Source organism: Mobula birostris, chromosome 11, assembly GCF_030028105.1.
Source record: "Mobula birostris isolate sMobBir1 chromosome 11, sMobBir1.hap1, whole genome shotgun sequence".
Lineage (NCBI taxonomy): Eukaryota > Metazoa > Chordata > Chondrichthyes > Myliobatiformes > Myliobatidae > Mobula > Mobula birostris.
The window spans coordinates 17210476-17264997 of NC_092380.1; the positions used below are offsets into that span (position 1 = coordinate 17210476).

Here is a 54522-nt window from a genome sequence, read left to right on the forward strand (position 1 = left end):
AGTGAGAATAGAGGGGCCTATTCTGGTTGGCCGCCGGTAAATAATGGTGTTCCACAAAGGTCGGTCTGGGACCACTTCTTTTGACGTTATATGCTGATAATCTGTATGCTGAAATTGATGGCTTTGTAGCCAAGTTTGGAGAGGCAGGTAGCGTTGAGGAAACAGAGAGTCTGCAGAAGGATTTGATCTGATTAGGAGAATCGGCCAAGAAGTGGCAAAGGGAATAGAGTGTAGGGAAGTGTATGGTCTGTGACGAGAATACACATAAATTAAGATGTTTGCTGGCCTGGGCTAGCACCAGTGGTATCAGCAGTTGGTCTGCCACCTGTCCTCAGGGGAGGGAGAGATAAGGAATACAATGAAACAGCATTTGGAGATGTTAATGAAGGAGCCATCAGTCTGGGTATTGTCAAGATCGGCTCCCCCTTTGAACCCTGAACTGTTTGAAGTGATGGACAGGCATCTGGAGATGTGTAATGAAGGGACGGGAGAGAGAGCTGTCTAGAGCGGCTCCCCCTTTGAACCCTGAACTGTTTGAAGTGATGGACAGGCGATACCCCAGCAGGGGGATAAAAAGGGACAGGTTCGCTAAGGCAGGACACACACGACACCCGAGGTAACGAGACCCTGGAAGCGGTGCGCCTCTCACAAGTTGGTGGAAAGCTCTTGGACGGCTGATCGCGGGATCAGCCTTAGACGCACAGGGTGGAAAGGTACGATCAGCAGGAACCTGGTGTGTGTCCACCCTCGCTTGGTTCACTGCAGAGGATCGACCGCATCTGGAGGAGGGGTCACAGTCGGTGACCCCAGGTGACATCACAAAGGACCCGGCCGAAAGCTGCTCGTGAGCAATATCGCAGGTCTGTGTGTGGAAGCCGTTTTGAATGATCATTCGTTCTCGTTCTCTCTCTCCCTCCCCCCCACGTTGTCCATCGCCATGGCAACGATTACTGCCAACTGAACTAAATTGAACTGGACTTTGTGTCACTTTGAAATTGGTCATTTACCCCTAGACAACAATAGAGCTTGGTTGATCCTGTTATCTTAATTCTGTGCACATGTGTGTTTATCATTGCTGAACTGTTGCATCTATTATCCTTTTGATTAGAGTACTGTGTTGCTTGTTTCTTTAATAAAACTTTCTTAGTTCTAGTAATCCAGACTCCAACTGAGTGATCCATTTATGCTGGTTTGGCAACCCAGTTACGGGGTACGTAACAGGTCATACACCCAAATAGAGCTCATAGGCTTTCTTAAGACTAGTCATGCTCCACCTTTGACATTTAAGCATATACTGGCCACAAATATAACAGGAAATATCGTGGCTGTTGCAACACTGGCAAGACATTTTGCTATCATCAATGACTACACATAATATGCTTTGTAGGTAGAGCTTGCAAATCAATATACATGTAAGGGCAATGCATAGAGCGGTGTGTGTGTGTGAGATGCTTTTATAACATCCGCCCTGCCTAAGCATGCCTGGACAACATAGAAAACTTTTCAGTTTACGTTGTGAGCAGCATTTAATTTGACTTGAATTAGGAACTGAAATAACAAATATAGGGAATTTAACAAAAAGGGTGTGTGATTTCATGGTGATTTTCATGATCAGCGGCCCAAAGTCTGTAAGTCAAAAGCATTCAGGAAGCACAATCTTTGCTGTCCAGTGTCGTGGGAGAGTCTAGGACCAGAAGGCATGGCTTCAGAATGGAACATCTCTTTAGAGCAGAGGTGAGGAGGAATTTCTTTAGTTAGAGGGTGGTGGATGTGTGGAATTCAGTGTTACAGACAACTGTGGATATCAAGTCACTGGGTATATTTAAGGCAGAGGTCAATAGGTTCTTGATTAGTGAGGCTGTTAGAGGTTACAGGGAGAAGGTAAGAGAATGGAGTTGAGAGGGAAAATAAATCAGATATCATCGATTGCTAAAACATACTCGATGGGTTGAATGGCCTAATCTGCACCTATGTTTTACGGTCTGATGGACTGAGCACAATTTTTCCTTGCTGCCGTTTCTCAGATGTCTGTAATTGTTCTCTGCTGCATTGCTGGTCGTCCCACTTTCTCCTGCTCTTCACTGTCACTGCTTAAACAGCAGCCGTCAAATGGCTGTGACCTAACAACGAGCTCAGGGTGACGTGCTTTTAATCTGCCAGGGGACATGATCAGAGTGTTACTGGGGATGTGTTGTATCAAAACATTTGCTTATCAGAAATCAAGCACTTCAGACTTAGGACAGGAGTCAGCCCAGTAAGGAAGCTCCTTTTCACACAGAAGGCAGTAGAAACTTGCAACTCGTCTGCCTAAAACAAATAGAGGCGGCAGGTCAACCTAAAATTGGGAAAACAGATTGATGCTAATGAGGGCTCTGTGTACTGCAGAGCTAGTTTGGAGACTGTGAGCTATCCATTATTATTACTGTTAGTTTACAAGCAGCTATGATTTAACTGAATGGTGTTTGAGGCTCTGTTCCTAGTGAGTTCAAGTAACAAATGGACAATCTGTCTGGGACCAACGTCTTCAGTGTTGGGCAGGGAGTTCTTAGCCTGCTGAGTTGGTGAGGGGACACTTTCTTACCTCCAGCACTATCCGACCCTACCTCTGCCTTGGTCTCTGGAATGTTTTCACTAAACTCCTGCTTTGTAGTCTCAGTTACCTGCTTCAGCTCTCCTGTCTTAGCCCAGTGTTTCCTTCCCACTCTCGTGAAGGAGACACTGGGCCACAGTGTCTGGAACTATCTCCCACTGGTTTAAAAAAAAATAAAATGTGCTAAATTATTTTAATGATGGCTACCCACAGGGCAGTTCTATTGGGTCTGATCACCTTCATCTCCCCTCCCCACAACTAACTGGGACCTTCCCAGTCGGTGGAGATCAAAGACAAAGTCTTGGTTCATGAGCCTCAGTTAGCTTTGATTGGGTAGGTGAGTCGAAGAAAGATTTCTCCATTTTCTTCAAACTGCTCAGGGTTTTCAAACCGGTGTCTTGCCTCTCCTGGGGATCAGATAATTTTGGTGGGGTGGGGAGTGGGACTGTGGACATGTTGCAGGGTCTTTGCTCATTAAAACAGAAAACGGTCCGCAGTCAGGGTCTAAGGAATGAGTCAAAACATTGGTCAAGCTCAGTTGAACCTGCTCCCATGTGAAAAAATGTACATTGATCTGCAAACCATTTTATTGAATTCAGAAGGATTTAAACAAGCTGGTGTAGTCAGGGTGCTGTAATAGGTAATAACTAAAATGGACTGCAATGTTTTAGTAATGGTGGCCTCAGAAACTCACTGTCATAGAATCATCAATACCTTTTAAAGCACTGAGTGAAATTAATGTGAAAAATTGAGGATAGAATTTTTCTAACCTTGAACAAGAGTCAAAACCCCAGACCATTCACCACCATCCCCACTAATGCTGGGTGATGTCTTCATTGCCCAAGTACCCCAGAATAATTCAAATCTTCTTAAACTACTGATTAATTTCGCATCATTGCCATTAATATTTCTTAGTGCACACAGCTAGTTATTGACGAGCTGTACTTCCGGTGGACAAGTAACTGATCTTGTACTGTTCTCTGTGGGTGATCTCCTCTTTCAAACTCGATACAACCTCACAACAGTCTATCCTCATAGTTTGGGAGTGATATTCATCTTCAGGAAGTCGCTGATTATTCCTGCGACTCTCTCCGGCTCATTCAAATGGACATGGTGACCTCCCTTGACTTTCTCCAGTTGGAACTGTGCAAAACGAGAGAGAAGGGGAGAGAGTGAAGGACACGCATGGAGGAACAGGAGCAGGAAACTTAAAGGTGGGGTTAGAGGAAGAATACAGTGAAAGTGAGTTGGGACAAAGTCAATGAAAGAAGGCAGGAATGGGGTAAGAGGGAGTATTACACAGGGACAAAGATGGGGGTACATACAGAGGAGAGGAACACAAGTTACCACAACAAGAGCAAGCAGACTTTACCCTGCCAGTCTATCCTTTCATTGCCCACATCCCTTACAACTCAAGGCCAGTGATCCACTTGTCTCAGCCATGAAGATTTTCAGCAACTAAGCCTTCACAGTTCTCTGATGTCAAAAATTCCAAGGGTGCACGATGCTCAGAGAAGAAATTCTTCTTCATCTCTGCCTTATTCTGAAACTACATTATAGATTCTTCAAGGGAAACATTATCTCATTATTAGTCTTCCACAGAATGCCATGTTTCAGTAAGATCCTGCCTCATTCTGCTAAAATCTAGAGCGTATTGGCCCAATCACCTTTATCCCAGGTATAAACCTAGCAAAGTGTCTGAAATGCCTCCCAATGCAAGTACGTCAAATAAAACCAAGACTGGAGGAACAATTGGTGTGGTTTTACAAATGCCCGTACAATTGTAGGAAGACCCTCTTTTTGTACCCAGTCCTTTTTCCGCAAGGGCCAACGTTCCATCGGTTTTCCTAACTACCTGCTGGTCCTACATGGATATTCAGCCTTTCACGTACAAGGACACCTAGACCTCTCTTTATGATTGTGTTCTCAGTCTCTCTTCATTGAAACTATATTTGGTTCTTCTGTTATTCCTGCCAAATTTTGCCTACTCGCATCCTGCTTCCCCACCTAACTCTGCATAATCGTCCAAGTCATTAATATCACTGGTTAGAACTTACCAACCCGAAAAAATTATTGCATTCTGTTTTTTGTTAGGAAAACTTCTGTCAAGGGCAGTATCCTGTCCTCCGCTGCCAGAAGTTCCTGACTTTTACAGTAAACCTTTTATGCACTAATCAGCACTGGTGGATTAATGGCGGACAGCATCAGCAGCTTTAAATTCCTGGACATTAACATATCTGATGACCTGTTCTCAGCCCTGCATACAGTGGCATACAAAAGTTTGGGCACCCCGGTCAAAATTTCTGTTACTGTGAATGGCTAAGCGAGTAAAAGACGAACTGATTTCCAAAAGGCATAAAGTTAAAGATGACACATTTCTTTAATATATTAAGCAAGAAAACTTTGCAGCCAATAAGTTCTATTTTAGCTTCATCAGTCCACAGGACTTGTTTCCAAAATGCATCAGGCTTGTTTAGATGTTCCTTTGAACCTTTTGAATAGAACTTTTTGGCTGAAATTAGCAAAGGTATGTTTGGAGAAAAAAAGGTGCAGAATTTCATGAAAAGGACCCCTCTCCAACTGTTAAGCACGGGGGTGGATCGATCATGCTTTGGGTTTGTGTTGCAGCCAGTGGCATGGGGAAAATTAACTGGTAGAGGGAAGAATGAATTCAATCAAATACCAGCAAATTCTGGAAGCAAGCATCACACCGTCTGTAAAAAAGCCGAAGATGAAAAGAGGATGGCTTCTACAACAGGATAATGATCCTAAACACACCTCAAAATCCACAATGAACTACCCCAAGAGGCGCAAGCTGAAGGTTTTGCCATGGCCCTCACAGTCCCCTGACCTAAACACCATCAAGAATCTGTGGATAGCTCTCAAAAGAGCAGTGCATGCAAGACGGCCCAAGAATCTCACAGAACAAGAAGTCTTTTGCAAGGAAGGATGGGCGAAAATCCCCCAAACAAGAATTGAAAGACTCTTAGCTGGCTACAAAAAGCATTTACAAGTTTTGATACTTGCCAAAGGAGGTGTTACTAAGTACTGCATTGCATGGTGCCCAAACTTTTGCTTTGGGCCCTTTTCCTTTTTTGTTATTTTGAAACTGTAAAAGATGGAAATAAAAAAAGTTTTCTTGCTTAAAATATTAAAGAAATGTGTCATCTTTAACTTTATGCCTTTTGGAAATCAGTTCATCTTTTACTTGCTTTGCTATTTACAGTAACAGAAATTTTGACCAGGGGTGCCCAAACTTTTGCATGCCACTGTATAGATGCAAATCACAAGGAAGGCTCAGCAATGTTTTTACTTTCTTGGAAGTTTAAGGAGGTTCAGTATGGCACTGAACACTCTAACAAACTTCTACAGGTGTACTGTTGAAAATATCCTGACTGGTTGCATAATGGCCTGGTTGGCAATTCGAATGCACAGGAACACAAGAAGCTGCAGAGTAGTGGACCCTGCCCGCTACATCCTGGGCACATCCCTGCCCACCATTGGTAGTACCTACAGGAGGTGCTGCCTCAAGAAGGCAACAACTATTGTAGTTCCTCACCACCTTTGCCATCTTCTAGCAGCTACCGTCAAGCAGGAGGTACAGAGTCTGAAGTCCCACACCACCAGGTTCAAGAACAGCTACTTCCTGTCAACCATTCACATTGTGAACCAACCTGCACAACCTAACCACCACCGCAATATAGCAACACCACGACCACTTTGCACTATGGTTGACTGTTTCGTCTCTTTTGTTTGCTCTAATTGTGTGCTGCAATTAAGATTTTCATTGCACTTGTGCATGTGAATTTGATGACCTTCATCCCAACCACCATCTTAATGAATCTCACTACAGTAGCTCCAAAGTTCTAGTGCCCTAGTTTGGACCCAGGCTGCAATTTTTCACTGGAGTTTTACCGCAAAGCCACTGTACTGAGATCAGGCTGTGTCGCGTTATCAGTGGCTGACAGCACTAACATCTCCAGCACCTGGCAAGTCAGAATCTTTAGCATGTTTGGGAAATGTGCTGTTAAGGTCTTTATCAAAGGCCATCTGGAAATCCTGATACTCCACACGTACAGGTTCACATTCGTCCATTCTGATCATCACAATTTCAAAGAACCCAAATAAATCTGTGAAAATGTGATTTTATTTTCATACAGCCATGCTAGCTCTGCCGAAAAATGATGACTTTTTTTAAAACCTCTTGCTACTGCTTTCTTGCAAGGGACTCCCAATGAGAGCTATTAAAATGAATGGTTCCTGTGTTTTGTATCCCTTCTGTATTCTGCCTTTCCAGTTTTCCATCCTGGGTCCATTCAAACATTTGGGGAACTTTGGAAGATCACAATCAATGCTTCCACTTACCCCCTAGCCACTTCTTTTAAGAAGCTGGGATGCACTCTAGTAATAGTGGTAGTAGAGGTAGGATGCACTCTATTAAGTCCCAGAGTCTTGTCAATCCATGTGGGTTTGCATGTTTTCCCTGTGGCCTGCAGATTTTCTCACCGGTGCTCCAGTTTCCACCCGCACTCCAAAGTCATGCCAATTGGCAGGTTAATTCATTACGCCCACCCCGAAATTCCACCACTCACCCACAAACTAACTAGGGGCAATTCTACACTGGCCAATAATCTATCGACCTGCATGTCTTTGGTGGAAACTGGGGCACCTGGAGGGAATCCACTTGACTACAAGAAAAACGTGCAGATTCCACACACAGACAGGGAGGACTGAACCTGGGTTTCTGGAGTTGCAAGGCAGAAGCTCTATCAACTAGAACAGATCACTATAAACATGCTGACTAAAGGCAAATGTCCTTATGCAAGTTTGTGGCATTCTTAACTGTACCAATCATGAATATGATGATGACGGTGTATCCAAAGCCGTGTGTCACCAGTAGACACCCAACAAAATGATACAAAAAATCCCCCACAATGTTTACTGCCAAATGGCACAGAACTGGTCTAGTAACCATAATATGTTATTCAAAGGATAAAGGCCCTCCTCAAGCCTTGAATGAGAGTCTACCCATGTGCAATCATAACTACTACGAAAGGAATTTCTTCAGCCCCAGGGGTGGCGAATCTGTGTAATTTGTTGTCACAGAGGACTGTGGAAGTCAAAGCACTGGGACAGAGATTGACAGGTTCCTGATTGGTAACAGGGAAAAGGTGAGAGAATGGAGTTTAAAAAGCCATTATTGAACAGCAGTCCAGATTTGATGGGCTGAATGGCCTAATTCTGCTCCTATATGTTAGGGCAGGGGTTCCCAATCTTTTCTTATGCCACGGACCCCCAACATTAACCGAGGGGTCCGTGGAACCCTGTGTTAGGGAAAGAGTCAAGGTATATGCCTGTTCTTTAACATCAGTAATATCCAGAGATTCTAATGGTGAAATCTACTTCACAGCCTGACCTTTACCTTCTTTAAGACATTCTGGTATCCCTCCATTAAGAGACTGTATGGCGGGCAATCGGGCTTCATTTTTTCGTCCTTAGACAATCCATTCTCTGCGCTGAGGGGAATGAACAGCAGCTGGTAAATATGGAAAGACCGAGGGGTAACAAGCTGCCCATTTCCCCCCAAGAAACATGTCTGATAGCCCTAGTGAAAGTAGTGCTCCAATGCACAGCATGCCCGAACCAGCCAACAGATTTAGAGTAACTTCCACTCAGAGCTGGAAGCAAAGGTCAGCTTCCTTCTCCCAGGCTTTACCGAAAACAGCAAAAAGTAGAGCCCTGAACCTACCTGAGAGTCGGGGAGATTCAAACAAGAGGACGTGAGTTGAGAGTTAAAGGGCAAAAGTTTAAGGGTAACATGAGTGGGAACTTCTTTACTCAGAGAGTGGTGGCTGTGTGGAACGGGCTTCCAGCAGAAGTGGTTGAGGCAGGTTCGAAGTTGTCGTTTAAAGTTAAATTGGACAGCTATATGGACAGGAAAGGAATGGAGGGTCATGGGCTGAGTGCAGGTCGGTGGGGCTAGGTGAGAGTAAGAGTTCAGCATGGACTAGAAGGGCCAAGATGGCCTGTTTCTGTGCTGTAATTGTTATATGGTTATATAATCTCTACACACCTTCCATCAACTCCGGTGGTCCCAAAGCCCTTGTGGCGCTACTGAAGTTCAGGTACTTTGGTAAATGCAGTATCCAGCTAGAGCACTTTAAAACTCTCAGAAAGAATGAAGAGTGAAGTGACTGGACGAGCAGGCTGTGTTGTGGTTTGAGGGGGGAAAATATTGTCTGGAACACTGAGGGAATTCGGTGGGTCTTTCATCCACCTGGTTTGGTTGTTTTATTACTGTCACAAATACAGTGAAAAGCTTGTCTTGCATTGTTGTTATACAGATCAAATCATTACACGGCGCATTGAGCTAGAATAAGGTTAAACAATAAGCAGAGTAAACTATAAAAGCTACCAACAAAGTGCAGTTATATTCAAAAGTCTGATAACAGTGGGAGAGAAACTGTCCCTGAATCCTAGGGGAGGTGCTTTCAGGCTTTTGTATCTTTTGCCTGACGGGAGAGGGAGAAGCGGGAAATGTCCAGAGTAGGTGGGGTCTTTGATTACACTGCCTGCCTTACTGAGGTAGTGAGAAGTACAGACAGAGTCCATGGAAGGGGGTCCTGACCTGTGTACACAACTCTGAAATTTCTTGCGGCCATATGCAGAGAAGCTGCCACACGCAAGCGTTGCGCATCCAGACACTTCCTATAGCGCATCGATAAAAATTGGCAAGAGCCTACGGGGACATGCCGAATTTCTTTAGCCTCCTGAGGCAGTAGAGGTGTTGGTGAGGTTTCTTGGCCAGCTCAGCGTAGTCTCATTGAAAAAGCAATACTCCAATGGCAGGGCATCTGCTTATTACTGCAGACTGCTGGCTTTTGAGACAATACTTCACTGCTCCAGTGAGAGTGGTACCAACTACCCAACATAGCGGATTAAAGGATGGGTGACGTACTTACAAAATAAGGAGTACAACTGCCCTTATATTCTTCTGAAACTGTAGACACTGGTCAATGGACATCCTTACAGGAGAGCGCTTTGGTTCGATAAGAAATAAAAACATGACAAAAAGAACATTAGGTTCTGTGGTATCCTGATCTGGTCAAATGTCTAAAGGTTCAACAGTTCAATTTATTGTCAAGGTCCCCATTTGATATCCATCTTCTCCAGACAGCCATGAAATACAGGAAAACCATGGGCATTGTTGAAATCACTCCCTGACACGAAAAAGAAACAAAATTCACAAAGCCCAAACCGCCTCCCCACCACTCCCTCACAAAAAACATCAAATCCCCAGCCCCCCACCAGAAAAAAACACCGAGGATAACATCAAATTCCCAGCCCCCTCCTCACAGAAAAGAACAGCGACAATAGTTTCAAAACCACCAAATTCCTCTCTCAGACACAAAAACTAACAGATTTGCGCACAAAGTAAAAACACCAACAGAACATCAAATATCAGACCCCGAATCCCCAACTTCTCCCTCTCATAAAAAGTAACATATTGCCTTATGTTTCCATATTCCACGTGGACACAATCCCTGTGTGTGTACATGCAAGGGTGATTAAAGTTTGAGGATCTGTGGGACCTGAAATATGTCACTGGCCACAGGTGCCCAGAACTACTCTTGGCTTTGCCCAAGGTTACACAGGGATATGTGCAAAGTTTGGTTAAGTCATTTACAGTAGCAGAAGAAAGTGACTTACAAATTTCATCAAAGTTCTGTCAGAGGAGTGATGGGGTATTTAGTGAGGTGTTGGCTCCCATTGCCTGCCCACTTTAATTCTGCATCCTGCCCCTGTTCTGACCTATCTAGCATCACAATGGAAGGAAGTGGTGCACTGATTAATTACAATAGCTGGAATCAACAGAAAACTCACCAGATTGATTTTCAAATCTCTAGTGAACACAATACCTTGAGAAGAGAAAACAGAAGTAAACAGAATTATATTAAAAAAAATTCTGAACTGGAAATGAAAAAAGACAAAACTGCCGAATCCGAAACAAAACCGGACAGTGCTGAAAACGCCCATCAGATCAGGCAGCATCTGAGGAAGGAGACGCAGTTTATGTTTCAGATCTGGAGATCTGTCTCAACTACCCCGCTAGGAAGAGGCATCTCGAGTACCATCTGCGTGCTTCTCTCTCTAAGAAAACATTACCACACTTTATGGTCATTACGTATAATGATCCCTTTAGAAATTTGAAAGTGGCTTTTGATTCTTCCTGTTTCTAACTGAAGTTCTTTCTCCTAGGGACAGGTTGAGCTGTGGGTGAAAGCACTGGAAAGCAATGCCATTTCTATTGGCTAGTCCACACCTTGGCATCACAACGGCTGGGCAGCACACAGGCAGAGCTGCTGCCTCACATTTAGTGACCCAGCTTTGATCCTAACCTCAGAGTTGACATGATTTTTCTGTGACTGCCTGGGTTTTAACCAGATGCTTGGTTCCCCCCACCAGATCACAAAGATGCACTGGTAGGTTAAATGGCTACTGTTATACATTTTAATGGGAAAGGGAATCAAAGGGACATTGGGGGCTCAGAGAGAGAGAGAGTGTGTGTGTGTGTGTGTGTGTGTGTGTGTGTGTATATATGTGTGTGTGTGTGTGTGTGTGTGTGTGTGTGTGTGTGTGTGTGTGAGAGAGAGAGAGAGAGAGAGAGAGAGAGAAAGAAAATGAGAATGAATTTATTTAGCAATAGGCCCTTCCAGCCCTTCGAGCCACACACCAGCAACCACTGACAAACCTGATTACCCCTAACCTAATCACTGGACAATTTACAATGACCAATTAACCTACCCAGTATGTCTTTGGACTGTGGGAGGAAACCAGAGGACCAGGAGAAAACCCACATATCCACGGGGCAGACATGTAGATTCCTTATAGAATGGCACCAGAATTGAGCTCAGAACTCTGGAACGCCCCAAGCTGTAATAGTGTCATGCTAATCGCTACGCTGCTGTGGCTGCAGGGGTATTAGGGAGAGAGGAAGTAGAACCATTGAGATCGGTTCCCCAGGTGCTGCCATCAACTTGATGGGCCTAATGACTTTATGGTTTACCATTACAACATTCTACAACATTTGAGGTTCTATTCACCTCTGTTTCCGATGCGTACTGTCCTGTATACTGCTAGGTGTGCATCTCAAACCAGAAAGGAGGTAAAATTGTTCTCTTTTGCTTCTCTCCACACATAACACATTCATAGAATTGCCGCAGCATAAACTGGCCGCTCGGTCCATGAAGTAATGATGGACTTGGCTCTCAGCCTCTCAAAATTGTACCTCCTTTTGACACTGCCTTAGTCAAACGTTTAGAAGCATAATTGTTTTGTATACATTATTTGAGTAATATTGTATATATATATTTTTTAAAGCAATTTTGTTCATTTAAATAGTTCATTCTGGGACATATGTATATACTTACTTTACTGATCCCAAAGGAAATTACAGTGTCACAGTAGCATTACAAGTGCACAGATATACAAATATTAGAAGAGAAGGAAGAAAGAATAAAAAATAAGTTAGCTCAAACAGTCTAACAGGAGGGGGGGAGGGGGTCATCACTTCCCCAGCTATAGGTTGACTCATTATAGAACTTAATGGCTGAGAGTAAAAATGACCTCATGGTGCTTTTTGGAGTAGCACAGTTGTCTTAGTCTATTACTAAAAGTGCTCCTCTGTTCAGCCAAGGTAAGTATGCAGAGGGTGAGAAACACTACCCAACATTGCCAGGATTTTCCGTAGGGTCCTTTGGTTTACCACAGCCTCCAGTGTATCTTGTTTGACTCCTATAATCAGTTTATTGAGGCTGTTGTCATTGCCCCAGCACACCACCATATAGAAGATTGTACTGGCGACAACAGACTGGTAGAACATGTGAAGGAGAGGCCTGCATACTCCAAAAGTCCTCAGTCTCCTCGGGAAATAGAGGCAACTCTAGCCCTTCTTGTACACAGCCTCTGTGTTGGTGCCCCACTCAAGTCTGTCATCCAGGTACATCCATCCACATCCATGTCCTCAATATCAATAGTAACAGGGAGGAGTGCAGGCTTGGTCTTCCTAAAGTCCATCACCATCTCCTTTGTGAACTGCATACATCATCACGCTACCACATGACACGTTTCTGCCTCACTTAAAGTAAACTCAAAGCTAGTCTCACATTTTGTACTCCCTTGTCTTCCTTTAAATTAGTTTAATGTTTTGAAGTTACAAAACGCAATAATAATCGGATAAAGGTGCAGGAGTATGTGCTGAGGGATAGAATGAAGCCCAGAGGTTCTGCGGGGAAGGGCCAGAGCCTCGTCCTGCTGCCTCTGTACAACGAAGGACTAGCCCTGAGTAACAGCCTTCAAACACTTCACAGCTGCAGTGTTTAAGGAGTGGTGTTGATTCACTATAACTATGGAATTGACGGTACAAGGAATGTAAAGAAAGATGTGACCTGGCTGTATTTACAAGATATATTATGAATTAAGTAATTCTGAAATCAGACAGAAAGTTCACAATAGCTGCTCTCATCCTGCAGCCAAACTTACCTCCAGGTACCTGCTTGGAGCCACGCTGAAACAGGAGTTTGGCACTTTCCTCTGATAGCGATTGATTTCTTTGCAAAAGCCTGAAGAATAAAAGATTAGTTAAACTTTGGACAACATCGAGGCAGAGGAAGGAATCTCATGATTGGCCTTTACTTTGTTCACACAGTTCCAAACATACTGCAGGTTCTGAATGACCAAGCTGTTGGAGATGCTACCACTGTCAACCACCGCTAACATAACCTGTACTCACTCAGTATGCTGGTGTTACAGCAAAACTCTCGTGGCGCATCACAGTTTCACTACAAACTGGGGCACCTTGACTTGGAAAGGGCTTTGGAGACACTGTAGTGAGACTCACTAAAATGGTATAAGGGATGAAGGATATTTAAGTCAATGCTGAGTTTACTGTCATATACTCAAGTACATCAGTGCACAGGTATAATGAGAAACTTGCTTGCAGCAGCAGCACAGGCAGAGTGTCAAGACAAAGCAATCACAAGAAAAACGTAAATTATACAAGAATTGCATGAAATAACATACTTAGAAAAAAACAAGAACAAAGTCAATTGTAGTGCAAACTGGTCAGTGTTGCTACACCAAGATAGTAGTTAGGGTTGTGGAGGTTGCTTCAAGGTCTGCAGCCTGGTGGTGAGAGACTACTCCCTGTCCGATGACTTTCTTTAGAGCAGCTAAATTGACAGAAACAAAAGTGCATAAAACGTGCTGGTATTTGTAAGAAACTAAAAGCAAAACCTTGCAGGTAAGCTCTCCTGTCGATTCCGCTTTGAAATGTTCAATTGCTAGAAAATAAACTAGATTATCTGCATCTGAGACTGAATCAGAGTGGGATAAAGGACAGCTGTGCATTCATTCTATTTCCTTAGGAGTTTACTGAGATTCAGCACGACATCTAAAACTGTGACAAACTTCTACAGATGTTGATTGGCTGCATCATAGCCTGGTATGGAAACACCAACGGCCTTGAATGGAAAATCCTACAGGAAGTGTGGATAGAGCCCAGTTCATCGCGGGTAAAGCCCTCCCCACCATTGAGCACATCTACACGAAACACTGCTGCAGGAAAGCAGCATCCACCATCAGAGATCCCACCACCCAGGGCATTCTGTCTTCTCGCTGCTGCCACGAGGAAGACAATAGACAACAGGTGCAGGAGTAGGCCATTCAGCCCTTCGAGCCAGCACCACCATTCACTGTGATCATGGCTGATCATCCACAATCAGTACCCTTTTCCTGCCTTCTCCCCATATCCCTTTACTCCGCTATCTTTAAGAGCTCTACCTAACTCTTTTTTGAAAGAATCCAGAGAATTGGCGTCCACTGCCCTCTGAGGCAGAGCATTCCACAGAACCACAACCCTCTGTGTGAAAAAGTTTTTCCTCAACTCCGTTCTAAATTGTCTACTCCTTATTCTTGAACTGTGGCCTCTGGTTCTGGACTCCCCCAACATCGGGAACATGTTTCCTGCCTCTAGCTTGTCCAATCCCCGAATAATCTTATAAGTTTCAATCAAGAGGGTACAGAAGCCTCAGGACTCACACCACCAGGTTCAGGAACAGTTATTACCCTCGACGATCAGACTCTTGAACTAACGGGGATAACTTCACTTGACCCATCATTGATCCACAATCTAAGGGCTCACTTTCAAAGACTTTTCATCTCATGTTCTCAATACTTATTATTTATTATTATTATTTCTTTCTTTTTGTATTTGCACAATTTCCTGTCTTTTGCACACTGACTGGACACCCAAGTTGGTGCAGTCTTTCATTGATTATGTTATGGTTATTAAGGATTTATTGAGTATGCCCATAAGACAATGTATCTCAGGATTGTATATAATGATGTACTGTATATGTATCTGTTGATAAATTTACTTTGAACTTTGATGGAAATGTGGCTCCAAGATGCTGTCCCTGAAGCGGCCATCCAGTTAGAGCCGGCAGAATTCCCACCATCTCCGGCAAGACCCACAGTGGAGGTCTATGTATCCATGTTAATAAGAACTGGTGTGTGAACACCTCAGTAATGATGACCCACTGTTCACCTATGGTAGAGCTCTTAATGGTGAAGTGGGCTAACGCTGTAGAAGCACTATGTGACCTCTACGGTGCCATCAGTGACTTGCAAATCACACTATGAATAGTTTCTTTAGTGTTGCTGGTGACTTCAACCATGCTAACCTAGAAAACAGCCCTGTCTAAACTCTATCAGCACGTTGACTTTGCTGAAGGTGAAAACACATTCGACCTGGTTCATAAACACAAGAAATTCCGCAGATGCTGGACATCTACCAGCATCCATGATGTATACAAAACCGCTCCCAGTCCCCAAGAGGGATTCTTTGACCACTGATTAACCCAGTTCAAAGGGAGATAAAGGCCAGGCCAGAATGAGAAACGTCAGCATTGCAGGACTGCTTTAAAAAACGCGGACTGGAACACTAACATCAATGAGATCAGTGACTGGCTACAAACAGAAATGCTTGTAGAAGGTGTCACTGTTATTAAACTCAACTACGTGAGGGTAAATCAGAAGTCATGGCTGACAGCAGAGGTTCAGACACGGCTGAGAAATCTGGATGTTGTCTTCAGATGAAGCGGCTGTCAAGTCAGCAAGAGCTGCACTTTCCTGCAAAATCAGGAAGACAAAGCAGGGTTACTCACCAAGAATATACAGACACTTCTGTGACACCAGAGACATCAGGCACGTGTGGCAGGGCACTCAGACCATAATGAGCTACAAGATACACCCTGCACGTCAGTGATGGTGACACTTCTCTTCCTGATAAGCTGAATGTCTTTTATGTTCAGTTTGATGCACAGGACGATGTGCTGGTGAAGAAGCTCCCCCTGCCAGCCACCGAGGTGCAGGCACTCTGACCAACCACAGCTGATGTGTGGAAGACCCTAACCAGGGTCAACCCACATAAAGCAGTGGGGCCTGATAATGTGCAGTACCTGGTCAGATGCTGCGGGACCGTGCAGTCCAGTTAACTGAGGTTCTAACAGACATCTGCAACACCCCTTTGGAACAGTCCACTGTCCCCTCAGTCTCCAAGGTGACGAATATCATCCCGGTATCCAAGAGGGCAACAGTAACCTGCCTCCTCAACCTCAACCATCCAGTGGCACCGACCACAACAATAATGGTGTGCTTTGAGCAGCTGGTTGTGATCCACCTTAGATCCCATCTTCCTGCTACATTGAACCCCTTCCAGCTTGCCTATCACTTAAATCGGTCCAACGATGATGCCACAGCCTCTACACGCCACTCCGTCCTATCCCACCCTGCAGAATGGTGCCTCATATGCCAGGATGCTGCTTATCGACCTCAGCTCAGTGATCATCCTTCAGAAGCTGGTGGCTAACTATCAGCACTGGGTCTCAACGTCACTCCCTCTCTAACTGGATCCTGGACCTCTTGACAGAATGGTCACAGTCAGTCTGTGTTGGCAGAAACATCTCTAGCTCCATCACATTGAGCACCGGTGCCCCCCGAGGGCTGTGTGCTCAAGCCTGCTGCCGTTCACGTTGCTGATGCGTGACTGCACCGCTAGATCCAGTTCAAACTGAGTCATCAAATTCGCTGATGACACAACAGCAGCTGGCCCGATCAACAACTATGATGAGATGGCTTACAGAGAGGTGGAGTGGATGGCAGATTGGTGCGGCCACAACAACTTGAGTCTCAACGTGGACAAGACCAAAGAGATGATTGTGGGCTTTAGGAAGGTGCAGGGTGACCACTCCTCACTGCACATACACGGCTCCTCCGTGGAGAGCGTTAGAAGAACCAAGTTTCTGGGAGTACACACAATGGATGATCTCACCTGGTCCCTCAACACCACCTCTTTAGTCAAGAAAGCACAGCAGTGTCTCCACTTCTTGAGATAATGGAAGGCCCCCACCAACCAATTCTAAGAAATGCACCTTGAGAGTTTCCTGATCAGCTTCATCACTATCTGGCATGGGAATTGTATGGCATCTGACCACAAGTACCTACAAAAGACTGCGAGGACTGAGGATAACTAGAGTCTCTTTTAGAAACGTAGAAAATAGGTGCAGGAGTAGGCCATTCTTCTTCCATCAAGAGCACTGCTTACCGAAGTCACTTAGCATTATCAATGGTCCCTCCCATCTGTCCAACAATCTCTTTGACCCCCTATCATCAGGATGGAGGAACAGCAGCATTAGGACAGGAACTGCCAGGATGGGGAACAGCTTCACCCCCCAAGCCACAAGACTACTGAACTCCCTGCCAGCACCCAGGTCTCATCATGCATGAAGCACCAGTAGTGTTATACTGTTTTTACTTCTTAAACTTGTGTCGCAAATGCACCATTTCATTTGTTAATTTACTACTGGTAATATTACCCTATGTATTATGTGTGTGATTTATGCGTAGTGCATTGTGCACCTTGGTCTGGAAGAACATTGCTCCGTTTGGTGGTATACACGTCCACGGTTGAATTACAATAAACTTGAACTTGAGACAAGAAGATACAAAACCAGAGCAGGAATAGGGCAAATGGACTTTCTCTGACACCTAGAAGGATTATGGCTGATCTGATCTAGGCCCAAATTCCCCCTGACACTATCACATCCTTGAATATATGCAATGACCCAGTCGCCACAGCTCTCTGGGCTAATGACTTCTTAAGACTTGTGAACTTCTGACGGAAGAAATTCCTCCTCATGTCTTCAAGAGGAGAGGGATTTCTTCTGAGAGAGGAAGGCAAAGTTGTTAAAGGCTTTGAAAGAATTGAAACTAAGATGCTGGTAAGATGGTCGAGAGTGGCCTCTTCGGGTCCAGTTACAGACACTGGAAGTGGTGAGAGAAAAGAGAAGTGCAGCAAGCATGCTAGGTCAAAGGCTAATCGCTGCAGGCCAGCCCTCCTGTCAATACCATTCTCCAATGTTCGCCATCTGGAAAACAAACTGGATTAGCTTCATTTGCACCTGACCAAGTGAGAGATGAGAAACTGCTGCGTACTTATTCTTACAGAAACGTGGCTCCAAGACAACAACCCATGCACCATCAATCTTCAGGCCATGACACTCAAGCCTGAAGATTTTTTTTTGTGACTGTATGTGTTGCGTGTGACTATATGGACTGTGTTCTGCACCTTGGCCCCAGAGGAACGGTATTTCGTCTAGGTGTACACGTGTATGGATGAATGACATTAAAACTTGAATTTGAGTTTCACGTTTAAATGAATCCAATGATTTCCCTCCTTCAAAACACATTCCAGTGAACAAGACATTGATGGGGGGAAAGAAAGAAGGTGGAAGCAGACAAGCTTTAGGAATCTGAGGATATGGGGTGGGATAGTTTCAGACGATCTGATAGACAGCAGAGAGATGGGACAGTAGAGTTGATGGGAAGGGAATAGCAATATGCCCCATCTGGATGGTGATGTGCTGGTTAGGCTACTGGACTGGCAATGAGTCATAGAGCACAGAAGCAGGCTTTTTAGCCCACTAAACAAATACTTACAACGATCCAGTTTTACTCTCCACACTTTCCCAGATTCTACCACTCAACTACAAACTGGGGGCCATTTACAGCAGGCAACCAACCTACCAGCATGAGTGCATTTGCGATACGGAGAGGAATCCCACGCGGTACAGGGAGATCATGCAAACTCCACCCAGACGATGCCCAAGGGCAGAATTGAACCTGGGTGGGCAGGTCTGTGAGGCAGCACTTCTGTGCCACCTCATGTTCTGGATCACTGATCCCAATCCCACCACAACCACTGGGGTCCTTAAACTCAAGTCATTTAATTAATGCGGAATTTTATAAAGCTTATCTCTGAAACTGCCCAAGTGCCATAATTCCAGCTAACAAATTCCTGGTAAGATGGTGGCACTTGACTGCAGTGGCCTTTCTGTTTTTCCTATGATTGCAAGACGCTGCTGGATATAAATAACACCAAGTACTGCGTCTACCTCACCAGGGTGTTGCTGCAAAGCATAGGCGTATTGTGTAAGGTGTCGACACCTGCTACAGTCACCCAGGGAAGAAGGCGTCAAAAGCTGTACAGAGTCCAACAAACGGTGCAATGTTTCCCTTAAATATTTTCCTTGTGATTGCAAGACCCTGTTGGACGTGGATAAATAAAATACCGCAAGCCCAGTTCATTGGTGAGACCAATGTCGGGGGAGCTGCGTGACCTCAGTTGTTGTGTGAACCAGGCCCTCATGCCCTGGCGTTGCCTATTCTAGCCACTGAGGGAAGAAGGCGTTGGAGACAGATTGGGAGAGAGCAGAGGCACATCAGGCACACTGGAACCCGTGCTGGGTGGGGTGCTGACCCCTGCTGTCGGTGCTGCTCTCCAGAGTTTGGTCCCGGAAGACAAGCTGGATTGCTTTTATCTGCCGCAGACACACAGCAAGATAAGGAACTGCTGCCATACTTGTTCTTGCAGAAAGATGGCTCCAGGAGAACACTCCATGCACCATTACTCTTCAGGCTATGTTACACAGGAACCTGTGCTAATACGTATTACTTCTTGTGACTGGATGTGCTTTCGTAACTATATGTGCTGTGTGTGACTGTAGGTACTATGTTTTGTACTTTAGCCATGAAAAAACTCTGTTTCCTTTAGTTGTATACGTGCGTATGGTTGAATGTCAATTAAATTTGATGTAAGGGAGGTCGCATTGAGACACTCCGTGCCTGTGGGTGACCAAGAAGCTGCATGGAGGTAGGCACATGTAGATCCTCACAAACCTCCACTAGATGCAAGGGAAGCCACTGCCGCAGGTGTCTGCTTCTGACAGGCAAGAATGGAACCAAGTTTGGACAATTCTTCCCAACTGCACTAAGGTGAGGTGTTGGGGGAAGATTACTTGCCTGAACGAAACTATAGGGAAGGTCGACAACAACCAGAGGGAATAAAGTGCCACCATTACCTTGATAAATAGAAATCCAACTTCCATTCTGATTCACATAATAAAGTAAAATCTATGGAGCTTGGCAACTACATTCAAACTGCGAGAATCTCTGCTAGAGTTTGCCAGAAGGCACATGGAAGACTCTGAAGTCAGCTGGAAGAAAGTTCTATGGTCTGATGAAACCAAAATTGAGCTTTTTTGGCCATCAGATTAAATGCTATGATGGTGTAAGCTCAAAACACTACATATAATCAAAAATACACCATCCCTACCATGAAGCATGGTGGTTGCTGCATCATGCTGCGGGGATGTTTCACTGCAGCAGGCCCTGGAAGGCTTGTGAAGGTAGAGAGTAAAATGAATGCAGCAAAATACAGGGAACACTTGGAGGAACAACTGATGCAGTCTGCAAGAGAACTACGACTCGGGAGATTTGTTTTCCAGCAAGGCAATCACCCCAAGCATAAAGCCAAAAGCTACACAGGAATGGCTTCAAAACAACAAAGGTAATGTCCTGGAGTGACCAAATTGGAGTCCAGACCTCAATCCGACTGAGAATTTGTGGCTGGACTTGAAAAGGGCTGTTCATTCACGATTCCCATGCAATCTGACAGAGCTTGAGCAGTTTTGTAAAGGGGAATGGGGAAAAATTTCAGTGTCCAGATGTGCAAAGCTGGACACCCATCCACATAGACTCAAGGTTGTAATTGCTGCCAAAGGTGCATTTACTAAATATAATTTGAAAGGGGTGAATAATTATGCAATCAATTATTTTGTGTTTAATTATTGTAATAAATTTAGACAAATTTGTAGAAATTTTGTCTTCATTTTGACACGAAAGAGTCTCTTCTGTTGCTCAGCGTCAAAAAAGCCAAATTAAATCCACAATGATTCATTACTGTAAAACAATAAAACATGAAAACTTTTGGCGGGGAGGGGGGAAGGAGAGTGACTACTTTTTATAGGCACTAACTCAAATGAAGTAATTTCATTTTTACCTACCTCTAGTTCTAGTCTCATCTAACCTCAGTGAAAAAAGCCTGCTTTCATTTACCCTATCTATACCCCTCATTATTTTGTATACCTATAAATATCCCCTCATTCTCCTACGTTCTAGTGAATGATGTCCTAACCTAGTTAACCTTTTCCTATAATCTAGGTCCTCAAGTCCTGACAAAATCTTTGTAATATTTCTCAGCACTTTCAATCTTATTGACGTCGTTCCTGTCGGTAGGTGATCAAATCCACACACAATACCCCTGCAAAGCCAATATCTAATCCAATTTACTATCTCATCCTTTGTTTGCAGAGACTTCTTGCTTCTGAATCAGTAAAGAATGAGGAATGTACTTTAAAATATTTTCCATTACACTGTAGAAGTACCTTCTATTCAAAGCAGCAGCCACACCATCTCATCAGGGACAATTAAATACGAACAACATATTCTGGCCTTGCCAGCAATGTCCAAATTCCACAAATGTATAAAAGACCAGGGAGATCAGCTTTTACTTCCCAGGGATTATATTTTGCCAACACTGCCGCCTCATTCTTTGTGGCATTTCACACAAGCTTTTACAGGACTACAAGCACCGCATTCATAAGGTAACAGGAGATTTCTGGGAAATCTCAAAGCATACTAGATCACATCAGACCTAATATCATTGCTTACCTCTTTAGAGCTGCATCTGGAGTATACACTCTGGGCGGTCCCTGCTTCTTCTCCAGCTTTATAAGATCATTGAATGCATTCCTAAGTTGTTCTTCTTGTGTGTACTAGTAATTAAAACACATTTCTTCATAGGAATTCAGTTTAGGAAAAGCAACTTCAACTGATTAAAAGACAACTTCCTGCTCTCCTGCTACATGTAACACTGTCAGTACTTGGTCATTCTTTCAAACAATTTAGTCAAATTGTTTTTGTTTCAGGTAGATTTATCATTAATCTCTCATCCCCTCCTCACACTCCACATCTTACCAAGCTATAAGATCATCCACCTTCACAAGTATAATATTGTTTCCACAACGTGTAAAGTGCTGTAAGAAACAAACCTTGGTTAAACCTTTGTCACCTCTTGGTCCGATTATTGTTAACAACCTGCTCAGGAACATGGAGCAAACTCCAGCCTGTACCAGGCTCAGCTTTCTGTGCCCGCCTCATTAGAATGCCTTGAAATGACATCAGCCAGGTCTGTCATCTCCACTTGTACAATAAAATCCCAGCTCTCATCTTTAAGTCCCTTTTTCTTCCCTATTCCTACCAATGACCCAAGCTCTGGTTTACCCTGAGGTCATTCCCCTTATTGTGGCTGCTCTCCCACCAGCACCACTGGCAGTCAACCCTTCAGTCTCCCGGGACTACTCACCAAATTCTTCAGTCTCTCCCCATCTTGCTCTTCTGCTTTAAAAGTAATGATCCCCAAAGCTATCCCTGCAGCAAGTTTCTGTCACTCTCCCTAACCCCACTCCATGCTACAGTATCTCCTTCCCTTCTTTATCTTTCTGCTTTTATTATCCTTCATATACTTTCTAACTGTCTCACAGGTCTGCATCTTAAGACTTGCTCTTTAATTTGCCCCAGTTCTGAAGGAGATCTTCAACTCAGAAAATGACTGCTGTTTCCCTCTCTGTAGCCATGGCCAAGTGTTTCACGCATTCTGTTTCAGTCCAGACTTTCAAAACCCAAAGTAATACTCAGCTTCTGCGTGTCGTGCACCTCGGTTAATTGTGTGGAAGTACAATGTGAACTACAGAAAACTACAGGAAATGTTCAGCAGTCAGGCAGCATCTGTGGAAGGTGATAGAGTTAATGTTTCAGATTGATAACCTGAAACATTAATCGTTTTTTCTTTCGCAGATTCTGCCTGATCTGTTGAGTGTTTCCAAGACTTTTCAGTTTTTATTTCATATTTCCAGCAACTACACCTTTTGGATTTTCACAGGCTAAAGCTGTGTTGTCAGGAGCGGAAGCACACAGAACATCTACAAGAGTGCTCAAATTCCTTAATTACCCCATTCCACTGGAAGAACAGTTGCTTTAGTTTATCATTGGAAAGGGAACTCAACACATGGAGCTTTGCAAACCTAATTGGACTGATGGTCACAGTGGGTTTATCCAAGAGCACAACAACCTTGTCATAGAGTTTGGGGGCTTGTGTGCCTCAGTGACCCGGACAGCTATGTTGGCTGGAGTCAGGGCTTTATGCTTTGGCTCTCGGTAGGGTCACCCATGCCAAACAGGTCAAAGGGTAAAGACCAGACCAAGAGTGGTCCATCGATTCTCCAAGTTCGGGGGTTCAGCTCAGGGCTAACAACCCTGACTGGTAAAACAAAATTGTTAAGGAAACAACAATGAAGAATCCTTCTAGAGTGTGACGGTCCTGAATCTCCACCCAGAACTGACAGTAGTGAAAATAACTGAACGTGATAAAGGAAGGCCTGAACGCCACCAGAGATTGAGGACCTTCACTGCTGCCCCAAATGCCAGTGGTGTAATGGGCAGTAAGTAACTCACACTGGGTTTATCTAAGCTATAAAATTTGACGTACGTAAATCACCTGTTAGCTTGTGTATCAGGCAACATATTTATGCTATGCATAATTTAAAAATATAAAACTTACTTCAGTAAGCGGGAAAAAACCATATGAATCCAGCAAGATCAGTTTATCCACCATCTCCGGGAAAACTGAGGAGAACTGTAACCAAGAGTGAGCGTTGTAGGTTAATTGGTAATCGTAAGTCGTCCCGTAATTCGGCTAGGGTTAAATCAGGGGATTGTTGGCGGTGCAACTCAAAGGGCCTATTCCACGCTGCATCTCAACAAATAAATAACCAAAAACTTTGTCAGATAAAGATGAAATGATGAGAACTATGGAGCACAGACACTGGCCCTTCACCACAACCAGTCCATGCCAACCAAGGTTACAATCTAAGCTAGTCCCACTTGCCTGCATTTGGCCCAAATCCCTCCAAACCTTTCCTGCACGTGTACCTGTCCAAGTGCCTTTGAAAAGTTGTAAATATACCTGCCTCAACCATTTCCTCTGGCTGTTCCTTCCATATAATGCTTACCCTCTGGGTGTAAATGTTGCTCCTCAGGTTCCTATTAAATTGCTCCCCTCTTACCTTAAACTTATGCCCGCTGGTTCTTGATTACCCAACCTCAGAGTCATGTGTATACCAGAAACCATAAGGTTTCTTTTATTGATAGTTACCTACATTCAAATTCCCATTTCTTTCCATTACCTTTCCTTCCCATATCAAAATAATTAATAGTTTATGCTTTGTGTAACAGCACATCTGGTACTGACACTTGTAATGAGAAACTTCTCACTACCAGGACATCAACTTCCATCATGTTCCACTACCCATAAAACTCCAACACAAATTTATAACATGTTAAGTATTTTTAAGGTTGGGTTTGTCTCTCCCACAATTTATAATCCCTAACAGCCCTCTATCAGGAATTAAAGACCCACTCCCAAAACTGACATCTACTGACAGCGTTGGGTCATTGACACTGATGTCACAGTGCTGTTGGGTAACAGTGCAAGGATTACTACATAGAAGAACTTGGTCTTCCAGTTCAGATGGGCGAGCCAACACCATAGAGTAATTGCTCATAGAGTAATCACTGGAACCAAGGTCAAACCCTCCAGCAATTAACTAGCTCAGGACACACCAGTATTGTCATTCCTAGGTCAAAGGCACTTGGGTCATCCACAGCCAAGAGGCCAAGCAAACCCCACTTACTCCTGCAAAATCTGATGGTCAAAATCCCTACCAAAGGATGTCAATGTAGAACACCAAAGAATAGTGGCAAAATTTAACTATGACTGCTGGAATGAAATCAAATGCAGTACTCACCACTCCTCCGACATTGCCCCCTGGAGGAAAACCATGGAAAATATTAATGCCTGATGAAGAACTATATCATTTACAGAACAGAAACAAGTGATTCAGTCCACATGCTGTTTATATTCTGCAAGCCTCCACACACCCTCTGCACCTCAACCTACAAGCACAACTTCTATTCCTTCCCGACCAGCCCCCAGCCTCATGTCTTTATCAGGACCTCTTAAACAGGATTTCAAATACTCACCTTGTAGCAATTTGGCACAAGTTCAATGGAGACAGGACGGCTGGAGGCAATACCTGCAAATGAGCTACCAGCTCAGTGAAGTTGCAACAGCAAGCTAAACAGGAAAAGCAGCATGCAAAAGGCAGACCCAAGCGATCTGGGTAGAGCATACTCGTCAGGCGCTCCAGACCAGTTCAGAAGCAGGTGAAAACCTGGCCAGCAGGAGCCACCTCTGCTCTCCAAGACTGCTTTGAGCACACTGACTGGCACATGTTCAGGGAGGCTGCAGCCGATGGCGACTCTAACAACTTAGAGGAGTACACGGCATCAGTGACTAGCTACATCAGCAAGTGCATTGATTATGTCACTGTGGCTAAGACCATCACTACACATGCTAACCAGAAGCCATGGATGACCGCGGAGGTGCGTACGCTGCTGAGGACCCGTGTCTCCGCCTTCAGAGCAGGCGACAAGGTAGCCCTAACAACGGCGAGGGCCAAACTGTCCCAGGCCATCAGAGAGGCAAAGCGTGCACATGCCCAGCCAATCCACAGCCACTTCCAGGACAGCGGAGACACGCGGCACATGTGGAAGGGCATTCAGGACATCAGCAACTACAGGACAACATCACCTGACTGTGCGGGTGATGCCTCCCTCCCAGATGCGCTGAACAACCTCTACGCTCGGTTTGAGGCGGATAATGATGTGGTGGTGAGGAAGACCACCCCTTCTCCAAATGACCAGGTGCTGTGTCTTACCATGGCCGATGTGAGGAGAACCCCGTGCAGGGTCAACCCACGGAAAGCTGCTGGACCACACAATATTCCCAGCAGAGTGCTTAGGGGATGTGCAGACCAACTAGCAGAGATTCTCACTGGCATCTTCAACACCTCCCTGAGCAGCGCCGTTGTTCCTACTTGCTTCAAGGCCGCCACCATCGTCCCCATGCCGAAGAAGTCTTCAGTGTCCTGCCTCAATGATTACTGTCCCGTTGCACTCACATCCATCATCATGAAGTGTTTTGAGAGGCTTGTCATGAGGCACATCAAGTCCCTGCTACCCCCCTCACTGGACACCCTGCAGTTCGCGTACTGTCCCAACCGTTCAACAGACGATGCCATTGCCATCACCCTCTACCTGGTCTTAACCCACCTGGACAAGAAAGACACGTACGCTCAAATGCTGTTCATAGACTTCAGTTCAGCATTCAACACAATCATTCCTCAGAAACTAATTGGAAAGCTGAGCCTACTGGGCCTGAACACCTCCCTCTGCAACTGGATCCTAGACGTCCTGACTGGGAGACCTCAGTCAGTCCGAATTGGTAACTGCATCTCCAACACCATCACACTGAGCACGGGGGCCACCCAGGGCTGTATGCTCAGTCCACTGCTGTTCACTCTGCTGGCCCACGACTGTGCTGCAACACACAGCTCGAACCACATCATCAAGTTCACCAATGACACGACTGTGGTGGGTCTCATCAGCAAGAGTGATGAGTCAGCATACAGAGAGGAGGTGTAGCGGCTAACAGACTGGTGCAGAGTTAACACTGTAGCTGCAATAGAAGGTCGGGGGCTATGACAAGTGTCTAACCTCCACACACTACAAAATTCTGTCCACTAACTACCAGACACAGGTCAGGAGTGGGATGGAATACCATCAACTTGCCTGGATAAGCGTAGCATCAACACCTCTCGAGATTGTTGACATCACCCAGGACAAATCAGCCCATTTGGTCGTACTCAGTCCCCTCAGCCACTGATGCATGGTGGCTGCTCAGTGCATCATCTACAAAATACTCCGCAGTTACTCACCTAGACTACTCCGTCATTGGCTCCCAAACCCAGCACCAAGTCAGCCCCTGTAGGGTACACAACTCCCTGCAAACTCTACACCAAGTAGCACAGCATCCCAACTTGGAAACACATCGCTGGAAAATTGTCACTACTGAGAGCTCGCTCCCCAACAGCACTGCAAGTATACCCACACCTCAAGAACTGTCACATTGAAGAAGACAGCTCACCACTACCTTCAAGGGCTAGCTCAGCCCGTGAAACACACACACCTTGAATGACTATAAAAGAGTACTTTGCAAGGACTGCAGTAGTTCAGAGCAATGGCACTTTACAACTTTGAGTACAATTAGGGATGAGCAATAAATGCTGATGTTGCTAGGGAAATCAGATCCCACGCCCTTCAATTTTCAGGCCTTTTGATTTTATCAGCCTGTAATTTGCATTACATTATCAATCTTTTTCCCCAGCTCTATGTGTATTGGACCGCAGTACTGGTGAAGTTATCACTGATTCTGTCTTCAAGGCTCTATACTCTGAGGTAGAAGTGCGATCTAATGACTGGACAACAGCAAACAGGTATAGACTACTCGCTGGCCCCCGACCTTGCTACACTTGGCCTGAGCTGTGTTCATGCAGCTTAGTAACATCCGGTGAAAGGGTGCTTGCTTACCCAAGCTGTGGCTCAAGATGGTGAATTTCTTCCAGTTTAAGTCTGCAATAGAACATAGAACAGTAAAGTGTAGGAACAGGCCATTCAGTCCACGATATCTGCACCAGCTATGTCAATCTAAACTAACCCCATCAACCTGTACAAAATCCATACTCCTCTATTCCCTGCCTGTTTATGTGTGTCTAAGTGTTGCTATCTTATCTCCTAGCACTTTCCTCAGCAGTGCATTCCAAACCTTCCAAAGCTCTGTGTCCATACATGGCCTCCTCTACTGCCACGATGAGGCTAAATTCAGGTTGGAGGAGCAACACCTCATATACCGTCTAGGTAGTCTCCAGCCCCTTGGTATAAACATAGAATTCTCCAACTTCCGGTAATTCCCTCCGCCTCCCTTCCCCTATCCCTATGTCACTCTGCCCCCTCCCCCAGCTGCCTATCACCTCCCTCATGGTTCCGCCTCCTTCTACTACCCATTGTGTTTTCCCCTATTCCTTCTTCACCTTTCCTGCCCATCACCTCCCTGCTTCCCCTCCCCCACCCCTTTATCTTTCCCCTTACTGGTTTTTCACCTGGAACCTACCAGCCTTCTCCTTCCCACCCTCCCCCCACCTTCTTTATAGGGCCTCTGCCCCTTCCCTCTACAGTCCTGACGAAGGGTTCTGGCCCAAAACGTCGACTGATCGTTTCCACGGATGCTGCCCGACCTGCTGAGTTCCTCCAGCGTGTTGTGGGTGTTGCTTTGACCCGAAACAATGACTTCTCATTTCTGGCATGGTAGCGTAGGGTTTAGTGTAACGCTGTTACAGCACCAGCAAACAGAATCCTATTCTGTCACTGTCTGTAAGGACTCTGTACACTCACTTTGTGATCACACTGGCTTGCTCCAGTTTCCTCCCACATTCCAAAACTGTGTGGGTTAATTGATCAGGTCACAGGGGGGTAACTGGGCAATGTGGGCTTGTTGGCTGGAACAGCCCATCACTGTGCTGTACCTCCAAACTCAGCCAAGACCAAATTTCCCTCCATAGCTGCTGTCTGAGTTCCTTTAGCATTTTAAACTTTCACCCGCCCACCTTCAATAAATAGTGGTCAAAACTTCTAACTTCTCAGCCAACTTTTTAAAAAATTACTTCTCCTCAGTTTTCAGCCTCTTCTGCAGATGCTGACAGGGGAAAAACCCAAGGACGGCAAATTAGAATTCTTTTCAGTGAATTTGATGAGTGAATGTCAGTGCTCAATCGTGCAGAATATTTAACTGAAGGGTGAGACCACAGTGCCGTGTTCTGTGTTCCATCCGCGTCGCCTACAATAATGAAGACAGCAATGTCAGGAAGATCTTCTGTGTGCTAAAGTTCCTCTCTAAAACCAAGTGTTCTGAATCACCCAACAATATCTCTTCAACATGCTTGAAGAAAGAAAACCAATTGCAGATGCACAATAGCTTTAAAACACCTAGCACTACCAAAATTAATGAAAAGGTAATACAATTGCAGGCCTGTTTACTCTAGGTTACTGGGTAGATGGCCCGACCAATAAGGATGGGAACTGATTAATAGTTGAGTATGGTTCTCTGCTCATAGTTGCTACCTGACCTGCTGAATATTTTCAGCATCATCACCATTATGTGCCATGTTGTTTGACATAGGCGATCATGGTCTCATGACCATGATTGTTCTTGGAAAATTTTTCTACAGAAGTGGCTTGCTATTGCCTTCTTCTGGGCAGTGACTTTACAAGACGGGTGACCCCAGCCATCATCAATACTGTTCAGAGGTTCTCTGCCTGATGTTCATGCTCACATAACCAGGACTTGTGATGTGCACCAGCTACTCTTAAGACCATCTACCATCTACTCTCATGGCTTCACACGACCCTGATTGGGGGTGCCACACCTTGCCCAAGGGTGACTTGCAGGCTAGCAGAGGGAAAGGAGCACCCTTATACCTCCTTCAGAGGAGGGTGCATCTCTAGCCCGCCATTCATTTCCAGCACTTCCTGTTTTGTTTTATCCCGATGCACAGTTCTTGTCATCTTCCACAATCTTATCAAAATGGACAAGCTTCACCCAGCACTTCATTCAAACGTATCGTTGTCCAAATCCAGTGTCCACTTGCTGATTACCAACCTATATGCTCTGAGATCAGTGACACTACCAGGGAGCACAGATCAACCCCACACCCAACCACATGCTGTCTCAAACCAACCACGCAACCAGAGACGCTGGGAACATGAAGCAAGAGCAGAAAATGCTGGGGATTCTCAAACCTGCTGAACACAGGATTTTGTTCCTGTCAAGGTTCTCAAGGGTGGGGAAACATCTCTACCAAAGGAAGTGGAAGGCACCCCGTCCCTCCGCTAGCCTGCAGGTCACCCTTGGCCAAGGTGGAGCCCCTCTTAGCCCCACCCCCAATCAGGGTCACATGAAGCCATGGGAGCAGGTGGGAATGGTCATATGAGCAGCTAGTGCACATCACAGGCCCTGGTTACATGACTACTGATGCCAGGCAGATAATCTCTGAAGAGCATAGGTAATGGTCAGGGTCACTTGTCTTGAGGACACTGCCCAGAAGGCAGCAATGGCAAACTACTTCTGTAGAAAAATATGCCATTGACAATCGTGGTCATGGAAAGACCATGATGGCCAATGTCATCCGACAGTGCACATAATGAACAAACCTGTTTCTCAGGTTTAACTGTGAATGGGAGCACTCGCTGCAAGATGAAACTTCTACATACACTGTTCTGGTAAACCAGCGTGGTCACTGCGAGACAGGCCTGACAATTAATCACATATGAATAGGAAACCAGACTTCTTGAACACCACTCAGCATCTTTGAACAATCTCGCAGTGACCATCAGCAGGCCCCACACTCACCCTCATACCCATGGTGAGCATCGGGAATAGGGATTCCTTCTCCACCTACACTCTTCTTGTTCTCAGAAATGCAACACTCACAGCACCAGAGACCCAGGTTTGATCCTGACCTCCAGTGTGTCTGTGCGGACCCTGTATTTCCTCCCTGTGACTGCGCAAGTTTCCTCCGAGTGATCTGGTTTCTTCTCTCATCCTAAAGACATGAAGGGTTGTAGACTGATTGAGCACTGTTAATGGTCCCTCATGTGTAAAGAGTAGCAGGATCTAGGGGAGGTTGATGGAAACTTCAGGAAGAATACAAACGGGATTAACCTAGGATTCAACCTCAGATTAGTATAGGATTCTATCTCTGCTTGCTGAGGCCAGGCAGCAACCCTCAAGACACTTCCTCTTACTTACCCCTTGAATGGGATCACATTCAGGAATATTAGCCCATTGTCTCCTGCATTACCAACCTCCTCAACTTTAGAGATCTCCCATCCACTGCCACCAACCTCAATTCTCTTACCTTGCACTGTTCGTTTCCACCTCCTCCACAAGATCCACAAAACCTGACTGTCTGGGTAGGCCCACTGCTCCTGCCCCACTGAACTCACGTCCTCTTACCTTGTCCCCCTTGTTTCAGTCCCTTCCTACCTACATCCGTGACACTTCACGTGCTCTCGATTTCTTCAACAACTTTCAGTTCCCTGGCACTGATAGCCTCATTTTCACTATGGATGTCCAATCCCTAAAATTTCTACCCTACCATCAAAGAGGCCTTAAAGCTCTCCACTTCTTTTTCAACAACAGACCTGACCAGTTCCCCTCCACCACCATCCTCCTTTGTCAGGCAGTACTGGTCCCCGCTCTCAACAATTTCTCTTTTGGCTGCTCCCACTTTCTACAACCCCAAAGTCTAGCCATGGGCAATAGCATGGGCCCCAACTATGCCGGACTTTTTGTGGGCTACGTAGAACAGTCCACGCTCCAAACCTTCACTGGTAATGCTCCCCAACTTTTTCTACACTACATTGCTGACTGCATTGGTGCTGCCTTGTGCACCCATGCTGAGCTCATCAATTTCATCAACTTTGCCTCTAACTTCCACCCTGCACTTAACTCGGTCAATTTCTGACACATCAACACGTCATTCCCCACAGCTTCTGCCGTCTTCAATGGGATCTTACCACCAAACAAACTTTATCGCCCTGCCCCCACTCTGCTTTTCACAGGGATCGCTTTCTTCTCGATTCCCTTGTCCATTCCTTATGATGTCGACTCCTTATTTCTCTCCATAGGTGCTGTCTTACCTGCTGAGTTCTTCCAGCATTTTGTGTGTGTTAGTATAGGATTCATGTAAATGAGTGATTGATGGTTGGCACAAATTCAATTTCTGTGTGGCTTTTTCCTATGACTCTATTGTATTGGAACCTCCTTGCGTTAAAGCAGAAAACAGTCTACTCCAGCCCAACCTCATGATGAAATCACAGCCTCTCACCCCAGCCAAAGAATAACAGAGAAATAAAATGGAGAAGGGTGGGTGAAAGGAACACAGAGAACGAGGAGAGGTGTGGGTGGGTAGATATGTGGGACAGCCATAGGCAGGGAGGAGTGCAACGAATGAGGGATAGGGAAAACTGATAAAAGAAATTCTGCAGATGCTGGTAATCCAAGGAACACACAGAAAATGCTGGATTCTTATGACAGCAAGAAGTACCTACATAACAAGAATGTTTGACAAGACTTAATGGAACGACTTGAGCAACGCACACAAAATGCTGGAAGAACTCAGCAGGTCGAGCAGCATCTATGGAAAAGAGTACAGTCGACATTTCAGGCCAAGACCTTTCAGTAGGACTGGAGGAAAAAATAACAAAAAAAAGGTCAAGCCCAAAACGTTAACTGTACTTTTTTCCATAGATGCTGCCTGACCTACTGAGTTCCTCCAGCATTTTGTCTGTGTTACATTGATAGAGATAACTGGACGGGTTGGATGATCAAAGCAAACACTTTTTCTGCAGTAAAATAATCAAATATCTATACTCCAATATCAACTTTGCATGCAATGTCAGCAAGACCAAAGAATTGACTGTAGACTTCTGGAAAGGGAAGTTGGGACAACATGCATTAATCCTTATTGAGGGGGGTAGGAGTGGAAAGGGTGAGCAGTTTCAAGTTCCTGGGCTTCATGGTGCAATCATAATGAAGGCTCCACTGCGCTATAGTCATTAGGAATTTGAAGACACTTCTACAGACGTACCATGGAGAGCATTCTGATTGGTTACGTCACTGTCTGGTATGGAGGTGCCTTTGCACAAGATCGCAAAAGACTCCACAGGGTTGCAGACTCAATCAGCTCCATTAGGGGCACAAGCCTCCCTCGCATTATGGACACCTTCAAAGAGTGGTGTCTCAAGAAGGCTGCATCCATCATAAAGGACCTTTACCACTCATGACACGTCCCCTTCTTACTGCTAGCATCAGGGAGGAGGGACATGAGCCTGAAGACCCACAGTCAATGTTTAGCAACAGTTGGCTGGCGGGTGGTGCAGCTGCATCAGCGCTGGACTTTGGAGCGAAGGCTCCCGAGTTCGAATCCAAGACTGGCCACCCCCTGAGCTTGCTTTCCATCCGTGCCGGGCTGAGCGTCGAGCTAGCCATTCGGTCTCATAAAAAACAAGGGTCGAGTCAGGAACGTTCATATCGTGACTCGGTTAATCCGAAAGGAGACCAATCCTGACACCACGCGCCAGACAAGAATGGCTGACTGTCTGGTGCGACACGCTAGGAAGGAAGTAATAGTTAATGCCCCTCTGCTATCAGATTTCTGAATGGTCCATGAACTCATGAACACTAAATGGCAATCCTTTGGCAGTATTTACTACTATAACTCGAGTGATTTGTTATGCCTGTACTGTACTGCTACCACAAAACAACAAATTTTATGACTTATGTCAGTGACAATAACCCTGACTCTCATTCTTTGTTTTAAACTACGACTTTACTGGATTAAATATCAAAAGAAATTCCATTCTGATGCGGATGAAGGATGGGAAGCAACTGTGGGTTTGATAGCTCTTAAATTTCACAGGCTTGGGAAGCTTGAGACCATTTGTTGCCGCCAACTTGTTGTTTCCCCAATCACAGAAGTGAAACTTACTCTCTGTTATTCTCCGCATAGCTAAGACGTATACCAGTACCTGGTACATTGCACCAGGAGGAAGGTGTGACGAGACCCCATGCCCTGGAAAGTCCGGCACCATGTAATAAAAATCTGAAAGGGGAAAGAGCAGTTAGTGGGCGTCACCTCTGTGTCAGACAAAGCTGGTAGCCCAGGGTGAACCAAACAATAGCCGCATTCGGAGGCAAAACAAATCAGGTAGCATCTGTGAAGAGAGGAAAGAGTTAACATTTCAAGCTAATAAATTTTGCACAAGTCAAGAATACAAAAATTGGTAAATCATGTTAACTCTTTACAACTTACTGACCAGGCAGATGTTTTGCGTTGAGAATACTATGGGAGATTAACGGGAATGAGACTGGGGTGAGCTTCTGTTATTATGAATAAGACCAGAGCTGGAATTGCTCTTGCTGAAGGAGAGGAATTTAACAGGAGTCATTCAAAATTACAATGCTGAGCAGAGAGTTAATAAGAAGAATTGCTTTCCCTTGGCTGCAGCATCTGTAACTCATAGATGGAGAAAAGAACCAGAAGGAAGAGATTTTTTTAAAAAAATGTGTTATGGTCTGGAACGCACTGCAAAAAAAGAGATGAAAAATATTTTGAGTTGCAGCTTCAAGCAGAGATTGAATAGGCAATTGCAAAGGAAAGGGGTAACAGTTATGATTAACTGAACAGCTCTTCCAGAGTTGGTATGGCCATGACAAGCTGTTTGGTCACTTCTTGTGCAATTTAATTCCAAGTAGGATTTTTTATACTCCTTTGGCACCTTCCAGATGAAGTAAAATTCATCACCTCAGCAGCTGGCATTCTGCTGTTCCACAGCATATGTAGCCTCAGATTCCTATCTTGTCCAGATAATATTTACCAAGTCAAACTCAGCAGGTTTTGAGGTTATGGTCCTTAGATTGCTGAAAAAAAGGGCTTCACACCAAGTCCCTATTGAATTCTCTACTGAATGCATTGACAGATTTACTAGAACCAATAGTGAGGTTAGGACGGCTGGCATAGAGTAATCAGCTCTGGACTTTGAGGCAAGTGGTCCCAGGTTAGAATCCGGCCAGCTCCTTGCGTGCTTTTCATCCATGCCATTGAGCATTCAGCTGTCAACTTAGCCTTGTAAGTGTAAGGGGGTTTTGTCTCTTATGTTACTGCCTAGGCTAATTAAAATGGCTTCTTTGTTATGTTATACTTTGGAATGCTCCTTTGTTATGTTAAATGCTGAGAAAGCCCTCCCGCTAGCAGTTTGTTGAATCACATTGCTGATAAGAAGGTGTTATGAACCAACTGGGATAGTTGTTATGTTTTTGGTGTATCTGTAAGATACTGTATGTGCGGGGTTTAGGGGCAGAAGGTGAGAGAGAGAGACAGAGAATGGACCAGGTGCTGTGCGTCTGCTAAGGGGGTCGGACCCCAAGGAGGGCGTTCAGCGAGGAGATGGAGACGGACTTGTGTGGAGCCTCTGGTCGACCACCGTTGTTGGTCCCAGGCGGCCGGTCGAGGTGGTCCGAGGGGTCGCAGGGTGAAGAAGAAGGGTACCGAGCTCCAACTGTTTCTGCACGAAGAGATTGAACTTTGATAAGTGTGGCGCCTTTTATTTTCCTTTTGTATTTTATTCTCTATTAATTATATAGTTCCAGTAATATCTATAAACTGTAAATCATTTAATCATATCTGGTGTAATGTCTGTTATTTGGGCGGGGTGGGGTACCTCACACAGCATCCACACAAACTAATTACCCAGTTTAGCGGGGCCGAGGCTGTTTCCCTAGACGACAGCGAGCCGAGCGACCCTGAGGGTGGCCAGGGGGGCTACATAAGAAAAAAGACCAAAACAAAAGGACAAAAATGTTAAAGAAGTGGCAAGGTTGGCACCCGGTGCGCCACAAGGCACGGAGAGGAACAACAATTGAGATTAAAGATACAAATCTTGAGGGCAAAATCCATTACACATTGGCACGGAACACAAACCTTGTCTCTATAACTTGCCATCATGACTTAACATTTTTCCTCTCAAATCGTTCTGTTAAAGCAGCACTGCACCTGTCAAAGGCAGATACACACTTTCCGAGCTGTGGTATCTGAAAGCAAACAGTTCTTCCAAATGGGGTCCCACCAAACCTCTGAATATCTGAATTATCACCTCGTCACACTGGAGTTCAATGTTCCACTTCAATGCTGATTATAAAAGTAATGATCATCTAAAGGACTAGAGAGCAAGGTAAGGTGAAAGTTGGTCGAACACTCACCGTCTGGGAGCAGCGGAATGAGCCGATCGAAAGTGTTTGCGTTATCTGCCCAGCCGTGCAGGCATAGCACGGGCTGCCCATCGGGGCGCCCCCAGGCTTTGGCCGCAATGTGGCCCCAGGGAACTGGAATCCTCAGCTCATGGCACAAACCTGTGAGGGAGGAACGGAAGAGACGTCAGGTCTGCCTGTGATCATCAAAGTGAGTCTCTTGGAACCCTTTGCACCGAAGCAACACATTGAAGGAAACACGCAGTTTATGGCAAAAGGAAAAAATTTAAAGGAGATGTGTGGGAATCTTTTTTTATATAAAAAAACACGCAGAGTGGTGAATGCTTAAAACAGACTGCCAAGGGTGGTTAAGGGGGCAGACACAATAGTGGCTTATGAATTTGCAGGAAGTGGAAGGATATGGATCACAAGCAGGAAGAAGAGATTTAGTTTAATTTGATATCATGTGTGACATAGACATCGTGGGCCAATGGGACTGCTCTTCCATAGTTTAGCACCGTGGCAATAGCGACCATCCCAGTATGCGGTCTGGTCAAATATGCCCACAGCTGCTGCAGTGTTCCCTCTGGACCTCTGGACACGAAACTGCCAGCTGAAGGCCACCCCTGGTACACGGAGAATGAACTGTGCTCTCAATATTCAATGGGATTGACATGAGGAAGGTACTGAGAGACTGGGTGCATGTCTCTGCCTCACAACAGTTTCTGCTGCTGCTTTACACTGGGGAAGGAGGCAACTGCTCACTCACTGCCAAAGTCAGGACTTACCACGCATGGCAGTGCTCGAAAACCACTTTGAAAGTAAATGCTTTTCCTTCACAGAGAACAGGAAACGATACATGTAGACCTATTTATAGAAAAAAGATGCAAACATCAATAAACTATACGAAAAAAATCTTAATTTCATTCCACTTGTATGCTTGTGAACTATATTAAGAAGTCACAATACATTAACCATTCCCCAATTCCCCACTCTGCTACCTTTGGGATTTTCACCTTTGAACTGTATCTTTTATGTCTTATATTCTGTGATTTTGCTCTTTTTTTGTTGCCGTTTACACTTTTTTTTGCACGGGGGGGGGGAAGCAGTTCTTTGATCAGGTTGGTTCTACTTTGTTTCATGACTGCCTGTCAGGAAGACGAATTTCAGGGTTCTATACTGCAAACATACTTTGATAATAAACGAACTCTGAATCTTTGAGCACCATCATGTTGTGATCGCCACTCTTCACAGGGTCTTCGATTACAATGAAGATGTTGGAATCTGGAGCAATGAATGATCTGCCGGAGGAACTCAGCAGGCTGAGCAACATCACTGAGGGGAAAGGAACTGTTGACGTTTGGGGTCATGATTTCATTGGTTTCAACCCAAAACATTGACAATTCTTTTCCTCCCATAAACGCTGCTTGACCTGCCGAGCAGACTCCTTGATTACAAGGTCTATTTAATCATACCTTATTATATACGACCAAACCTAAAACATCCTGCTTCTGCGTGGGCTCTACAGCATATTGCATGAAGAAACAATTCCACGAATTTCTCTTCCAAGTATCCACCGCGAGTTTGATTCATCCAATGTCCAGAATAAAATCAGCCATGCTAATTGGAGTTTCCCTACTACACACCTTTAATAGCTCTCCATTTCCATTTGGAAAGGCAACATTTCATGTCTGTAGAGCAATTCCACCCATCTTCTTAGGCCTTCTATTCCTTATTAACAGCTAACGATCTCCAATCACGATTCACTGCCATCGTGTCGCTACTCATCACCATGTTTATGCAACATGGACCTTCGGCCCAATATCCATACTGACCGCACTGTCTGTTGGATTGGTACATGGATGGTGCCAGTGCAAGTCGATGGGAGCAGGCAGTTTAAATAGCTCAGCATGGACTAGGTGCTGTCTCCAGAGACAGAGACAGAAAGATCAAGAAAGGGGAGGGAGGTGTCGGAAATGGACCAGGTAAATTTGAGGGCAAGGTGAAAGTTGGAGGCAAAGTTAATGAAGTCAATGAGCTCAGCATGCGTGCAGGAAGCAGCGCCAATGCAGTTGTCGATGTAGCTAAGGAAAAGTGGGGGACAGATACCAGAATATTTTTTTTTTCCAAAAATACTTTATTCAGAAATATTACAAAATAATTACATACAGGAAAAGAAAACCATTCGTTGACTGTGAGTCCTTATTCAATACAGTTATTAACAATAAAATTTTACCAGAATAGGTTTGGAACATAAGATTGTTCCACAAAGCCAACAAAAAGGCAGGCATAGCTGGGACCCATACAGGTGCCCATAGCTACACTTTTAGTTTGGAGGAAGTGGGAGCAGCCAAAGGAGAAATTATTAAGAGTAAGGACTAATTCTACTAGACGGAGGAGAGTGGTGGTAGAGGGGAACTCCACCCCACCAGCCTCTGGGCCAACATATAAATCTCCGTAACTTTCGCCACCTCCAATGGATCCCACTACTATGCACATCTTTCCCTCCCCCCCTTCTGCTTTCTGCAGGGATTGATCCCTACGCAACTCCCTTGTCCATTCATCCCCCCATTCCTTCCCACCGATCTCCCTCCCAGCATTAATCCTTGTAAGCGGAACAAGTGCTACACATGCCCTTACACTTCCACCACCACCATTCAGGGCCCCAAACAGTCCTTCCAGGTGAGGCGACACTTCACCTGTGAGTCGGCTGGGGTGATATACTGCGTCCGGTGCTCCCGATGTGGCCTTCTATAAATTGGCGAGACCCGACGCAGACTGGGAGATCGTTCCGCTGAACACCTACGCTCTGTCCGCCAGAGAAAGCAGGATCTCCCAGTGGCCACACATTTTAACTCCATGTCCCATTCCCATTCCGATATGTCTATCCACGGCCTCCTCTACTGTAAAGATGAAGCCACACTCGGGTTGGAGGAACAACACCTTATATTCCGTCTGGGTAGCCTCCAACCTGATGACATGAACATTAACTTCTCTAACTTCCGCTAATGCCCCACCTCCCCCTCGTACCCCATCCCTTATTTATTTAATCACTCACTCTTTTTTCTCCCTCTGTCCCTCTGACTATACCCCTTGCCCATCCTCTGGGTCCCCCCCTCCTTGTCTTTCTCCCTGGGCCTCCTGTCCCATGATCCTCTCATATCCCTTTTGTCAATCACCTGTCCAGCTCTTGGCTTCATCCCTCCCCCTCCTGTCTTCTCCTATCATTTCAGATCTCCCCCCCCCCTCCCACTTTCAAATCTCTTACTCACTTTTCCTTCAGTTAGTCCTGACGAAGGGTCTCGGCCTGAAACGTCGACTGTACCTCTTCCTAGAGATGCTGCCTGGCCTGCTGAGTTTTTCATGTGTGTAATTTGAAGGGGGGGGGAGAAGCGTTCCTTAACACCCAACTTGTGATTTTGCTGTACAGCTCTGGCCCGGGACGGAAAGGGACCGTGAAAGCGCCCCAGACTCCAGATCAAAAGCCGGACCCCGCGGGCCCAACCTGCGTGAAAAATAGGCCTGATGGCCCATTACATAATTGACAGCGGTCGGACCCAATCAAACAGCACGCTGGCGGCGTCCACTGGCGGGGCGAGCGAATTTGCAGCCTGTAAAAGCAAGAATTAACTTTGAATGACAGCTATTTCATCCAATCACTGAATGCATTAGTTTAGACACATTTTGGGGGAAGACCCCGAAGGGTGCCGTTCTCCACCACGTGATCTGTCAGGATTGGGAAGCGATATGCAAATTTTCCTTGCATTCTTTTTCCAAAATAAATGAAGTATTTTTTTTTAAAAAGCAAATTACAAACTGCTGGATCTTAAGCATAAGAGATTCTGCAGCGGCCGGAAGTCCAGAGCAATGCGTACAGAATGCTGAAAGAATTCAGCGGATCAGACATCTGTGAAAGCAGAGTGCTGGTTGGCGTGTCTACTCTCTCCTTCACCCTTTGTGACATTCAGACCTGCTTGCTCCTGCTCTGTCACACACATCTCCCCTTGTCCCCACTCCAAAAACTTCTCTACGACTTAATACAGACTGTATTTTCAGACTTCTCCATGTTCCAAGGATAAGTAGAACTACTTCTCTCCCCACAGGGGCTGCCTGAGTTGTGGACGCTGAAAGTTTTTTTTTCAGTTTATATTTCATATTTCCATCAGCAGCAGTTATTTACACTTCAACTTAAATCAGCAGAAGGGGTTCTGTGAACCTGGCTGCCTCCAACATCTATGGCCAAGGTCACTAGAACTCCAGCACAGGCCACAGACAGCACTCTCCCACAGGACCGAAGAGGAGGAGAGAGTTTGGGCTTAACTCTGACTGTTAATTGGGAATATTTGCAGAAGGATCCTGATTAAGAATTGAACAAACATCAGTTTTTCAGCTGCAGAGCAACTGCGGAGGAGTCCCTCTGCAGACAGAAGAAAATACTGAAAATGCTCAGCAGGTCAGAAAGACACACAGTGTTAATGTTTCACAAAGAGAAAATCTGCAGATGCTGGAAGTCCGAGCAACACACACACACACACAAAATGCTGGAGGAACTCAGCGGGCCAGGCAGCATCTATGGAAAAAAGTACAGTCCACGTAACATGCCAAAACCCTTTGGCAGGGCTGTACTTTCTTCCATACATCTGCCTGGCCTGCTGAGTTAATGTTTCAGGTTAAAGATCTTGCATCAGAACTGGGAAAAGCTCGGAGTCATCTCATTGCTGTTCCCCACTCTGCTCTTCCAGTTCTACCAATCACTCCCTGCCTGGTAGCACTTCCCCTTGCGACTGCGGGATTTGCATCGCGTGTCCTTCCGGTCCCTTCACCCCTTTCCCTTCCCAGCAATCAGGGAACCAAACACTCCTGCCAGAAGAAGCAGCATTTCACTTGCAACGTCTTCCAATCTGGGGCGCAACATTCCAGTGTTGACGATATGCTCACCTCTCCAACCTGGGCTTCTCGACAAGTTTCATGAACGCAAACTGGCGAGCACTGTCAAAAGATTGGAACTAGAAACAGAGTCAGATTTAATATCACCGGCATATGTCATGAAATTTGTTAACTCTGCAGCAGCAGTACAATGCAATACATGATAAATATAGAAAACAACAGAATTACATTAAGTATATGTACATGGACCACACACACATCGAATGAAGAAGTTCTCAGAACAGCCCAAGCAGTTCGACCTCTCATACCAACAATAAGAGAAAGACAACTCAGATTCCTAGGACACATCATGCGGAAAGATGAACTAGAAAAACTCATACTCTCTGGAAAGATTGAGGGGAGCAAACCTAGAGGAAGACCTCGGCTTATGTACGTCAAAAGCCTAGCCAGGTGGCTACACATCAAGGAAATGGACGTCATCCAAAAAACGAAGGATAGATCTATATGGAAAACCATGGTCAACAAAGTCCGCATCGGATATGGTACCCAGACAGACAGACATATGTATATTAAATAGTTAAGTTAAAATAAGTAATAAAAAAAAACAAATAAAAAAGTAGTGAGGTAGTGTTCACGGGTTCAATGTCCATTTAGAAATTGGATGGCAGAGGGGAAGAAGCTGTTCCTGAATCACTGTGTGTGTGCCTTCATACCTCTGTACCTCCTTGCTGATATAATAATGAGAAGAGGGCATGTCCTGGGTGGTGGGGGTCCTTAATGATGGACAGCTCCTTGAAGATGTCTTGGATACTATAGAGGCTAGTACCCATAATGAGGCTGAGTAATTTTACAACTTTCTGCAACTCACTTTGATGCTGTGCAGTAGAATATGAGAAGTACATTCAGATTTGGAAAGGATAGTGGGGAGGTTTAGACTAGGAAGACAGGTGATCTCAGTTTTGTAACAGATGGGTCAATGAGGAATCGTCACCTGGCTCAACAGCTCCTATCTCAAGGTTCTTTGAAGCTGAGCAGTGAAGGGGGAGCACAGGTTGACAATCAGAAGGGCTCCTTCCTGAACTGGCCTTGTTACTAGAGTTGAACATGAAGGAAACAGATAAGAGAGATCTTAAAGCCGGTGTACAGAGGAAAAAACACAGAATGCACTTGCACGAACAATTGCAGGAAGTCCTTTGTGATCCATCCAGATCTGATAGAGAACAGTGAAGCCAGACGTCTATTGTAAAGGATCAAGTCCACACCCTCAGATATAAGGGAAAGGAGATTAGGGCTCAGTTTGGGAGGGGCCAGGGTTAGGAAACGTAATGGCTTTGATGGAGAAATCCCATCACAAACAGGAGAAAATCTGCAGATGCTGGAAATCCGAGCAACACAATGCTGGAGGAACTCAGCAGGCCAGGCAGCATCTATGGAAAAGAGCACAGTCAAAGTTTTGGGCTGAAACCCTTTGGTGGGACTGGAGAAAAAAAGCTGAGGCGTAGATTTAAAAGGTGAGGGAAGGGGGGAGATAAACACAAAGTGATAGATGAAACCTGGAGGGGAAGGATGAAGTAAAGAGCTGAGAAGTTGATTGTGAAGAGACAGAAGGTCATGGAAGAAAGAGAAGGAGGTAGGAGCACCAGAGGGAGGTGATGGGTGAGCAAGGAGATAAGGTGAGAGAGGGAAAAAGGAATGGGAAATGGTGAAGGAGGGGGTTTGGGATACATTACTAAAAGTTAGAGAAATAAACGTTCATGCCTTCAGGTTGAAGGCTACCCAAACGGAATATAAGGTGTTGTTCTTCCAACCTAAATGTGGCCTCATCGCAACAGTGGATAGACATATCAGAATGGGAATGGGAATTGGAATTAAAACGGGTGGCCGCTACAATTCCTTGAAATTTCCGCCACCTCCAATGGGATCCCACCAGCAAGCACATCTTGGTTGGGTACGGGCCGGAACATGGTGGCAAGGTCCAGGGCTGGAGCGTATTGAAGTGACAGGGCCTGAGTCCTACAGCAAGGAACCACTCAATGTTTGGATGATTTGAGCGCGGGCCAGATTGGAAAGGTAGGGTGCTGGGACCAGAAGCAAGGGTCCAGCCGGCTCTGCTTGCTGCTCCCCAACGTTGACTCAGCTCTGCGCTGAACTGCGGCTGTGGCCTGCTCCAGCTCCAGTAATGCTTGGCTTCACGCCTGTGGTCTCACTTTCTATTTACTTACTTTTACTGATTGCACAATTTGTGTTTTTTTTCCCCTGCACATTGGGTGTTTGATGGACTTCTTTGGTTTTATGCATTCTTTTGGGTTTCTTTGATTTGTGGCCGCCTGTAAGGAGACAAATTGCAAGCTCGTTAAATGTATACATACCACAATAATACGCGCTCTTTGAACTTTAAACTTTGAACCTGCACTGTAACTGCAAGACTATATTCTGCATTCAATTATTACTTTTCCTTTGTTCGATGTCGATGTACTTATGTGATGAAATGATCTGTCTGGATGAGATGCAACACAAAGTTTTTCACTGTATCTCAGTATATGTGACAATAATGAACCAATCACCAACACTGAACTGAGTCCGCAGCCCATAGACTCACTTTCAAGTGTTTGACAACTCATATTCTCAGTATTATTTGTCTATCTATTTATTTTCTTTCTTTTCAAATCTTTTTATTATTATATTATTCAAAAATAACACGAGTACATCAATGTAAGCAACACTTACAATGTCTCAAGGAAAAAAATATTATTTTAAAGATTGAAAAATTTTTGGTGGTAATAAAAAAAACCTACTAAGCAAGAAAAAGTGGCAAAAAAAACCCCCATTAGGTGTTCAACCCCAGAGCCATGCGTCATACAAAAAGCTTCTAAAGATAAACATCAAACCGCCAGCAAGGAAAAAAGTACCAAAAATTTACAATTGGATCACAGAAGAAATCTATCAATTAACTCAAATGAGCAAATGAACTCCATCTTTTCTCAAAATGAAATAAAGGTTCAAAGGTTCGACTTCTAATTTTCTCCAAACTAAGACATAGCATCACTTGAGAGAACCATTGTGACAAAGTGGGAGCTGATGTATCCTTCCACTTCGACAAAATGGCCCTCCTAGCTATCAATGTAACAAATGCAATAATGTGTTGGTCAGACACAGAGATACCACGGGTATTTTGAGGAATTATTCCAAAAAGCACAGTTAATTTGTTAGGTTGTAAATTAATTTTAAGTGCTTTAGAAATCATTGAAAAAACTGACTTCCAGAACTGTTCCAGTATAGAGCAAGACCAAATCATGTGTGTCAGTGTAGCTGTCTCAGTTTTACCTCTATCACAATAACTATCAACATTAGGAAATGTTTTAGACAATCTCTCCTTCGTCAAATGGTAACGATGTACAATTTTAAATTGAATCAGTGAATGACTAGCACAGATCAAAGAAGAGTTAATATCTACTTATTTTCTATTTATCTATTTATCTATTTACTTATTTATGTACGTTTTTGTATTTGTGCAGTTTGTTTTCCTTTGCACACTGGTCCTTGTCCGTCCTTACTTTGCCTGGTTTTTTACTGATTCTATTGTATTTCTATGTTCTACTGTGAACGCCCACAAGAAAATAAATCTCAGGGTAATTTCCATACATAGATAACCAATTTATTTTGAGCTTTGAGTAGTTGCATAGAAACATGGAAAACCTACAGCACAATACAGGCCATTTGGTGCACAAAGCTGTGCCCAATGTGTCCTTACCTGAGAAACTACCCAGAGTTACCCATAGCCCTCTATTTTTCTGAGCTTCATATACCAGTCCAGGAGTCTCTTAAAAGAGCCCATTGTATCTGCCTGCACCACCGTCGCCAGCAGCCCATTGCACGCACTCACCACTCTCTGTGTAAAAAAACGTACCCCTGACATCTCCTCTGTACCTACTCCCAAGCACCTTAAAACTATGCCCTCTCGTGCTAGCCATTTCAGCCCTAGGAAAAAGCCTCTGACTATCCATAGGATCAATGCCTCTCATCGTCCCACACACCTCCATCAGGTCAGCTCTCATCCTCCATCGCTCCAAGGAAAAAAGGCCGAGTTCACTCAACAGGGTAGGGAGAGACCTGGAATCAGACACCACATCATGTTAGCATGGAGACCAAGCTTCTGTCTGCAGTGAGGGGACAGTAATGGAGCACTCTCCTTCACTGGAGAAAGTGACAGGCAAGGACTTCCTCCCTCATTATGGGGACTCAGGCCCCAAGTGTGCCCACAGGTGGGAAGCTACTCTGTGGTAGTGTTTACTGTTGTCACATGTACCGAGATACAGTGAAAAGTTTGTCTTAGATACTGTTGCTGAAGCAGAACAAAGAACAAAAAAAATGCAGAATAAGCCGAGAGAGCTAGAGGGTAGAAAAGGCTTAGACAGAGGGGCACAATTTGAAAGTAATTGGAAGAAATTAGTGCGTGGGGGTATGACAGAGGTGCGTGGAATACATTGCCCTAGTGGTAGGAAAGGCAGATACAAGAGGGGTATTTCAGAAACTCAAAGGTGGACACATGGATGACAGAAAAGCTGAGGGCTGTGTGGGAGAGAAGCGTCAGTTGGATATTAAAGGAGGCTACAAAGTCAACACAGCATAGTGGGCCGAAGAGCCTGTAGAGTGATGTACTGCTCCGTGTTGTATGTTCTAAAGTGTGAAAGCCACAGAGCAGCACAGTGCAGGCAAACAATAATAGTTGATGGACTCTAGGTCTCTTTGGGGGGGGCTTTTGCATGCATGGTGTGGGGGAGTCAGTGCTTCTGCTCGTACAAGTGGAGGGGACGGCCGATGCTTCTGCTGCAGCTTGGGAGGGAGGAGGGGGCGGCTTTGACCATAAGACCATGAGACACAGGAGTAGAATTAGGCCACTTGGCCCATCGAGTCTGCTCCCCTGTTCAATCATGGCTGATCCTTCTTTTTCCTCCTCAGCCCTACTCCCCAGCCTTCTCCCCGTAACCTTTGATGTTGTGGCCAATCAAGAACCTATCAATCTCCGCCTTAAATACACCCAACAACCTGGCCTCCACAGCTGCCTGTGGTAACAAATTCCACAAATTCACCACCCTCTGACTAAAGAAATTTCTCCACATCTCTGTTTTAAATGGATGCCCCTCTGTCCTGAAACTGTGCCCTCTTGTCCTAGACTCCCTCGCCATGGGAAACATCCTTTCCATCTACTCTGTCTAGGCCTTTCAACATTCAGAGGATTTCTTACTTTTTTTTTTGGATTGCGCCTGTGTGTGTGTGTGTGTGTGTGTGTGTCTGTGCGTCTGCGTGTGCGTGCATGCGCGTCTGTACATGTGCATACGTGCGTCCATGATCGTGTCTTTTTCATGGCTTTTACAAGGCGCGGAGTGAGAGAGAGAGACTGTGTGGCACGCCACTCCTCACACAGACATTTTCACAGTATTTTTCCCTTTTATTTTATGAGGTCGAGTTGCGATCTCAACACTCAACCTAGCACGGATGGAAAGCGTACTTGGGAGCGGACCCGACTGGTTTTGAACCTGGGAACCTCCGCTCCCGGGTCCGGCACCGATGTCGCTGTGCCACCAGCCAGCCCTCAACATTCAAAGGATTTCAATGAGATCCTTCCTCATCCTTCTAAATTCCAGCAAGTACAGACCCAGAGCCATCAAACATTCCTCGTATGATAACCCTTTGATTCCCGGAATCATCCTTGTGAACCTCCTCTGACCCCTCCCCAATGACAGCACATCTTGTCTTATATAAGGAGTCCAAAACTGTTCACAATGTTCAAGGTGAGGTCTCACCAGTACCTTATAAAGCTTCAGCATCACATCCCTGCTCTTATATTGTAGGATCTCTGGACATGAATGCTGATATTATATTTGCTTTCCTCACCACTGACTCAGCCTGCAAGTTAACCTTCAGGGTGTTCTGCACAAGGACTCCCAGGTGCCTGTGTCTCAGATGTTGGGATTTTCTTCTCATTTAAAAATAGTCTGTACATTTATTTCTACTACCAAAGTGCATGACCATGGGTTTTCCAACATTCTGTTTAATTTGCCACTTTCTTGCCCATTCTCCTAATCTGTCTGTCCTTCTGCAGCCTGCCTGTTTCCTCAACACTACTTGCTCCTCCACCAACCTTTGTATCATCTTTTTCTTCCTACTTCTACCGTCTGCGTGAGATGGTGGGATTTTTGAGACTTTGAGACTTTTTTTACTGTGCCCATGGTCTGTTCTTTATCAAATTATAGTATTGTTTTGTACTGTTGTAACTATATGTTATAATTATGTGGTTTTTGTCAGTTTTTTAGTCTTGGTCTGTCTTGTGTTTCTGTGGTATCTACTGGAGGAACTGCATGTCTTCATAGTCTAATCTAATCTAATCTGCAAATTTGGCAGCAAAGTACTTTCGTTTTTGGAATACATCTCTTCTGCACCTTCCTCGTTTTCCGCAGAAACTCACACCATTGCTGCTCTGCTGTCCTCCCTGCCAGCATCTTCTTTCCAATTTACTTTGACCATCTCCTCTCTCATACCACTCTAGTTTCCTTAACTCCACTGAAATACTGCTACATCAGACTTTACTTTCTCCCTATCAAATTTCAAGTTGAACACAATCATATTGTGATCACTGGCTCCTAAGGGTTCCTTTACCTTAAGCTCCCTCATCACCTTTGGTTCATTACATAACACCTAATCCAGTAAAGCTAATCCCCCAGTAGGCTTAATATCAAACTGCTCTAAAAAGCCATCTTGTAGGCATTCAACAAATACATTCTCTTGAGATCCATTACTAAACTGATTTTCCCGATCTACCTGTATGTTGAAATCTCCCGTGACTATCATAAAATTGCCCTTTTGACTCACCTTTCCTATTTCCTATGTCCACATCTCAGCTACTGTTTGGAGGCCCGTATATAACTGCCATCAGGGTCCTTTTACCCTTGCAGTTTCTTAATTCAACCCACAAGGATTCAACATCTTCCAAACCTCTGTCACATCTTTCTAATGATTTGATGCCATTCTTTACCAGCAGAGCCACCCCACCCCCTCTGCCTACCTTCCTGTCCCTCCGATCCAACATGTAACCTTAGTCATTCAGCTCCCAACCACAACCATCCTTCAGATGCTATTCAGTGATGGCCATACCATCATACCCAACAATCTGTAACAGTGCAACAAGATCATCTACCTTATTTCTTATACTCTGTGTGTTGAGATGTAACACTTTGAGTGCTGTATTTGCTACCCTTTTTGATTCTGCATCCCTAGTGCGCTGATACTCGCCCTGCTGGCTGCAACTTTGTTCTGTCATCTGCCTGCTCTTCCTGGCACTCTGAGTGCGTGCAATCTTTGCTTTTTTACCATCTGTCCTAACCTGAGTCCCTTCACTCCAGTTCCCATCCCCCTGCCAAATTAGTTTAAACCCTCCCCAACAGTTCTAACAAACTTGCCCACGAGAGTATTGGTCCCCCTTGGGTTCAGGTGCAACCCGTCACTTTTGTGCAGGTCATACCTTCCCCAGAAGAGATCCCAATGATCCAAGAACCAGAAGCCCTGCCCCCTGCACCAGCTTCTCAGCCACACATTTATCTGCCAGATCATCCTGTTTCTCCCCCCACTGGCGCGTGGCACTGGTAGCAATCAGAAGTCACTACCTGGAGGTCCAGCTTCTCAGCTTGCTGCCCAACTCTCTAAATTCTCTCTTCAGGACCTCTTTGCTTTTCCTTCCTATGTCTTTGGTACCAATATGTACCAAGACATCTGGCTGTTCTCCCTTCCTCAACGAAATGCTGTGGACGTGATCCGAGACCTCCCTGACCCTGGCACCTGGGAGGCAACATACCGTCCGGGTGTCCCATTCATGTCCACAGAATCTCCTGTCTGTTCCTCTGACTATTGAGTCCCCTATCACTACCACTCCCCTCTTCTCCCCCAATCCCTTCTGTACCAAGGACCATTGCTCAGTGTCACTAACCTAGTCTCCGTGGCATTCCCCTGGGAGGTCATCCCCGACAACAGTTTCCAAAACTATATACTTTTTATTGAGGAGAAGGACCCCAGAGGTGCTCTGTGCTAACTGCCTATTCACATTTCCATTTCCCCTGACCGTCACCCAGCTACCTGCCTCCTGCAGCTTGAGGGCGACTATTTCCCTGTAACACTGATCAATTATCTCCTCATTCTCCCGCACAAGCCGAAGGTCATCCAGCTGCTGCTCCAGATCCCTCACACGGTCTTCCAGGAGCTGCAGCTGGATACACTTCATGCCGATGTAGTTCCCTGGGAAACTCTGAGTCTCCCAGGGCTCCAATATCCGGCATGAAGAACTCACACTGGCCATTTAAGCTGCACTAAGTACCCCCGACACAGTAAGGAAGAAAGGGAAACTTAACAGAAACTTAACATTGAAGGTCATGGTCTCAGTCTTTCTCTGGCTGACCCTGACCCCAACCTGTCCACTAAAGGTACACAGCCACTGGCTCTTCTCTTGCATGGGTCTATAGTTATAAGCAGAGCCTAATTTCAAGCTTTGATGCCATACTGTGAAGCAGCTGCAGCAAGAGCCCTCTCAAAGACTCTCCCTGTGATATTATTTGCTATCACTCTCTTTGATAACTGTATGGAAATGGCATAAGACCATAAGACATAGGAGCAGAATTAGGCCATTGGGCCCGTCAAGTCTGCTCTGCCTTTTGATCATGGCTGATCCAATTTTCCACCCAGCCCCCAATCTCCTACCCTCACCCCATATCCCTTCGTGCCCTGACCAGTCAAGAATCTATCAACCTCTGCCTTAAATAGACATAAAGACTTGGCCTCCACAGCTGCCTGTGGCAACGAATCCCACAGATTCACCACTCTCTGGCTAAAGAAATTCCACCTCACTTCCATTCTAAAATGGTGCCCCTCTATTCCGAGGCTGAGTCCTCCGGTCTCAGACCCTCCCACGGTAGGAAACATCCTCTCCACAACCACTCTATCAAGGCCTTTCACCATTCGATAGGTTTCAATGAGATCACCACTCTTTCTTCTGAATTCCAGTGAATACAGGCCCAGAGCCATCAAACGCTTTTCATGTGACAAGCCATTCAATCCTGGAATCATTTATGTGAAGCTCCTTTGAACCCTCTCCAGTTTCAGCACATCCTTTCGAAAATAAGGGGCCTAAAACTGCTCACAATACTCCAAGTGAGGCTTCACTAGTGCATTATAAAGCCTCAACATGACATCCTTGCTTTTATATTCTAGTCCTCTCGAAGTGAATGCTAATATCGCATTTGCCTTCCTTACCACAGGCACAACCTGCAAATTAACCTTTAGGGAATCCTACATAAGGACTCCCAAGTCCCTTTGTGCCTCAGATTTTTGTATTTTCTCTCCATTTAAAAAATAGTGAACCCTATCATTTCTTCTACAAAAGTGCATGACCATACTCTTCCCAACACTGTATTCCATCTGCCACTTCTTTGCCCATTCTCCTAATCTGACTAAGTCCTTCTGTAGCCTCTCTACTTCCTCAAAACTACCTGCCCCTCCACCTATCTTCATATCATCTGCAAACCTTGCAACAAAGCCATCAATTCTATCATCCAAATCATTGACATATAACACAAAAAGAATCCGTTCCACCACAGACCCCTGTGGAACACCACTAGTCACCAGCAGCCAACCAGAAAAGGCCACCTTTATTCCCACTGTTTTCCCCCTCCAATCAGCCACTGCTTTATCCATGCCAGAATCTTTCCTGTGATACCATGGGCTTGTAGCTTGCTAAACATCTCATGTGTGGCACCCTGTCAAAGGCCGTCTGAAAATCCAAGTACACAACATCAACCGATTCTCCTTTGTCTACCCTGCTTGTTATTTTTTCAAGGAATTCTGACAGATGTAGCAGACAAGAATTTCCCTTGAAGAAACCATGCTGACTATGGCCTGTTTTATCATGCACCTCTAAGTACCCTGAACCACATCCTTAACAAACGACTCCAATATCTTCCCAACCGCTGAGGCTAGACTAACTGGCCTATAATTTCCTTTCTTCTGCCTCTCTCCCTTCTTGAAGAGTGGAGTGACATTTGTAATCTTCCAGAACCATTCCTGAATCTAGTGATTCATAAAAGATCATTACTAACGCCTCCAGAATCATTTCAGCTGCCTCTTTCAGAACCCTAGGGTGTACACCATCTGGTCTGGGTGACTTACCTACCTTCAGACCTTTCAGTTTCCCAATTACCTTCTCCCTAATAATGGTAACTTCACACACTTCATGGTCCCTCTGACTCCTGGAACTTCCACCCTATCTGAGCGAACTGGAAATGTGTGATATGAGACTCGGGACTGTGCCGTGGCGTCGGTGGAAAAGTGCTGATGTGTAGACTTGCTGCACTGTGTGAACCTTTGTTTCAGACCGGCCACCCACTGAGCCAAATGTAGAAAGACAGACTCATTGACGGGCCTGTTTCCATGCCCTATCACCCTATGACTCCAATCTTTTGACCGTGGAAATGTTATTCCTAGAGGGACGTCTCCCTAACCTCTCTTACCTCCTGGCAGTGACACAAAATGCCGGTCTCCTGGGAGCATGCTTCCCGTCACCTGGAATCACAGATCCAGCCTCATGGAGGTGATCAGCACTCTCCAGGAGTTGGAAGAGTGCTGCGGCGGGCCGTACGTGACTGTGTCTTTAGGGGTCGGATGACGTGTACTCAGCTATGTGTCTATAGGGTAATGTAATGGGTGAAAGCATAGGCATAATTCACGGCCATTGACATTGAGTTGGGGTTCACTTGGTGAAGGTGCGTCTGACATGTTTACGTAATGACCTGAAAGCTTTGACCAAGCTTTATGTTCAGTGTTTGGTTGACAATAAAGTTCGTTGCCACGGTTTCCCTTAAATTTAAAGCACCTCTGCCGTTCTATTTACAAAAACCTACAGGGTTCAAGTACTGGCAGCTGCAAGAAATCCAGCTGCTGCTTTTGGGGAACCGTACAGTACAACACAACCCTGGAACTGGACTCATGATCCTTTTGTAGCTGTGTAAAACTTCATGCAATGCATTTAACAAGAACACACTTGATAGGCTGGACGGCCTAATTCCGCACATGCGTCTTACGGTCTTATCGTCTCAGAAGGAAATGAAGACTCCCTGCCTCTTCATTCCTCGAATTGTTTCACCGCCCCTCCCATCGCACTCTCTCCCTCTATCAACACGATCTGCAGATGAAACCCCACTGGTTTCCTTGACAGCACAAGTCTAGGGAAGACAAACCCCGTGAGATTGAGATGCTCTCCCACCCCAAACGCTGGTTCGTGTGTATGCTGCATAATTTGCTACCCTGTTCCAACTCAGTGCCAAGAAATAACGGACAGCACACTGCATACGACTAAAGGTATTATATTTATGAATCTTAAATTAAATGAAGGGTTAATAAAGAAAAGAAAGAAAAAAACAACCAAGGGCCCATTATAATTAAATAGTCAAGTGTGCACAAATCAGAACTGAACTCTTCCCCGAACGTAATATTCACCTTGTTTCATCGAATCACGGTTCCCCACTGGATCGAATCCTACAACCAGCTCTCCCCAGTGTTTTTTTTCTTCATCTCCAGCCGAACAAAAGACCCAGCTCATATTCCAAAGCACCTGTTATCTCTCACCATAACCCAAACACTGCTTCTACAGAAAGGCCATTACGTTAGCAGTGAAACCTTTCCCAGTGCGTTACATAGAGGATGCAGATGTGACATTTTATACTGTGCCTCTATGCCCGCTCTGAGACTCGAACAAAAAAAAAACCGGTAGAATTTGAACTACAAATTAAAATAACAAAATACAACTATATTAAAAGAAGTAAACGGAATGCTTGTTGTCTGCCTTGTTGGGTGGGGTCTTTCATTAATTGTATTATGGTTATTGGATTTACTGAGTGTGCCCGTGAGAAAATGAATCTCAGGGTTACACACACAAAATGCTGGAGGGACTCAGCAGGTCAGGCAGCATCTACAGAAATCAATAAACAGTCGACGTTTTGGGCCGAGACCCTCTTTCACGACTGGAAAGGAAGTGGGAAGACGCCAGAAATGGGGGGAGGGGAAGGAGGATAGCAAGAAGGTGGTAGGTGAAGCCAGATGGGTGGGAAAGGTAAAGGGCTGGGGCGGAAAGAGTCTGATATGAGAGGAGAGTGGACCATAGGAGAAAGGAAAAGAGAAGGGGACCCAGGGGATCATCCTTGTGAACCTCCTGGACTCTCTCCAATGACAACACATCCTTTCTGAGCTATGGGGCCCAAAACTGTTGACGATACTCCAAGTCAGCCTGACTAGTGTCTTATAAAGCTTCAGCATTATTTTCTTGTTTTTATATTCTATTCCCCTTGAAATAAATGCCAACATTGCATTTGCCTTCTTTACCACAGACTCAACCTGTAAATTAACATTCTAGGAGTCTTGCACGAGGACTCCCAAGTCCCTCTGCACCTCTGATGGTTGAACCTTCTACCCTTTTAGATAATAGTCTGCACTATTGTTCCTTTTATCAAAGTGCATTATCATACATTTCCCAACACTGTATTCCATCTGCCACTTTTTTGCCCAGTCTTCCAATTTGTCTAGGTCCTGCTGCAATCGCATTGCTTCCTCAGCACTACCTACCCCTCCACCTATCTTCATATCTTCCGCAAACTTTGCCACAAAGCCATAAATTCCATTATCCAAATCACTGACAAACAATGTGAAAAGTAGCGGTCACAGTACTGACCCCTGAGGAACAACACTAGTCACCGGCATCCAAACAGAAAATGCCCCCTTTATTCCCACTCGCTGCCTCCTGCCTGTCAGCCATTCCTCTATCCATGCCAGCATCTTTCCTGTAATGCCATGGGATTTTATCCTGTTAAGCAGCCTTATGTGTGGCACCTTATCAAATGCCTTCTGAAATACTGGAGAACCCCAGTGAGACTGAGCTCCCGCACTGGACCCTGCTGCTAGCGGCAGAGCAGCCTGAAGGGGCTTGGTCATCTGCGTTTTGCAGCTCGAATGTGGACAGCTGGGAACTGCTGCTGTGTGAGTGTGCAGTCGTTGGTGGTACTCAGTGCCATCAGCCCTGAAGGACTTGGAGGTCATTAGCTGCTGTATCCCAGTGCTGGCCATCAGGGAGCAGTGCTATCCCACAGTTGCAGTTGTGGGTCAGAACGAGTGAGAGGTCACCGGCCAGAAACCCATTTCTAATCAGTGGCAGGAGTGGCTAGTTGCTCTGCTTTTTACCTCCAGACTCTAAATGATTGACTTGGGGCCTTCATTTTTTAAAATATACTTTATTCACACTGCATACAGTAAATACAAGGAAGAAGGAGAGGAAATGTTACAGGCAGGTATAATTAACATGTTTATAAGGCTCTTGGACGGGTCCATGATAGAAAAACTTCAGAGGGATCAGAATCAGAATCAGTTTTAATATCACTGGCATATGTCGTGAAATTTGCTGTCTTCGTGGAAGCAGTACAATGCAATACATATGTCACAATGGGGTGCTGGGAACGGACCCAAATGCAAGACACAGACACTGAAGTACAAGGAACAGGACTTGACTAGAGTATGGACGTGATAGGATTCAGGCAAGGAGCAGGGACAAGAGCGCAGACTTGGGCTAGGGAAAGTGGGACCAGGACTAGGAACCATGGACTAGAAGAAAATGCTTGGATTCTGAGCCCGAGACTGAACAAGGACCCAAAACCTGGGTCTTGCTTCGGGCTCTGAC

At 45.2% G+C, this 54522-nt stretch overlaps 1 protein-coding gene across 4 annotated transcripts; it reads right to left on the reverse strand.

Annotated features, from left to right (window-relative positions):
- Nucleotides 1-1989: 1989 nt before the first annotated feature.
- On the reverse strand, nucleotides 1990-39393 carry serhl (serine hydrolase like). 4 transcript variants are annotated; one of them, XM_072271777.1, is made up of 13 exons: nucleotides 39146-39393; nucleotides 36662-36740; nucleotides 35886-36035; nucleotides 33616-33729; nucleotides 27599-27640; nucleotides 24916-24935; nucleotides 23670-23744; nucleotides 21722-21825; nucleotides 13133-13212; nucleotides 10475-10509; nucleotides 9553-9629; nucleotides 8013-8106; nucleotides 1990-3733 (listed from the first exon to the last, which is right to left on the reverse strand). In XM_072271777.1, exons 1-13 carry the CDS (start codon nucleotides 39236-39238, stop codon nucleotides 3623-3625), a joined length of 1074 nt encoding a protein of 357 aa, XP_072127878.1. In that variant the 5' UTR covers nucleotides 39239-39393; the 3' UTR covers nucleotides 1990-3622. The 4 variants fall into 4 exon arrangements, with proteins under 4 accessions (XP_072127878.1, XP_072127875.1, XP_072127879.1 ...); XM_072271774.1 differs by lacking the exon at nucleotides 39146-39393 and adding an exon at nucleotides 38573-38837; XM_072271778.1 differs by lacking the exons at nucleotides 8013-8106; nucleotides 39146-39393 and adding an exon at nucleotides 38573-38848.
- Nucleotides 39394-54522: the final 15129 nt, after the last annotated feature.

Coding starts and splice junctions, on each gene's coding strand:
- serhl (XM_072271774.1), bottom strand. CDS start 38,734: ATGGAGTTAAAATGTGTGGCCACTGGGAGATCCTGCTTTCTCTGGCGG. Junction 36,741..38,572: donor TCACCCCAGCCGACTCACAG/GTGAAGTGTCGC, acceptor TTCTATAAATAG/GTCTACATGTATCGTTTCCT. Junction 8,107..9,552: donor GCAGTTGTACTCCTTATTTT/GTAAGTACGTCA, acceptor CATTCCCCTCAG/CGCAGAGAATGGATTGTCTA.